A 72,089-nucleotide genomic window follows, 5' to 3' on the forward strand; every position below is an offset into this window, starting at 1 on the left:
TATTCCGCAGCGTAAGGAGCAGATTTGTTCAAATCTCATTCACTTTGCTGCCTCTGTAAATGCTGCGGATTTTCCGCACTGAATTCTGTTGCGGAAATTCCACAGCGTTTATGCTACGTGGGAAACCAGCCCAAGGCCTTATTCACAAGAACGTTGCGCACCTCGGACGTGAAAAAGATTTTTAGTATTTTTACATGGAAAAAAACCAAACAACAGGAGGCAGATGATGATTTTAGGCCCAGCTCCGAGCAGTAAAGCTCATGTAAAGTGAATCTTGTCGTCCCCCCCATCACCTTCATTTATTAACCCTTCTTCTCCACACTGTACAGTCGTTTATGCTTCTTATTCTTACTAAAGATATTGCACAAATATTATACAAGAGAACTGGGTCAGTGACATCTAGAGAAGCCGAGGAGTTCATTAACAGGTTCCCGACCGCTGGCCGTATTTATACGGCCAGCGGTCAGGGTCTCTGAAGTCCGCCGTATAGACTATTTACGGCGGCACTTCAGAGACTGTGCACGCGCGATCGCGTGCACACAGCTCTATGCCCTGGCTGTTGCTAACAGCCATGGGCACTGGGCAGAATGTCTTTTGGCCCCTGAACATGTGATCGTTGTGACAACCAATCACAGCGATCACATGCATTTCTGCATAGAAAACAGTGTGCACGCGATCGCGTGCACACAGCCCTGTGCCCACGCTGTTACCAATAGCTCTGGGCACTGGGCAGAGTATCAGGGACCAATCTGATGGTCCCTGAACATGTGGTCGCTGTGAAAACCTATCACAGCAACCACATTTGTTTTATTTTGACTTTTCTGGCAGTAAATCTCCTGCCTCTTTTCTTCTCCTCAAACATTGTTTCAGTTTGAGGAGAAGAAGAGACTCGGGAGAATTGCTGCCAGAAGATTACAGTTACAGTTACACAAAAAATACAGTTACACTCTAAAACATTCTCTGTATAGATAGATTTCTATCTATCTATACAATCTATCTATCCATCTATCTATCTATACAATCTATCTATCCATCTATCTATCTATCTCATATCTATCTATACAATCTATCTATCTATCTATCTATCTATACAATCTATCTATCCATCTATCTATCTATCTCATATCTATCTATCTATACAATCTATCTATCCATCTATCTATCTATCTCATATCTATCTATCTATCTATCTATCCATCTATCTTTTTTTCTATCTATCTATCTATCTATGCATCTATCTTTTTTTCTATCTATCTACCTTTCTATCTTTTATTCTATTAGAATAGTCAGGTAGGGAGTATATAATTATATATATATCCACATATATATAATATATATAGCAATAGCGGTTTATTTTTTTGTTAGCGGTAGTGTAGATATATATAGCAGTTAGTTTGTGTGTTTTATAAAATAAAAAAAATTTTGTTTAGTTAGTGTTAGTTACGTTATGGCGAGGAAGTTGTTTAGCGCCGAGGAGGCATACGCCATGCTGTGGTCTGAGTCGGAGACCGCATCAGAGATGGCGTCCGAGATGGAATCTGTTTTAGGTAGTGACGATGACAGCGTCACTTCAGGTTCATCTTCAGGGGACGTTGTCCCTGATGCAGTTGAAACTGCAGAACATGAAAGCGCAGGGCCAAGTAGCGCTGTAGCACGGGACAGCCTGGTCCCTCCAGTCCAGGCTCTTGTATGGGCACCTGCCCCATCTTTTGGGCCTAGAATCCACGGATTTACTGCCACTCCTGGCATAACCGTGGACAATAGAAATTTTGTCCAAATGGATTACTTCCATTTATTTATAACGGACGACATCCTAAATCAGATTGTCCACGAAACAAATTTATATGCCACGCAATATATGAGGCAGAAACCTTCATCCACGAATGCCAGAGATTGGACGCCCACCAATTTGCAGGAATTAAAAAAATTTTTGGGGCTCACCCTAAATATGGGTATTGTCAAAAAGCCCTCCATTAGGTCTTACTGGTCAACAAGACCCGCCCAAGCCACCCCAGTATATTCTGCAGTAATGCCCAGGTCTCGTTATGAGACAATAATGAGGTTCCCCCACTTCAATGACAACGCACAGGCCCCCCCAAGTACCGATGCAAACCGGGATCGGTTGTTCAAAATAAGACCGCTAATAAATTCCCTGAATAATTTATTTCTGCAACTCTACACCCCTGAGCAGAAGGTAAGCGTGGACGAATCCCTCCTCAACTTCCATGGCAGACTTCGCTTTCGCCAATATCTACCTTCCGAAAGGGCAAGATATGGCGTTAAGCTCTACAAATTGTGTGAAAGCGGGTCAGGATATACCACCGCCTTCAGGATTTATGAAGGGCGGGACCGCACAATAAATGTTCCTGGATGCCCCCCTGATCTTTCCACCAGCAGTAAGATCGTGTGGGAGATAATGCAGCCTCTGCTTCACAAGGGGTACCACCTGTACTGTGATAATTTTTATTCCAGTGTGCCCCTGTTTAGGCATTTGCATGCTGCAAGGACTGGGGCATGTGGTACCATGCGCAAAAACCGAATTGGTTTTCCACAGCAATTAGTGGGGAAGCGCATGGTAAAGGGGGACTCCTGTGCTTATGCATCTGAAGAACTGCTGGTGGTCAAGTTCAGGGATCGCAAAGATGTGTATGTGCTAAGCACGATTCATACTGCGGGAACAGTAGCAGTGAGGGAAAGAGGGGCAACATCGGACAAGCACAAACCAGTGAGCGTGTCCGAATATAACAAGTACATGGGGGGGGTGGATTTAAGCGACCAGGTTTTACAGCCCTATTTAGTAAAACGCAAAATTAAACCTGGTACAAAAAAGTGGCCATTTATTTGTTACAGGTGGCCGGGCCATCCACAACTCATTTGTGCTCTACAAAAAAAACAGAGGCAGAGACACATACCTGGATTTCCAGGAAAAAATTATTGAAGGCCTCATATTTGATGTTCAGGACACCCGAGAATGCCCCCAGTCTGAGGATGTCACGCGACTGACTGAAAGACACTTCATCAGTCGGATTCCCCCAACAGTAACCAGAAGCAACCCCCAGAAAAGGTGCCGCGTCTGCAGAAAAGACGGGCACCGCAAAGATTCCCGATATTTCTGTCCCTCATGTCCCTCACAACCAGGCCTGTGCATTGAGCCATGTTTTAAAAAAAATACCACACTGTTCTGAATTATTAGATTTTAGTTAATTCGTTGAAAATATATTTGCCCTACATTACATTTTTATTTTTCCCCTGATTTTACTCCAATGGTGAGGGAGGGAATGGGTGGGGGGGGGGGGGGTGGATGTCATGTTTGCATATTCTCTAAAGTTCATCTGCTGGAGAGCTCCATTTGCATAAACCTGCAATTTCTTATTTTAGAAAACCCAAAAAAATAAATTCCCATTATACCCCTAGATGAATATTTTGGGATTTCTGCTTCAAGAACAGATATTTTGGAAGTGTTATAGAAACTCTGTAAAACCAGCTTTGAAAAAAAAAGCGATTTGTGAAATAAGCTTCTTCTATCATCCGCCCTCCTACTTCTCTATGTGATAAATAAGGCACACATATTTGGTATCCCCGTGCACGGGAGAAGTGGCAGAATGTGAACGGAGATTAATTTTGGCCGTGGTCTATACTGTGTGTGAAAAATGCTGGCATAAACTGACGCATTTAAACTGTCTAAAAATATGATAAACCCCTTGAAGAAAACCTTGTGGGGTCTACTTGCGTGAATGAAGTAATTTATGGGGTGATTCTAATGTTTCAGCAGCATTAGGCCCCCCAGAAAACAGTATGCGGCTATAAAATCAAATGCAGAATTCCTGGACCAAAAAGCCTCCTTTTATGCCAAGCCCTGGCACATGCCCGCACAGTGAATAAGGCACACATATTTGGTATCCCCATGCACGGGAGAAGTGGAAGAATGTGAAAGGAGATTAATTTTGTCCGTGGTCCATACCGTGTGTGAAAAATGCTAGCATAAACTGGCGCAATTGCTAAATTCTTGCATTTTTTTCCAATTTTGCCCACTTTAGAGAAAAAAATAAAAATGATATATACTGACAAATGCCACTAAAACAAAGCCCTATCTGTCCTTTAAAAAGAGTGTAAAATTCAAAGATGAACTTTATTCACCTGCAGAGTTATAATCATCTAAAGAAGCGCATAGCAAAATTGTGAAATTTGCTCTGGTCATTTAGCTGTAAAACAGCCCAGTCCTTAACCGGTTAAAGGGGTTTTCCACCTTCTGACAACTGATGACCTGTCCACCGGATAGGTCATCAGTACATGATCTGTGGGGGTCCGACCCCCCGCCCCCATTAGCCGGTCCGGTGCCTCCGTACATTGGACTTACATGTGGGAAGCAGTTGGCTCCGGCCACGGAATAGCGGCCGAGCTTCTACAGCACAACCGCTATGCTAATGTTCTTGCTTTATATTTGCTCTGTCGAGATCGTCTTTAAGAAAAAAAAAAAAATATCACGTCTTTGTCATTTAATTGTCATTTCTTTTTCTACTTGATTTATATTGAGGTTCCTTCACCCCTTAGAAGCGCTCCTGGGGAGACCTGATGTCTCCTTCTGCCATTCTTTAACAAGCAATATACATTTTTTTAAAAAGCCCGTCAGTCCTGCGAATATCTTTCTCAACTGCCGGCGATAAAGTGTTTTACTAATAAGGTGCTGGTGGCATTTACTGTTGTGTCTGAACACATAAGCTGCAGGACGACGGCTCCACCCGATCACATTTCTCACCTCATAAAAAAAGCGGTAATCTGACTTTCAACAGAAGTCACTTTTGACCACATCGTCTCATTACAGCGCTCTGACTGGGGGGCTGTGACTGGGGGGGCTTGGGGCTAAAGTGCTGAGTTCAGGAACACTACAGTGTTAGGCCCCATGCACACGACCGTAAAAACTCCCGTAATTATGGGCCCATGGACTTCTATTGGCCACGGGTACCTCCCCGTATGCTTACGGGAAGGTGCCCGTGTCGTTGAAAAAGATAGAACATGTCCTATTTCAGGCTGTAATTACGGCACGGGCAGCCCATAGAAGTCTATGGGGCTCCCGTAATTACGGGTGACTACGTGTGTGCACCCGTAATTACGGGAGCGTTGCTAGGCGACGTCAGTAAATAGTCACTGTCCAGGGTGCTGAAAGAGTTAAACGATCTGCAGTAACTGTTTCAGCACCATGCACAGTGGCTACCGATCACAATATAGATAAAGCTGTAAAAAAAAAAAAAAAAAGACGTTCATACTTATCCAGAACTCCCTGCTTCTTCCTCCAGTCCGGCCTCCTGGGATGATGTTACAGCCCATGTGACCGCTGCAGCCAATCACAGGCTGCAGCGGTCACATGGACTGCCGCGTCATCCAGGGAGATCGGACTGGATGTCAAGAGAGGGACGCGTCACCAAGACAACGGCCGGGTAAGTATGAATTTCTTTTACTTTTATTACGGAAAGGGCTGTCCCTTCTCTCTATCCTGCACTGATAGAGAGAAGGGGCTGCAGATTAGTGCAGTACAATTTTGCAGCCATAAACGTGCCCGTAAATACAGGTGACACCGGAGCCGTATTTATGGGTCGAATACGTGTGACCAAGGACCCGTATTTACGCGTGGACAAAAATATGGTCGTGTGAAAGTCTTGGGATCAACCTGAGCTGGTGGTCTGGTGCTTAAGCTGTGCCTTAAACAGTGTCTTCTGTGCAGACCCTGGTTCAAATCTTGATGTGTGGCCTTATCTAAAAGGGAACTCTGCTGGGTGGTGTTTATAGTGGTGTGGAGGCAGTGCAGTGAGATTATTGCTGCATAAGAAAGTTACTTATATGAAGAAAGTTACTTATGCAGCTGTCTCTTTTGAGACAGCTGTATTTATATAGTAGATTATAGATTTCAGCAATATACTCATCACTCAAACAGGTATCATAATCCATCACTCCATAGGTGACACTTTGGGAAAGGGGGAGCAGCCCAAGGTCACCAGGAAGACAACATGGGGATTGGAACCCACATTGTACAGAAGTGATTCCTACACTCAACTCAGATCACGTGAGCTGTGAGCTAGCTGCACGGCAGCCTTACACAGACACATTTTTCACCTCTTTTAAAAACGGGTAATCGGACCTTTAACAAGAAAATCTCTAGATAACATTGGGGAGGTGGGTGGCAGTATGACAGCACGGTGGCTTGGGGCTTATGTGCCTAGGCCTGGTTTGCTGTGGAGTTAGCCCATGTCCCTCGGTTCAAAGCATCCTGCATGCGTGGTAGGTGACAGTCTCCTCACTTATACAAGTTTGTTGCTTGTGCTTGGTGATGTTTTTCCAACAATTTTAGCAAGTGGCTAACGCTCAACAGGGCAATGTATTTCTCCTTTAAAGGCTGGGTTCACACGACCACATTAACATCCGTAATGGACGGACTTATTTCGGCCGGAAGTCTACGTAGGTCTACGGGAGGGTGTCCGTGCCGTAGAAACCTGCCCAAAAAATAATGACATTTCCTATTTTTTTTTTATTTTACGGACTGTGCGCCTATACTTTATAATGGGAGCCACAGCCGTCCGTGCCCGTAATTACGGGCATGGTTGTGTGCATGAAGCCTGTCTGTCTTACAAGCAGATGCTTTTAAATTTTCTCTCTAAATTTTGGTGTTTTTCACAAATAAATACAGAACGTATCGAGCAAATTTTGCCAATAACAAAGTCCAATGTGTCGCGAGAGAACTCTCAGAATCGCTTGGATAGGTAAAAGCATCCTGGACTTATTACCACATAAAGTGAAACATGTCAGATTTTAAAAATGAGGCTCTGTCAGGAAGGTCAAAAGTGGCCAAGGCAGGGAGGGGTTGATGGAAGCAAGACCCTCAACAAATAGCAGATGTTGCGATTTTTGCAGTAGAAAAGCTGCGAATGAATGGGCAGATGTTTGCCGACGTATTGTAGCCGTATTTTCAGACGTAAAACGAGGCATAATACACCTCGTTTACGTCTGAAAATAGGTCGTGTGAACCCAGCCTTAGTGGACATTATATGAAACACCACCAGAGGGCGCCATAACATGGCTAACAACAATATCTACACAGGAGCATTATTTTAGGATTCCAGTAATTTCCAATAATCTCTAACAGACAAGTTTAATATTTCATCATGGGGCAATATACATACCTTAAGGGTAAGTTCACAGAGGGTGGATATGCTGCGTAAAAAGTGCACAGCATATCCATCCTGAAACCCGCAGGGAGTTCTAGCCAAAAAACTGCACCCAATTATGGTCTCCGCTGTGGAAACAGTGTGGGGGAAAAAGAAAACCGTTAATACCCCGTTCTGATAGCGACGTGTCTCTGTTCTCCGCACACCCTGGGATGACGTTGTAGCCCATGTGACTGCAGCAGCCTGTGATTGGCAACAGCAGTCACATGAGATGAAACGTCATCCCAGGATGCCGGGGTGCACGGAGAACAGAGGGACTCCTCTCTATGACAACACCCAAAGGTAAGTATTCAACTAAAAAAAAATATATATATATATATATATTTTTTTCTGATCAGCGATTTTTGCAGCAGATTCAAAGTTTTTCCGCTGCAAAAATCTCAACTCACCTATTTGTTATGCGTTTTGCCTCCCCATTGAATTCAATGAGGAAAACCCACAACAGAGGAGAAACAAATCCGCAGAACAAAAAAGCTGCGATTAGAAAACACACACGGCAGGTCAATTTATGAGCAGCTTCTTTGCGTATTTTTTCTGCAGCAGACGCATGAGATTTATTCTCTACTGCTACTGCAATACGCTGAAGATTTTCTGCAATTAAATCCGTTGCGGAAAACCTGCAGTGTTTACGCTGTGTGTGAACAAACCTTAACCCCTTCCCGACATCCGCCGTATATATACGGCGCTGTCGGTAAGGTGTTCCCACAAACCGCAGTACAGTTACGTCGCAGTGATGGTGCCGCCTCAGAAGCAGAGCCAGCACCATCACCACGGGGTGACAGCTGTATTATACAGCTGGCACCCTCCTGTAACTGCCAGGACCGGAGCTTTTCACCGATCCGGCTGATTAACCCCTCAGATGCTGCTCTCAATAGAGGGCAGCATCTCATAGGTTTTAACCCGACCGACAACATAGCGACGCAATCGCTGGGTTGCTATGGCAATCAGACGCCAAATAATGGCGTCCGAGTCTGCATTGTACAGGAGCCGATGAGGACCCTCATAGGCTTGCTGTCAGTGAATAACTGACAGCGCTAATACACTGCACTACGTATGTAGTGCAGTGTATTAGAGTAGCGATTGGGTCATCAGGCCCTCATGTCCCCTAGTGGGACAAGTCAAAAAAGTTAATAAAAATGTCGTAAAACAAAACAAACACACAAGTTTCAAATAACAAAAAAAAACAAAACGCTAAACTGCCTTTTTTCCCATAGTAAGTCTTTTACTATGGGAAAAACCGTAAAAAATTAAAAACTATACATAATTGGTATCGCCGCGTTCGTAACAACCCAAACGACAAAACTATTATGTAAATTATCCCGCACGGTGAACGGCGTAAAAAAAAAAACATGAAAAACAACGCCAGAATCTTTGTTTTTAGGTCACATCTCCTTCCAAAAAATGATCAAAGTCACATTTACTCCAAAATAATACCATGAAAAACAACAATCCATGCCGCAAAAAATAAGCCCCGACACCGCTTTGTCCACGCAAAAGTAAAAAAAGTTATGGGTCTTCGAATATGGCGACACCGAAAACAAATGATTTTATAAAAAAAGTGATTTTATTGTGCAAAAGCCGCAATACATAAAAATAACTTAATTTTGTATCGCCGTAATCGTATCGACCCGCAGAATAAAGTTAACATGTAATTTAGGGCGCACTGTGGATGCCGAAAAAAAAAACCAAAAAAACCTATTCCAGAATTGCTTGTTTTTAGTAATTTCCTATAACAAAAAATGAAATAAAAAGTGATCAAGAAGTCGTATGTGTTCTAAAATGGTACCAATAAAATCTACAGCCCGTCTCGCAAAAAACAAGCCCGCACACCACTCAATCAACTGAAAAAGAAAAAAAGTTACGGCACTAGTAATGCGGTGATGAAATAACATCTCAATGCGCAGGCGGGAGGGGAACATTCCTCCAGTTTCAGGGCCCTAGTATTGAGAAACTAGGAAGGGAAGGGACATAGCACATCCGCTGGAAGCGAGGGCGCCCGTATTATACCAGCGCAAAACTTTCCCAGTAATATTTCCCAAACTACGAAGGAGAAAAAGTCCCCAAAAGGTGCAGAGCGTTACAAAAGGGGGATAAGAAAGAAAACCGTTTATCAGTGCGACACCGGCCTGTGCATAACGGATCGCTTCACAGCGTAACCCACATCTATGGATAATTGTATTATTTACCCCATTATTATACCCTCTTATTATACCCTGATGTACTCCTCACACATTACATATACCCTGATGTACTCCGCACAGATTACATATACCCTGATGTACTCCGCACAGATTACATATACCCCTGATATACTCCGCACAGATTACATATACCCTGATGTACTCCTCACACATTACATATACCCTGATGTACTCCGCACACATTACATATACCCTGATGTACCCCGCACAGATTACATATACCCTGATGTACCCCGCACAGATTACATATACACTGATGTACTCCACACAGCTTACATATACCCTGATGTACCCCGCACAGATTACATATACACTGATGTACTCCGCACAGATTACATATACCCTGATGTACTCCGCACACATTACATATACCCTGATGTACTCCGCACAGATTACATATACCCTGATGTACTCCGCACAGATTACATATATCCTGATGTACTCCTCACAGATTACATATATCCTGATGTACTCCGCACAGATTACATATACCCTGATGTACTCCTCACACATTACATATACCCTGATGTACTCCTCACAGATTACATATACCCTGATGTACTCCGCACAGATTACATATACCCCTGATTTACTCCGCACAGATTACATATACCCTGATGTACTCCTCACAGATTACATATACCCTGATGTACTCCGCACAGCTTACATATACCCTGATGTACTCCTCACATATTACATATACCCTGATGTACTCCTCACATATTACATATACCCTGATGTACTCCTCACATATTACATATACCCTGATGTACTCCTCACATATTACATATACCCTGATGTACTCCTCACATATTACATATACCCTGATGTACTCCTCACATATTACATATACCCTGATGTACTCCTCACATATTACATATACCCTGATGTACTCCTCACATATTACATATACCCTGATGTACTCCTCACATATTACATATACCCTGATGTACTCCTCACATATTACATATACCCTGATGTACTCCGCACAGATTACATGTACCCTGATGTACTCCGCACAGATTACATGTACCCTGATGTACTCCTCACAGATTACATATACCCTGATGTACCCCGCACAGATTACATATATCCTGATGTACTCCTCACATATTACATATACCCTGATGTACTCCGCACAGATTACATATATCCTGATGTACTCCTCACATATTACATATACCCTGATGTACTCCGCACAGATTACATATACCCTGATGTACTCCTCACAGCTTACATATACCCTGATGTACTCCTCACATATTACATATACCCTGATGTACTCCTCACATATTACATATACCCTGATGTACTCCTCACATATTACATATACCCTGATGTACTCCTCACAGATTACATATACCCTGATGTACTCCTCACAGTTTACATATACCCTGATGTACTCCGCACAGATTACATATACCCTGATGTACTCCTCACAGATTACATATACCCTGATGTACTCCTCACATATTACATATACCCTGATGTACTCCTCACAGATTACATATACCCTGATGTACTCCGCACAGATTACATATACCCTGATGTACTCCGCACAGATTACATATATCCTGATGTACTCCGCACATATTACATATATCCTGATGTACTCCGCACAGATTACATATACCCTGATGTACTCCGCACAGATTACATATACCCTGATGCACTCCTCACATATTACATATACCCTGATGTACTCCGCACAGATTACATGTACCCTGATGTACTCCGCACAGATCACATATACCCTGATGTACTCCGCACAGCTTACATATACCCTGATGTACTCCTCACATATTACATATACCGATGTACTCCGCACAGATTACATGTACCCCTGATGTACTCCGCACAGATTACATGTACCCCTGATGTACTCCGCACATATTACATATACCCTGATGTACTCCGCAGATTACATATACCCTGATGTACTCCGCACAGATTACATATACCCTGATGTACTCCGCCCAGATTACATATACCCTGATGTACTCCGCCCAGATTACATATACCCTGATGTACTCCGCCCAGATTACATATACCCTGATGTACTCCGCACAGATTACATATACCCTGATGTACTCCGCACAGATTACATATACCCTGATGTACTCCGCACAGATTACATATACCCTGATGTACTCCGCACAGATTACATATACCCTGATGTACTCCGCACAGATTACATATACCCTGATGTACCCCGCACAGATTACATATGCCCCCACATTATAAACTGAAATACCAGCAAAACCCCAAACAGAACAACTACCAAGCAAAATCCATGCTCAAAATGGCGGTCTTTCCCTTCTTAGCCCTACAGTGTGCCCAAACAGCAATTTATGGCCACAAGTAAGGCATTACCATACCCGGGAGAACTCACTTAATTTATGGGGTAAGATTCTCCAGGGGCACAACATATTGTGCGGTGAATGGGCAGATCAGTGGAAAAATTGCAATTTTCACTTTGCACCATCCACTGCGTATTAATTTCTGGAAACCACCGGTGTAGTCTAAATGCCTTTAGGGGTGTCGTTTCTTAAAACGGGGTCACTTTTGTTTGGTACATCAGTGGTTTTTCAAATGCAACATGGCGTCCGCAAACCATTCCTGCAAAATCTACGCTTCAAAAAGTCAAATACCGCTCCTTTTCTTCTGAATGCTCCCATATATGTAAACAGCTGATTATAACCACATATGGGGTGTTACCGTACTCGGGAGAAACTGCTTTACAAATGTTGGGGGGCTTTTTCTTCTCTATTACTTGTAAAAATGAAAAATGTTGATCTAAAACTACATCTTATTGGGAAAAAAAATGTTTTCATTTTCACGGCTTACTTCTAATTCAGCAAAAAACCTTTGGGATCAAAATTATCACTATACCCCTAGATGATTCCTCAGGGGGTGCAATTTCCCAAATGGAGTCACTTTTGGGGTATTTCCACTGTACTAGTACTACAGGGGCTCAGCAAATGTGACATGGCGCCCAGAAACCATTCCAAAATCCAAATGGTGCTCCTTCCCTTCTAAGCCCTGCCGTGTGTCCAAACAGATGTTTGTGACCACATGTGGGGTTTTGTTTTACTCGGGAGAAATTGCTTTCCAAATGTTCCGGTGCTTTTTCTCCTTCAGTCCTTGTGGAAATGAAATTTTTTTTTGCTAAATCTACATTTTTTAAAAGAAAATGTAGGTTTTCATTTTTACAGCCTACTTCCAATAAGCTCTGTAAAACACCTGTGTGGTCAACATGCTCACTATACCCCTAATTTCCTCAAGGGGTATAGTTTCCAAAATGGGGTCACTTGTGGGGGGGGGGGGTTTCCACGGTCTTGTCCCCTCAGGGGCTTTGTAAGTGTGACATGGCCCCCGCAAACCATTCCTGCTAAGTTTGAGCTCCAAGAGCCAAATGGCGCTCTTTCCCTTCTAAGCCCTGCCGTGTGTCCAAACAGCTGGTTATGACCACATGTGGGCTATTGTTTTACTCGGGAGAAATTGCTCTACAAATGTTTTGAAGCTTTTTCTACTTTAGTTCTTTTGGAAATGGAAAAAAAAATAGCTAAACCTACATTTTATTTGAAAATATGTAGATTTTCATTTTCATGACCTAGTTCCAAAAATTTTTGCAAAAAAACTGGCCGGTCAAAATGCTTGCTACACCCCTAAATAAATTCCTCGAGGGGTGTAGTTTCCCAAATGGGGTCACTTTGGGGGGGGGGGGGGTTTCCACTGTTTTAGTTCCACAAGACCTCTTCAAAGCTGACATGGTGCCTAAAGTATATTCTAATAAAAAGGAAGCCCAAAATCCACTACGTGCTCCTTTGCTTCTGAGGCCGGTGCTTCAGTCCAGTAGCACGCTAGGGCCACATGTGGGATATTTCCTAAAACTGCAGAATCTGGGCAATAAATATGGAGTTGCATTTCTCTGGTAAAAACCTTGTGTGGTACAAAAAAAAAAATGGATTCAAAATGAATTTCTGGAAAAAAAATAATGAACTTTGTAAATTTCACCTCTATATTGCCTTAATTCCTGCGCAATGTCTAAAGGGTTAAGAAACTTTCCAAATGCTGTTTTGAATACTTTGAGGGGTGCAGTTTTTTAAATGGGGTGACTTATTGGGGGTTTCTAATATCTAAGGACTTCAAAGCCACTTAACTGGCCCCTGTAAAAATAGCCTTCTGACATTTTCTTGAAAATGTGAGAAATTGCTGCTAAGCTTATAAGTCTTGTAACGTCCTAGAAAAATAAAAGGATGTTCAAAAAACGATGCAAACATAAAGTAGACACATGGGGGATGTTAATTAGCAACAATTTTGTGTGGTATAACTGCCTGTCTTACACGCAGATAAATTTAAATTGCGAAAAATGCTAATTTTTCGCTAAACTTGTGTTTTTCACAACCAAATACTGAATGTATCGGGCAAATTTTGCCAGTAACAAAGTTCAATGTGTCACGAGAAAACAATATCAGAATCGCTTGGATAGGTACAAAGTTATTACCACATAAAGTTAAACATGTCAGATTTGAAAAATGAGGCTCTGTCAGGAAGGTCAAAAGTGGCCAAAGAGGGAAGGGGTTAATATTGCCCTGCAGTGTGAAAGAAAACTATGTGGGAGATTTATCAAAACTAGTGCTAGATAAGAGGAGCAGTTGCCCTTTATTTTCCATAAGGCCGCTAAGAAATGAAAGCTTGAATGTGATTGGTTGCTTTGGGCAACCGCTCCATTTTAAACTTGCACTAGTTTTAATAACTATCCCCCAAATTAGAACCCCCCTGGGGTCCTGCGAGGAGCATCAGTACAAGCCTTTGCCAGTGAAAGGGTTAAGCAGAGGGATAAAGCACAAAACCTTGAATTGTCATCTTGCTTTATTTTAATAATCAAACATTGCATACTCAAATGTGTCATAAAATGGCGAACAGCTATACAAGGAGCCGAGCGATCTCCGCGGGAACCAATATAATCCAAAACAAAAAGAGGGGAAAGAGACTATGAAGAGGGCAGCGTATCCAGACTGCAGCTGAGAACAGAAAAGATTAAAATAAAAGACAAAAACGTACAGAACATCTAGAGAAGAATTTTGCCATTTATTAATAAATCGTAAATCGCAGACATCCCATTGAAAGGAGTCGATCATGTGATGGCGCGGGAAGTTCAATACTGATGGGATAGTTCTGGATAACTTCTCTCCTTTCTCTTGTAAATACTGTTGGAGTGCAAAGGAAATCCCAGGACAAACCAAATTTTTGTTTTAAAGTGAATCTGTCGCGCGCACGCACGCAGCCATTTTATGGGAGTGAAAATGTCAGCCATCAATCTACTAAAGGCGGCAAATCACCGGGACAGGTCCCCTTTAAATTAGAACTAATGCCTTAAAGGGGAGGTCTATGACTATTAAGATTTTAAACTATCCCCCGACAAAACCTTATAAACACAGACTTCCCCGCCGCTCTATGACGTTATGGTCATGTGACAGCCGCAGCCAATCTGCCGCTAGACATAAGTCTGGACGGAATCTCATATCTGGAATGAGCAATTGGCCGCCATGATCATGTGATATCACGTTACCATCACAACGCAGAGGGGCAGGTATCCTCGGAGGATTTTAAAGGGGAGTATATCAAAAAGTTTGACAAGTTTTCTTTCATTTTGCCCATTAAGCCGCCTGAGTGTCAATCACGGGGCTGGTTGTCCCTCCTCCCTCTCTCAGAGCCATTCAGCAGAGCAAAGAGCTGTCACATGACCATCCCCAAAAAAGCACGGTCTCTAAGGCCGGGTTCACACAGAGTTTTTTGCAGGAGGAAAATCTGCCTCAAAATTCCGTTTGGAATTTTGAGGCAGATTTTGCTCTGCCTGCACATCGCGGGAAAAAACGCAGCAAAATACGCTTCTTCTGCCTCCCATTGATGTCAATGGGAGGTCAGAAGCGTAAACGCCCGAAGATAGGGCATGTCCCTTTTTCCCGCAAGCCGGTTTTTCCGCTCGCGGGAAAAAAAACGCCTCCGCCTCCCATTGAAATCAATGGGTGGCATTTTCGGACGGTTTTTGGTGCATTTTCCAACGAGGTTTCTGCGTCAAAAAACTCAGTGTGAACAGGCCCTTAGAGTCAAAGTGCCCTAGAGTCTCATGGCTTCTTCAGTTATTGTTTAAAGCCGTGATCTCCAACCTGCCCCTCCTACTGTTGCAAAATGACAACGCACTGTCTGTCAGAGCATGCTGGGAGTTGTTGTTTTGCACCAACTGGAGAGGTGCAGTTTGGCAATCACTGATTTAAGGGCAACAGCTGCACCAATTAACTCCGTGTTGACAAAGCACCATACACAGAACCTGCCCCGGTGACCCCTCTAATGGCTCATGGGCGACATACTGGAGCATTAAACAAAACGGCCGCCTTCATCGTGCTCTAGCGACAGGTACATTTCGATGCAACACAGATGAGCAGTAGTAACACGTGGGGCGCATTCACAGGTGAAAGAAATTTGCAAAGCACTTAACACCTTGAGGTAGCTTCTTTTAGGTAGAAAGTCAGTTTCGTGTTCGTATAAGAAAACGGGGGAACAGAATAGTGCATTTTCAATTTTCTTAAACGCACACTAGATTACGGAATGCGTGAGACTCGGGCCGTCCCAGGCGTTCCTCAATATAGCCCGGCAGCGTGAACTAAAACTATCGCTATGAACCATAAGGAAGGCCTCAAGGAGAGAAAAACATGAAGGTGACAATAGAAACAAAGCTTGCAGCATAAAAAAAACAAAAAAAAACAGCAAAACAAAAACGGCAAAATCCTGTGGAGCTGAATGGAAATGTAACAGAAAAAAAAACGATAAATAAATAAAAATCTATTTTGGCAAAACTGGTTTACATACACAGGTCGATAACAAAAATCACAAGTTCATCTGGAAACTGGAAAAGGATGAAAGGCGACATTCAGAAGATTGTTTTTTTTTTCGTTTTTTTTTTAACTTTTAACTGTGCACAACAGTTGTGGATCAACAAGAGAAAACTTTATATATTAAATTGTTAAAATGTGAAATCTGTGCTGTGACATAAAACCAGAACTACGGTCGGCCAGGACACTTGTGACCCTTAAGAGGGGGGAGGGGTGGAGAAGAAAAAAAAAGGAAAAAAGCCCCTTCTACCGACAGCACGACTACAAGTAAGATTAGAAGCCGATGCTTCTGCCATAGACACTTTGCTGCTGAGTTCTCCCTATTGACCTCTCTGGTGTTTCTGTAGCCATCATGTCCCTAATTGGATCACAGGAAAATAAAAATGAGAGCAGAAAGCGGCAGGGTGTAAATGTGTTCATCATGGTGGACAAAGGAGGCAGAAACAAACGGGCACAAGGTTAGTTATAGGGACACTCTGTATTTGCGTCACTGGGTGATGACCCACCCCCTTCAGGCCCCACATTTGGCATACAGCAGTATGCATTTTACCTTGAGTCTAGGGGTCGTCCAGGATTAGAGACTCATGGCTGCTTTTTTTTCCCCAGAAACAGCGCCACACCTGTACACAGGTTGTGTGGGGTATTGCAGCTTAGTCCGATTCACTTCAATGGAGTGGAGCTGCAATATCAGACAACCCATGGCTAGGAATAGTGCGGTTTCTGAGAGAGAGCAGCAATGGTGTTCTAACTTTCTACAACCCATTAGGGTAACCGGAGAGGTAATAGGCTACAGACAGTAAAGATTTTTGCCTCCCCGCTAATGACGACATCTTTATCTATGGACATTAGAGGGGTAACAGGCTGCAGGGGTCCGCACCTCAGATCTGTGGGCCCATAGATATATTTTTGGTGAACTGATATCAATAGGTGACTAAACCTTCCATACGAGAAACATGAACTGGACGGGTTGGATTATTGGTCTGATTCCATTGCTTCCCCCTTGAGATTCTGGTGCAGCCCACGTTCACTCAGTAATATTTATGGACTCTCTCTAACAGTACGGACGAGTCCTAGGCCCCATGACTGCATTTTCAGTACTACATGCACTAGTTGGCTCGCTCTTAGTTGCCGTCTCTGTTAAATCCTGAAGTAGCCCAACACAGGATGGAAAGGCTCATAAGAGTCTGCATAAGGCACTAGGGGGAAATTGTAAAATGCAGTCAGGCAGCTTAGAAGAGAGCGATCCCATCAGAGAAAAGAAGGGAAATCTTTGGAGAGGTCTCCCTACATTCCCCTTAATGCATCGGCTCCCATGTAGAAATATATATGGTCCTACACCATGTGAATGGGCCCCTAATGTGCTGCCAATGTCTGAGCACAGCAACGAGGTAAAAATTATCTGTAAGACTCAGTGGGAACCTTTCATTTTTACCATTAATTTTTTGAGGCGACCAAAGTGACTACCCGAAAGCTGTAACTGCAGCGGCCTTACCACGGATCTCCAACACAAGCGGAAAGCACAATCCACAACTAGCCAGTGATATTCCCCTAAGGATAACAACTACGAGTAGGACGGTGTTAACCAGATGCTGACAATAGGGGAGGGGGGGGGGGGGGCAGCACAGCGTGACTACATACAACACGGAAATGCTCATTTATTTTTATGGGAGAATAAACCTTATATATAAGACCCTATGGGGGAAATAGGAATGCAGTGGAAACCTTGGAACAAAGATAAAACGCGTACCGTATGAAAATTAGGTACAAGGAAAACTTAAGGGAGTGGGGGAAGGGAGAGCTATCAATTTGACTTTAATAAATAGATTCAAGTTAAAAAGTGTTCTAAAACTAGTACGCAGACCCCTGAAGGATGAACAGAGCAGTCACTGCGCTCCGCTGGAACGCAGCATCCCCAACAAGCGGCCACTCAAATGTCACATTAGTCATGGACACCGGACAAAGTCCAGGCAGCTCGTTCACAGATAGAGCCGGACCACTGCTCCAGAAACATAAAAACCAGAGTTCATGGGTCGGTTTATCTTGGATGAACTTTTCTGGCCTCTAGGGGGGTTTGCTAAAATTTGTGCTAATAACGTCCGACGTGAAGAGGATCATCTTAATGATTCCAGCATTTACCATAAAGGGCCAATAAGACACAGGGCAGGCAGAGGGCCGCATGGAATTTTACCATTGGAACTGGAAAAACAGAATCAAGGTAGCGGGGGGGGGGTTGGGGAGGTGTAGGGGTAGCTGGGGAGGGTGTAGGGGGAGCTGGGGAGGGTGTAGGGGGGGGGGGGGGAGCTTGACCATTGCAATTCAGAAAGCAACACAAAGCTAAGCATAAGCGGACCTTACTGCCATACAGGGACATTGAAGTAGAGCGCTAGGGACTCAGGGTGTTATTCCGAGACTCTGACCTGTCATTCTTAAACAGAACTTTTTTTTTTTTTCTTTTGAAAGGCACATTTATAGACGGTCTAATAATGGGATCTCAGCAGCAAAAATTTTCGCAGAGATTGGATTTCTACCCCCGGCCTCTGGTGCTGAATTCTTCCATTTGTAATTTGTTTCCTAAAAATGAAAAAAAAAAAGCCCAAGACAACAGCAGCGGTAACTGTTCCATCGTGGCGCTCATTGTCCCTTGTGTGTTGTATAGCTGACAGGAGGCTTGTGTCTGTGTCTTGAACAGAGAAGGCACTAAGGTAACAAGGTGCCTACTTTCCTGGATCTCGGAGGTCCATACTGGAACCAAATAATGCCACCAGCTGCTCCTCATAATGTGTGATGTTTCTCTTCATAATGTCCATGCAGGGGCCCAGCAATCGTTCAAAGGCTTGTACATCCATAACTGAAATTACATATTAAAAATAATTAGCAAAAAAATAAAAAATAAAACAAACATTATGTTTACTGTATCATTTATTATTCCCTGTTATCAGCCATTTCAGGCTGGAGAGAGGCTAAGGCCTCATGCACACATCTGTTGCCCGTCGCATGGCCGCTAATAACGAATCAGTGAAACACGGACCCCACACGGATCGCTTCCGTGTGTAGTCTGTTGTTTCAACGGACAAAATGAATGAAATGGCTGAGACTGTTCTGTCAAAAACGGACGGGAGTAGTATCAGTCCTATTTTTGTTGGAAAGGCCACACTGTTCCGTCAAAACGACGGAAAAGTGCATGGCCCCATTGAAGTGAACGTGTCAGGGTGATATCCGTTAACAAAAATGGATAGCACCCTAAAGAAAATAACTGAAGTGGGCAGGAGGCCTAACTCAGAGTACGGGACAATTATCGGACAAACTAGAGTTCACAAAACGCTCCTTCCCGATAATTTCCCCAAAAACGCATCGACTGATCTGCTCTTTTATGTAGCATTAAAAATAGTAGTCGGCAGCACGTCTTCCCGTGTAATCAGTGAGAGGCGCTGCCGACATGATGGAAATGTATAGGGATGAGTGACTGGAGTTACGGGCGCTCGTCCCCACACACAAGCAATCATTGCTCCATGTGCAAGGAGAAAACGAGCTGTCCTGTTGATTGGCGCTAGTTGACACGGCCCACGTCGGACCATGTAAGAGGACCTGAACCTCTTAAGGACACGGCCAATTTTGGCCTTGAGGACAGAGCAATTTTTTTATATTTCTCTCTTTGCATCCCCGCCGCTCTTAACGGTTTAATTTTTGGTCCGACGTAGCTGTATGAGACTGTTTTTTGCGGGACAAGTTGTACTTTATGTAGGTACCATTTTTTGGTACATTTACATTGTTTAATTTATCAAAATTTTTATTTTGCCAAAAATGTAGAAAAAAACAAAAACAAAAAAAAACAGTTCTGCTGCAGTTTTCTTTTTATACCGATCAGAAATAACATTATAAATTTATTCTACAGGTTGTTGCGGACGTGGCGATACCACATGTGCGTATATTATTTCATGTTTTGGGACTTACACTTTTTACAACAAATAAACTTTTCAAAATATATTTGGGTGTTTACTTTTTTTTAAAATTTTATTAATCCCGTAGAGGGATTTTACATTTTGATTTTTTAACTAATGTACTGGCAGTGTACTGATTGTACACATGCGGCAGTTCGGGCATATCTCAGTAAGCCCTAACAGGGAATATGGTCAGACCGCCCTGGGGTCCTTCAGTGGACCCTGCGCTGTCTGCCCATACCAGGTAAAGCCATTGATCGCGTCACAGGGATTTCCTGTGACGTGATCAAAAGGGAGATCCCCTTCTCACTTTAGCTTTGAATGCCGCGGTCAGCTTTGATAGTGGCATTTAAGGGGTTAACGGCTGAGAGAATAGGTTTCTCTTCTTTCCACCGTTAGACCGGGGCTGCGGCTGTTGTCCCACTCATCCTGGCGCGGACACTGGCTGTAACACAGGATGAGAACACTCGTCCTGATGTACCAAGTACCCGCAGCTCAGGACAAGTATTCTCGCTCTGTGACGACAAGCAGTTAAGAGCAGGAAGGTCAGAAAATAGTGTCGCATATATCTAGTGCGGAGAACCTCCAGAAACATTTGCATCTTTGTGTGTGACGGATATCAGCCGCTCCACTTAGAACGCTGCTGTACTATTATAAGCTGTGCACTCCGTGATCCTTTATAGAACTTCTCAGTGAAACTGCTCTAATTATCAGATTTTTGCATTTCTTAAAGGGGACCTACAAAGGGGAACATAGAATAGGCTCTTTTGTGAACATTGATGTGCCGAGTGATCAGTTCTTAGTGATCGTCATTCACATCAACACATTTCTGGATCTCGGAGGTCCATACTGGAACCAAATAATGCCACCGGCTGCTCTCATCAGGTGTGAGGTTTCTCTTCATAATGTCCATGCAGGGGCCCAGTAATCGCTCATAGGCTTGTACATCCATAACATAACAGAATTGCTGCAGATGTGGGCATGGAGGTAAATGTATCTTTGGATTCATAAAATGTTCCTATGACAAGACTGAACATAGGCAGGAAGTGTCACAATAACCTCGCATTTATGGGATATCAGTCTAGAAGATACTCAAATGTGAGAAACTTTTTAATATCTTCTCAGCATTTCTTCCGGTGGTTATGGGAGTGGCGTATACAATGGCTGCATCTAAAGTGTGTAGAATTAAACGCCTTCCCGGTTTTACCTAAACACTTGACGTTTTCTACAGCGTATGCAGAGGCAGCTCGGGGTTTGTTGGTAACCAGAGCAAGTTCACCAAAATACTGTCCTTTCTTACACCGAGTGATCTCCACCTCTTGGTTGCTTTCTTGGCTGGTCTTTGTCTACAAGAGAAGGACAGAACGTTACAATCTCTTAAAGAGTCTCTGTCACCACATTATAAGTGGCCTATCTTGTACATGATGTGATCGGCGCTGTAATGTAGATTACAGCAGTTTTTTATTTAGAAAAACGATCATTTTTGACAGAGTTATGACCGATTTTTCCTTTATGCTAATGAGTTTCTTAATGGACAACTGGGCGTGTTTTACTATATGACCAAGTGGGAATTGTGGAGAGAAGTGTATGACGCTGACCAATCAGTGACCAATTAGTGACCAGTGACCAATCAGTGACCAGCCCGCATCATACACTTCTCCCTACTCATTTACACAGCACATAGTAATCTTACTAGATCACTATGTGCAGCCACATACTCACACATTAACGTTACTCAAGTGTCCAGACAGTGAATAGACATCACCTCCAGCCAGGACGTGAGGTCTATTCACAATCCTGACACTTCTGTAGCGTTTGTGAGAGATTTACAGAAAGGCAAACATAATCTCGCGAGATTACTATGTAACCTGTCATTTCAAACGAGATTACGTTTGCCTTGCTGTAAATCTCACAAACACGCTACAGAAGTGTCAGTATTGTGAATAGACCTCACGTCCTGGCTGGAGGTAATGTATATTCACTGTCCGGACACTTGAGTAACATTAATGTGTGTGTATGTGGCTGCACATAGTGATCTAGTAAGATCACTATGTGCTGTGTAAATGAATGGAGAGGAGTGCATGATGCTGATTGGTCACTGATTGGTCAGCGTCATACACTTCTCTCCACAACGCCCACGTGGTCAAAAAGTAAAACATTCCCAGTTGTCTATTAAGAAACTCATTAGCAAAAAGCTAAAATAGGTCATAACTCCGTCAAAAATGATAGTTTTTTCTAAATAAAAATCACTGCTGTAATCTACATTACAGCGCCGATCACATCATGTACAATATAGGCCACTTATAATCTGGTGACAGCCTCTTTAACAACAATCATTAATTCTACATCAACGCACAAAGGAAGAAGAAGCCCTTCATCCAGCATCCCATTCTGGCACAGAATTGCCTAATATTCAGGGATTTTGTAAGCCTGAAGGGAGACTCCGCTGCTTATATAGTATATTCTCTTACAGTAAGTTTTATTTCCCCTAGACATATAAAAGAGATTTTATTTTCCATTCTATGTCTATCTGACACTAAACCTAGAAACAGGAGAAATTTTCATAGTAATTCCGTACGACATCATTCATGATACCCAAGAGACACACCTGAGGGGCAAGGGGCCTCGGAAATTCAAAGTGGGTGTGAAGAAATTCCACTACCTCCGACCAAAAGAAAATCTGCTGTTTACAATCCCTTATGCTTAGAAATATTTTACATGTAGCGAGAAGCCCCCTGTTTAGAAGTTTGGGAGCTGCAATAGCACCCATTAATTTACAGTTATTTTGACATGGCGAACTGTTTAAGCAGTGTCAGTGTGGCGCGCAGCCAAAAACTACACTGAGTTACGATGTGGTTTAACGGCTTTGTGCAGGTTAAGCACTTGGTTTCTTGGCCACGCAGCCAAAAACAAACATCACAAGTTGTGGTAAACCCTCGTGAGTTTTTGCTGTGCATCACTTTACTGCTACGTGTACGGGAAGTCCTTATGAATTTCCTAATTATGGGACATCCGGTGGGGTGTGAAATAAATGTGGATTCCAATGAACACATCTTTAGATCCGGCTCAGTACAAAACTTCTGCTGATAACTTATTTATTTTCACTTTTTTTTTCTAAACAAATGGTTATAACAGTTTTCCATCTCGCTTAGTACGCTTACCTTGCTTTTCATCATTATTTTTACTTCTCCCGATTCGACAATGTAGAAACAGTCGGCCAGGTCACCCTATAAAATAAAAGTACATAAATCACAGAATCCCATATTAACCTCAGTCTTCTACCCCTGAAGGTAGTCCAGGGACGGCGGCGCTCACCTGTGCAATAATGCGGTCTCCATCCTTATAAATCTTTTCACCTATTACGTCAACAATTTTCATTCGCTCAGAAGGCTGGAAAAAAAACGAACAATGAACATTAATGTAGACGATGAGGAAAAGGATTGTAGGGTACATAAGCGGCAGTCAGGCCTCACCTCTAATGACTTTAGAATGGGTACAGATTCCACAAAGATCTCAAACGTCTTCCTTTTTTTGGCATTGTTCTTCAGAATTATTCTTCTGAAAGTGACACGATCCTGGTCAAGAGAGAAAAGTAAAGAAATGCTGAATTATTCAAACCAATTTATAGCATTCATATTCCCGTACATTGGATCATCTGTGCCCCTGCACCAGAGTTTGCTGTTAAAGAGGCTCTGTCACCAGATTATAAGTGCCTTGTCTCCTACATAATCTGATCGGCGCTGTAATGTAGAGAACACGTTTTTATTCTGAAAAACAATCATTTTTGAGGCAGTTATGAGCAATTTTAGATTTATGCTAATTACTTTCTTAATGCCCGACAGAGCGTTTTTTTAACTTTTGACCAAGCAGGCATTGTACAGAGGAGTGTATGACGCTGACCAATCAGTGACCAATCAGCGTCATACACTTCTCTCCATTCATACTCAGCACAGCGTGATCTCGCGAGATCACGCTGTGCAGCGATTAAGTCCCACACAAACTTTACCGAAGTGTCGGGAGTGTGAATAGACATCGCGTCCTGGCTGGAGGTGAGGGCTATTCACTGTCAAGACACTTCAGTAAAGTTAATGTGGGAGTACGTGACAGCACAGCGTGATCTCGCAAGATCACGCTGTGCTAAGTATGAACGGACATGAATGGAGAGAAGTGTATGATGCCGATTGGTCACTGATTGGTCAGCGTCATACACTTCTCTCCACAACATCCACTTGGTCAAAAGTTAAAAATCCGCCCAGTTGGGCATTAAGAAAGTAATTAGCATAAATCTAAAATTACTAACTTCCACAAAAATGATTGTTTGTAAAAAAAAAACAAAAAACAGTGTTCTCTACATTACAGCGCCGATCAGATTATGTAGGAGACAGGGCACTGCAGCATCCTCCAATTGCATTTGAATTACACTGCAGTCTAGTTCTATCGGAGATGTGGAGCGACAGGATGTGAATGACGTAAACTGGCACAGTGGAAGACTTCGGAAATTATTTTTTTTTATTTCTTATTATTATTAGTTTGGCCACTTTAAAAAAAAAAATAAAAAAATGCTTTAGGCCAGACTACCCCCCTCTAATGTATCCCATGATTCTGGTAGCAATGCGGATTGTGTATTGTAAATGGTTTCAATAGACATCCACCCCAGGGATGGTTAAAGTCTTTACACTGTTTGCATTAAAAGGGGTCGTCCAGTTTTTTTTATTTATAGAAATCGGAAATCAAAACGTTTTTTAATATACAGGTATTAGAAATTCTGCTCACATTCTGTAGGCCCTTGTTTCTGCCCAACAGAATGGCATAGCCCACAGATTAGTCCGGTCTACTGCTTCCACAGGCTAACCGAATAGGACTATGCATGGCATTGGTCATGTGACCTCTACATTGAGTAAGCAATAGGGTTACATGCAATACTGCTGTTAGGGCAACATAGAGGACATATGTGGGCTAAGTGAGTGAATAGGACTAATGGGGATGTATGACATGGCTGCTGGGCCTCTAGGTGATGTTGTCAGGTTATTAATAAAGTTAAGTTTATTTTAAAAAAAAACACAAACAGATGACAGGGAGAACGATGTAAGACCGCTCCCTACACAAAAGGCTGACAGACCTGATGTGGAAATGTTACATAGTTGAAAAGACAAAGGTCCATCAACTCCAACCTATAATCCTATCGTGCTAACCCAGAGGTATCTGTAGGTAGAAATATTTTATAAAGCTCTGCTCCTCAATAAGATACTATTCATTTGTTATATACCCGGACAGTGTTACCTGAGTGCCAGTGAGGAAAGAGGAGATGGGGGTTGGTCACATGACTGGCGCCATGTGTACTCACTTTATTTAGTTAGCAACCATGGATGCATTACTATGATGTGGGCTATAAAAAAATTTTTTTTTATTGGGGCTTATCGCAGTTATGAGGGTATTACACATTCAGACGAGAAAGCTATCTTTTCCAATTCTATAAATTGAAATAATTAAAACAGGACAAAACCATTAAAGCTTCCTGAAAAATGGACAGTAAAAAGTTAAGTCAGTAAATTAAGCGCATTGTAAACAAGCACAGATGGAAATCCGCTTTCACAACCCCAACAGTTCTATTAGCACACACAGAAGTGTCATGAAAGTCATTACTCATATCAGTCACTGAAAACTGCAACCAAACACATCACTTTATAAATCAATGAGCGCTGTCTGACTAGTTTAATATGCTGAACGCAACCCCCTGATCTGAAGGTCTGCATATTATTTAGAAAGTATAGTTTTGATTGGCAGGGTAATTAGTATGCTATGCCATTCACCATTAATCCACTGGGTGGCGCTGTTTCACCACATATGATACAAGTGATAATGTCAAATCAGCAAATATAAAATCCATGACATTTGTTTTACATCTTCATTATATTTTAATACATTTTTTTTTTTTAACTTTACTGCAGTGCATGGGGGGGGGGGGGGGAACAACAACTTGCTGCTTAGAAACCATCAACAAGCAGGCGAGCTGTTGCTGCCAGATCTTATCAGATTATTTATTTATTTTTAAACTTATGAAAAACTACAGACGGGAACACAGCCCTCAGACAGTCATGAGGACAAGTCTCTGAAATGCCTCAGGACGTCATTCCCCGCTTTTTCCTATCCTAATTATTGCAATTGATAAAGACTTCTCTCTACAATGGCGGAAATCTGCAGGAAGAGCGTTTTTTGCCTCTACCACTAGAACTGAAATATTGTAAGGGAATCGCACCAGTAGAATTCATGATTCGACATTGGGCGGAATAGAAAGAATACAAAAGAATCAACATATACAAAACACTCACAAACCGTTCTGCTTGAAAACAGCGAAGGAGGGTTTGAGGCGCGGCCGTAAGCAAAAGCCAGCACATAATAGAAGTGAAGATGCAGAAAGATGGCCGCTTGGCGCACACAATGTAACATGCAGCAAGATTACTGATCCTTAATGTTGGCTTTCAGCCGTAACGCAGGGAATCGTATCAGTTTAATTGCTAATTCCATGCAATAACTTCTTATCCTAGGACAGACGTATTTTACAGGAAGCCACAACATCCCTGGCCAACGTGTCTGCCTCGGCTTCACGTCACACTCGGACGTCCCAAAACGTTTCACTCAGTAGGTCTCTGCTCAGATCTGCGTTATAGTTTCCATTTATAACAAAACCACGACGCGGTGCCGGATCGGTCATTCAACGATATCCCCAGCGCCTTTTGTATCCTATTGACTTATAACGGGGTCCATCAGGTTCCATTGTAGGGGCTCATCGTTTTGACGGGAAGAATAGCGCTGAATACAGAACAAATATGACAGACTCTGCAATCGAGACTTTGAACGGAGTCTCGGGCGCAGATGTGAACGGAGCCAAAGTTATTTTAGGCGTTCAGAAACGCAGCCGCAGTTTTACAGCAAAATCGTGACATAATGGGCACGCGGAGGATTTAAAAATTTGCAGAATGTCCTCAAATCTGCTGTGTGCAAATGCGGGTTTGTAAAACACTGTTCAATTTGCTGCGGGTTTTTGGTGTGGAATCCGCACAGAAATTTTTCAACAAATCTGCCACATCTGAATGTGGCCTAAACCCATCATAGGACAAAGGGGATGATTTAAATCACAAAGAAAACCATTATCTATAAATTAAAAAGAAACATTAAGACCCCATTCACACATCGCATTCAAATCAGACAGGTTTTTCTGCAGCAGAAACACGAGTCTTGCCCTCAGATTTCTGCCGCGTGTGCGCGCTGTGGGTGAACAGCAGGTCCACATAAGGTTTAGCACCATCGTCATTCAATCGGGCAAATCTTCAGATTGGACGCAGATTTCGGTGCAGAATCTACGTCCATTTCCATGGCAAATCCGATGTTTGTGAACGGAGCCTAAGCCCACAGTGGGGTGGACTATCTGGGCCCCTTGTTTAGTTTGTTGCTGCAGTCACGATTCTTCGTTTCTTAACCACCCAGACTATTGTCACCAGAGATCTGTAGAACAATTTCCTCGGTGAAGGTTTAATGACTGTCAGCGTGTTACAGATAACATCAGTTTCTCAGTATACAGTCATAAAGACAAGACGTGTGGTTAGTACGTCAGATAAGACTACAACAGATCTACATTTAATCACAGGCTGGCGGGTACAGTTCAGCAGCTGCCGCCTTCAGCATCTCTTTACTTACTAGTCCCCACAGTGATCCTTCACTTGTGGCTACAATAGTCGCAGCCCTCGGAGTGTTGTACATCAAGGCCAGCTCGCCAAAACTGCCATGATTATCGTATCTGCCCACGCAGCGGGACTGTCCATCTCTAGATACAAAAATGTCATACAGCCCCCTGGAAGAAAAAAAGTCAATGCACTTCATTGATCAATCAAAACAGTCTGTACTTTCTTACATCTAGAAAACCACAATGAAAAAATAGAAAAGTATATACTGTGTCAAATTGCTAAAACAATATACGCCACCATTTATTTCAGTTTCTCAGAAATCTAAGTCAACTAAGGCTGTGTTCACATCACCGTTGCCCTTCCGTTGCGGGGTACCGTCTGAGGTTTTCGTCAGGTTAACCCCTCAGTGGAAAGGCAAACGGAAACCTAAGCTTCCGTTTCCCTCAACATTGAACTCAGTGGTGACAGAAGCCTAGCTAATGGTTTCCGTTAGTCACCATTGTGACAGGGTTCTGTCATTTTTGACGGAATCAATAGCGCAGTCGACTGCGCTATTGATTCCGTCAAAATAACGGAACCCTATCACAACGGTGACAAACAGAAACCATTAGCAAATGTTTCAGTCACCATTGATATCAACGGTGAGGGAAACGAACGCTTAGGTTTCCGTTTGCCTTTCCACTGAGGGGTTAACCCGACGGAAACCTCAGACGGTACCCCGCAACGGAAGGGCATCGGTGATGTGAATAGGCCCTAATATGGTCGCTACTACAACTCCCACTCCAATTCCCAGACTCATAAATAGCAAAGTCTCCCAGTTAGTTAGCGTTCCACATATACATCAATATATTTGGCTTCCATAATGCTGCATAACTAGGGTACATAGGTCATTAAGCAGTCTGGGATGACAACCCCATGCAAGCCATAGTGGTGGCCATGCAAGTTGTCACCTAAGAATAAAAAAAAAAAGGCTATAAGAAATGGTTGAATAAGCCGAGACCCCAGAACAGACGTCCCTGCAAGAAACAAGTGGAGATCCTTACCGTTCAACAACATAGAAGTTATCCCCATCGTCTCCCTGGTCGATAACATGTTCCTGAGGTTCTACTCTCCGTTCAAACATTGCATCAAGAACCTGAGAGAGCTGTTCCTAAAAGGAGAGATCAAATACTGTTAGGTAGACTTATGAATCGACATTTTAGGATTATCTCCCGACACAGGCCCACTTTCACCCAAAAAACGGGTGCGTAGGGTTAATACGGGTGCTAATCTTAAACCTCCTGCGGTTGATTCGAAAGGGAGTTAGAGCACCAAAGGATTTTATGGTGCTCCAACTTCCGTTCTATTGAACAGCAGGGGGTCCAGGTGTTGAGTCTGTAATACGGGCGCAAAAAAAGTGTAAGTGGCCTATAGGTGTGCGTTGTCCCATAACCTGCTCCATATGCCAGTTCGGTTTCCCTCTGGTACGGTACGGAAACTGATACTAGCTCTGATCCATGAGCAGTTTTGGCATCTGATGTATCAGTTGTGATTCCGACCTCGCCTTGCATGCAGTGTTTCTTTTGTGGCTACATCAGACTATGGACACCTGAGCAGCACACAAAAATGGCATCGGCTGTGTCCGACTCAGGAATTAGACAACTGGGTAGACACAATTGTTTAATGTGAACCAAACCTTGGGGGATATGGAAGTCATAGAAGGGGGTCGCCCATCCCTCTCAGCCAGAACAGCTGTAAATAGCAGCACCCACGGACTCAACATCAGGGTGGGCACCACGTTACACTACATTTCCAAGCATCGCAGCGACATGGAGCGTCCCCCCCAGTAATAATAGCTGACTGATTGGGGGAAGGGGCTTCATTTTACTTGACATAATTGGTGGATCTTTAGAAGATGGTGGTTGAATTAGTTAGAAGTGAAAAATAGTCATAGTTTACTGAATCTCTTCAAACTGGGAAGTGCAAGACTTACCTGGTCAAGGTTTTTAAAGATAAGAATATCTTTACAAGCCTCTTGTAACCTACATCTCTGCTCATCTGTTTTCGGGTGAACTATCTAAAAATGAAAATGAATATATAAAAATTGCCAAATACAAAAATAAATAGAGATACTAAAATAACAGGTCATCACCCATCGGTACATTATCCATTAACCTTCCGCTTACAGGACAAAGAAAACCAAACGGATCTCTAATTACCCGAGGTTCTGCGTCGTCTTCATCTTCATCTGGGTTAAAGGCTTCCGCACAAACTAAAAAACAAATAAAAATGCAGACAGCTATTAAAAGCTGATTATAGATGATCATAGATTGTACACATGATTCATTAGGGAGTTTTACACATCAGCTCATACGCATTAGCTCCGTGCAGTTTTTGTTGGTATCGGTCAATAATCTAATGGGAGGGGGGGGGGCTGTCCATGTGAGATTGTAAAAAATTCTGACTAGTTAATGGGCAGATAGGCAGCAAATGCCCCCTATGTGGGTGGCACTGCACTACCACATACAAACTCTGCTGATAAATCTGCCATAATCTTTGGCTTTCGAGTTCCTTCTATTTAAGCACACGCCGGGTCTTGCTGCGCAGGATGGGCTCTGCCATCCACTATTTATTTTTCTAAGTTCATTATAAAACTTGAGCTCCGTATTTAATGGGGAGTGTTCCAGGACAGGACGGTAAAACAATGTTCAGTGAAACGCACTGGGTCACACTCCTGTGCCTCTAACAAGCAGTCGGTAGATTTTTTTCTTTTTTTATTTATCAGAGGCCTTGCAGAATTGGAAGGTCGTTCCAGCTGTTATCACAACCTCAGGACTCTGCAGCTACAGAACACATTGATATTTTTCTTTTGTATTAGCCTTGAGAGCCAAGAAACTATTGCAGCAAGGTCACATAGCTGGAAGTTGCCAGGCTTCACGAAAATACTTAAATGCTCCCAAACAATACCTGGCAAATCCAGAACCTTCACAGCGTAAGGCAGAGACACAGAGCAGCAATATTGTTTGATTTCATAAATAAGTTCACCCCATAAAAACATAACGGATCATCCAAAATCATAAACTTATGTTATAAACTTGTTATCAGTCGTCTCGTAATCCGGCCACACACATAATGAACACTCGTTCTTCCAACAGCTATTTGTCAACTACTCCATGAACTCGTGCTCTTGGCTCAGCTGAATGTGCATGCTTATTTCAATGGCGAGTATAGATGTGTAGGTGACACCACTAGAGATGTAATACTGGTATATTGGTTGTTACCCAGATAATGATACTGCTGAAAAACTTGACGAAAACGAGAATGGATGACTCAAGGACCCAGGATCTGCTCTATAGCATGAAATTAGAAGTGAAAACATGACACCAAATGAAGTGCCCTCCATTATACAGTTATAATCGCATTAGAACTCACCTGAAACTCTTCTACTGTATCTATTGATGACCGGAGCTGCAAAACAAAACCACCAAGAAAATAAGCCACAAATATACATTACGAAAACATTAGCAACAGATCGTTACAAAAACAGGAATCGATATCTAATAATAAGCTGGCCATAGACTAGAGATTCTGGACTAATGAAATTGCACATTTTCTGCAGACTGTCTTTTTTTAGTGACCCCATCGAGCGTGACAGACACAGAGAGAAGAAAAAACTTTGTGAAAAAGTTGATTTTTTTCCCGGTAGTTATCGGGTACAGTCTTAGAAAGTGGTTAATGCCAAACAACATATCTGCATCCCATCAATAGAAGTCCAGACCGGACCACAGACCAAAGCAGAGATCGATTGGCTATTTCTCGTTGTTTTAACTTATGGCATTGTTGGCCAATGACGACCTTCACCGACCAAATATGACGGACAAGTCATAGAGAAGACGTCATCGGAAATCTCTCATGTACAGCATTAGTTCTGACTACTCTTCTAGGAAACAATTTGAACATTTTTTTTAATGGTATCTATGGATAGAGGACCAATCACACATATCCTCAGTCACAAGTTGCTGTATAGTACAGCTTCATCCTAAACTTAAATTTCGAGACCAAGCATAAACATGAGTAAAACATGGCTGCCTTCTTCCAGAAACATCGCCACTCTGGTCTGTGGGTTGGTTGTGTCTGGTATTGGAATTCAGGTCACTCCTGCTTGAAAGCAAAAAACTGCAAACACCTATATAATTCTGTAGAGGACGGTTCAGTTTTAGACTTCTAAGTTGTTAGCCAGAGATCCTTCTGCTCCCAACACACGTGAAGTATGAGGGGTTTCCCCTTGTACAGAATAAGCACGGCCACGAGGAATGAATGCATCTCTGCTTTCCAAGGGAAGGGCAACAGACCATCTAAGGCCAGCAAAACTGCAGCCATGAACCTTCCATATATACAGAACAAGGGTCGTGGACACATTGCAGATCACAGAGAACATCACACCAAGCCAGTGTCAAACGGGATTAGCTACAGCGACATTACAAATAAAGTTGCAGCATGAAACTTTTTTGGGGTGCTTCTTTGTGCCTCCGACAGGATACCCTTCAGGTTTTGAGACATGTCGGATTTGACAAGAATTTGGCAAATTCTACGACAATCCGCATCCCATGCATGTGAATGGTGTTTCCGCAACCCTAATTACATGCTACTCAAAATTCCGGTTTAGATTATTGCTTAGAAATAGGTAGCATGCAGATTCGCAGCAAAAAATCTGAATATAAGCATCTTATTTAATGCTGACGTGTGAACGGGGCCTCAATTGGCCACACATGGACAGATATCTTGGCGCACCTTCTGTCTGCCGATTTACCACGTACTGTAAACTCCCCTTGGGAGACCGTACTACTGATCTTCATTACCGAGTCCCCTTTAACCACTTAATGACCAGCCTATTTTAGACATTAATGACCAAGCCATTTTTTACGTTTTTTCATCGTCTCATTCAAAGAGCTATACACTTTATTTTTGCGTCTACATAGCTGTATAAGGTCTTATTTTTTTGCGGGACAAGTTGTAATTTTTAATAGCACCATTTTGGGGTACATAGAATTTATTGATTAACTTTTCTTTGTGTGGGGGGGGGGGGGGGGACTAGAAAAAAAAAACAGCAATTTCACCACACTTTTTTGCGTCCTAAATTTACGCCGTTTACCGTGTGGTATAAATAACAAGGATTCAGCGGGTTGTTGCGATTGCAACTATACTAAATTTGTATCGTTTTTGTAGGTTTTACTACTTTTACACAGTGAAGACACTTTTTTTTCAAAATTATTTGTTTTTGTGTCTCCATATTTGAAGAGCCGTAAAGTTTTTATTTTTTCGCCGATGCAATTGTAGGAGGGCTTTTTTTTTGCGGGACGACTTTTTTAGTTTTTATCGGTACCATTTTGGAGTAGATGAGACTTATCACATTTTTTTTTTTAAGGCTGGATTCAAAGAAAACAGCAATTTTTGCATGTTTTTTTATTTTATTTTTTACGACGTTCACCGTGCGGGTTAAATGATGAAATAAGTTTATAGTCGGGGTCGTTACGGATGCTGCGATACCAAATATGTGTCACTTTTTTACTTTATTTTGTTTGTTAATAATAAAGTATTTTGTAAGGGGGAAAAGTGGGTTTTTAATTTTTTTTCTTCACTTTTTATTAAACTTTTTTCTTAACTTTTTTACTAGTCCCCCTGTAAAACGGACAGGTATCTGCTAGGACAGGTATCTGCCTGCGGCATGATCTAGCAGGCATTCACCACAGGCAGACCTGGGGGCCTTTATTAGGCCCCCGGCTGCCGTTAGAGACACAGACACTCAGCGATCTTATCGCCGGGTGTCGGTGGGATGAGAGGGAGCTCCCTCCCTCTCTCCAAAACCACTCAGATGCGGTGAACACTATTGAGCACCGCATCTGAGGGGTTAAACAGGTGAGATCGATACTAATATCGATCAGGACGCCCCCAGCCCTCAGCTGCCTCTGCCAGCTGAGAGCAGGGAGATTTGACAGCTCCCTGCTCTGTTTACTTATTCTGATGGCGCGACGTAAAAAGTCTATGGCATCGGAATAAGGCCCGTTAGTGACAGACGTAGAAACACTATGGGCAGGTCACTAACGGGTTAAGGCCCAATTATCAAAATATTGTGATGTGTGGTCAGCGTTACATTTTATAACGGAGACACTGCAGCAGTGACATCAGAAGCGATTCTTATATACGATTTCCCAATAGTATTTGACATCAATGTCGGACAAGTGGGGCTCTGACCCATGGGAGCCCCACTGATGCCAAGAACGAGTTTACACTTTTCCTAGCACAGCGATCCCTTCATTTTCTTCCTGAAAACTTTTCACTTGTGCCCTGGCGCGGAGTATGAACACAAAAACGCAATTCTCTGCACAGCGCCTGGTAAATAGAGCGCAGTGTGAGGAGAAAGCCAAAGGGGACGCGCCCTTAAAGTCTTGGGCTGAATAGGAATCTCCGCAGTGGAATCCCCCCCCAGATATTCATATTACCGTAGGCAAAGACAATTCCCGAATATAGAGTCGTTAGAATTATGCCTGTTCCAAGCAATAACACAGAAGCAGCAAAGAAACGAAATGCTTAGACCCTTCCGAACAGTGACAATAGGTTATACAACCGTACATCCTATAGGCAAACTACTGTCCGCCATAAATGGCCCGGCTAAAAGAGAATTTATTTGAACACGGTCAGCCCCTCACCAGCTTAGGTCAGATGCTGCCAATTCAACTATATGTAAGCATTACGTGATTCCTTCATACTTTCCAGGTACCATCTAAATATAAATACATGTGTGTGTAGCCTGACCACCACTCCGATGAGTTACCCGGGTAACATGGTCCTCTCCTATACAAACAAAAAAGTCACGGATGAAGAATGTAAAACACATTATCAATGAGCAAAACTCTCCAAATCCACCAAGCAAGGGTAACACAGATAACGGATGGATCCTCCGCTGTGCAGCAGGTTTTCTCGAGCAATTATTGTTTTACAGGTCAAAATTAATGTTCCGTGTTCTTTGTTCATCTGAGAATAACGTTTGACATAACCGTGAAAAGGGAAGAATGAAAAAAGTGAAAGTGTAATTGCACCATTTACAGCTAATGAGTCATTCACAAGATGAGAAACAGGAGAGATGACTGAAGTTTCCAGAATTTATTCCCCCTGGGAAATATAGCAGCACATAAAATACACAAGACGAATTAAGACCAGATTCACACGTGTTCGGATCAGTTCACACGGAAACCGCATCAGAATCCGTGTAAAAACAAAAGCCAAAATCCCCCCCCCCCCCCTCCCTCATGGTTTTAAAAATTGCAGCATGCTCCTTCTTTGAGCGATTTTTGCCTCGGACCACCCATAAAATCAATAGGAGGCAGAAGAAAACCTGCGGCGCTCGTTTCAGCATTATTTTTCTGGCGTTTTTTGCCTCTGGTCCTTGCATTAGATTCAAGGGTTGCGAGCAAAAAACGCTTGGAAAAAAAAAGCGTTAAAACAACGCTGCCAGTTCAAAATCTGCCTCAAACTTCCTGAAGGAACTAAGCCTAAGTGCGCTCTGGTCACTGCGGTTGTCTAAAACCTTTATCAGTTTTACCACGTAAAATTTATCTAGATAAGATGCCACTAGCTAAAGAGAGCTGAAATCTACCAGCAATCCCTGCTTGTTCAATGTCTGCAGAGAGCTTGTTCTGTACAGTAATCTGAAGCAGCTACTGCCCCCTGCATTATAGGAGCTCAGCTATGCTGGTCTATGCCCAATATAAGATCAGGTGGGAAATTTCAAGTAAAGTGCCATTTTAATGCGACGTCAAACGTAACTTTGTTGTGAAATTAAATTTGGAAGAAAACCTCATTCAGATGCTGCTCCACAAAGCCATGCGATTTTTAAACCAGAGCATGCCGCGTCAATTGTGTGGACGTCCATGGGAGTAATGAAACTCTGTACCGATGCTTTGTCCTCATTTTAAGATCAATATTTGTTTTTATAGAATTCCACTTCCGTCCTGGGTTGAATAAATACCTGGTTGTCATGGGAGGTAGAAACGCTCCTGCGAAGGACCCGTCCACTTTTGCGCAGATTCTCATTTGTAACTATAGCTGCAGCCATGCGGAGACCTCACTGCATAGCGTTCACATACTGACATGACATATGCCACCTCATCTGCCAACCATAACAGCTCCTCGTTTTATACATTTTATCATTGGAGGGCAGCCAAAGTACAGAAGACAAAAGGAGGCAATAAGCTGCAGGACATTTGTTTTCCCATGTTTTTTGGATGAGACTGGGCTGAGATGGGGAAAACGACCAAAATAATATTTTTCTTCTACACTGTAAAAGCCAATCTGCTTATCGTTTTTTCACTTACCCGGTGAGGCGGGGAGGCGAGCCCCGAGGGGCTCTCGCTTCTGGCACCAAGCGCCCGGCTTACCCGACATACTCCTTGAAATTCCTTGTCTCTACTTTTAAATGTGTATCTCATTATGAAGCCGCTATCAAAACAGCCCTCAGATGGTATTAAACACCCGACAAATTGAGCCGTATGTACCCGGGTTCTTCTGATCTTTGCTGGAGGGGTTGTGGGCACAGAGGTACTCTCATACATATAATATGGTCTTGCCCTTGTCTTGCTCCTCTATGGTCATCGATCTTTCAACTGCTTTCCGGGTAGTGCAATAGGGTCATTCCGCTATCACCATCTTTAGCACTTCTTTTTCTCTGAATAAATGAGATACCTATAGAAAATAGGGTACTTGTGGCACATATCCTTTTGGCTACTAAATTAGGGATAACTAGGTATTGGAAGAGTGTAAACCTTCCCTCTGCTGGGGAAAATGATGGCATATAAAGATCACAAATACCCGCAGTATGTAGAGACCTGGAAGAATTGGCATCTTTTTTCTCAAAACTGTATATCCCCGTAATGCATGTTCGAAACCGATATATTTAAACCTGAAACTCCCTATTTTTGGTTTTCTGTACATATGTTTTTGCCCTATTTTCAGGGACTTTTTGTGTGTGTTGACCACATGCAACATGTTTTAATGTATTTTCTTTCTCCGCATGGTTAGTACTTTGTATAAATGTGCGGGTGCTTAGAATGACTGAGTTGCCAATTTACGACACTATGCTAGTTCTACGTACTAAGTATATTATGTGCTATAATGCGTTTTTGTACAACCATGTGTTTGTGGTTATTGTGTATTATATTTGTCATTTTGAAAATTTTTCAAAAAAAATATTGATTGTAAAAAAAAGCCAATCTGCAATTTTTTCAGCAAGAGCCATCTCTATTAAAGCAGTAGCCCCCAACCTGTAAGTACCGAGCTGTTGCGCAACTACAACTCCCAGCATACCCTGACAGTATGCAGCAGTCAGCGCATGCTTGGGGTTGTAGTCTAGTAAAAGCAGAGGACCCACAGGTTGGAGACAACAGCTCTAGTGCCTGTTTTAGTGCTTCAATTTACTCCAGAAACGGTCTGCACATGATATCAGTTTGGCCCTATGATTTCTCCCCCCGGAGAGTAGCGGCTTTAGAGCGGTCTGGCAGCTGCTTATCTCATACATGGATAATTAGCCAAGGAACATAGCAGTCGGTTGAACAATTATTAGACTAACAGCGATCTTCTACGTGTGGGTAGCTTCACACAGACATTGACAGTCAGGTTCACTATTGGCAGTGTTTATTGCTGGAGATTAGGTTGTGTAACTTTTACGCAGTCATTGAGGGAAGTGTATGCAAATCACGACTGATCATTAGTCCTGCTGGCTCCTAGATAAGAGTCAAAGGACACAATGCCCATTTACCTCATCAGTTTTTCTAATAAAGGACAGTCGCATTAGATTGCTTCAGGTGGATAACACAATTTGACATCTTGACAGACTGCAATCCTCAGACTGACCTCAAGCCACCCACACAGATCAGCAGGGATTAATCTTCAGGAATATAACGTGTATGTGGGATGCTCAGAGAAAAATGTGGCCTTTTACAAGCCAATATGCTCACTACCTGACAAGGGGGTTACAATGCAACCTGATCAATAATAGCGTTATAAAATGAGGGTCAAAAGACTGCTAACCGCATCCTTAAAGAGGCTCTATCACCATATTATAAGTGGCCTATATTGTACATGATGTGATCGGCGCTGTAATGTAGATTACAGCAGTGTTTTTTATTTAGAAAAACTATCATTTTTGACGGAGTTATGACCTATTTTACATTTATGCTAATGAGTTTCTCAATGGACAACTGGGCGCGTTTTACTTTTTGGCCAAGTGGGCGTTGTACAGAGGAGTGTATGACGCCGACCAATCAGTGACCAATCAGCATCATACACTTCTCTCCATTCATTTACACTGCACTAGCGATATAGCTATATCACTATGTGCAGCCACATAAACACACTATAAAACACTACTGCAGTGTCCTGACAAAGAATATACATTACCTCCAGCCAGGACGTCCTGTGTAGTCATTCTCCTGACCACTTCTGTAGCGTCTAAGATTACAGCACAGCGAGATCTCGCTGTAAATGACAGTTTACAGCGTAATCTCGCCAAACTACGCCTGCTATGCTGTAAATCACAGAGAAGTGGTCAGGATTCTGAATACACATCACGTCCTGGCTGGAGGTAATGTATATTCATTGTCATGACACTGCAGTAATGTTAGTGTTTTTGTATGTGGCTGCACATAGCGATATAGCTATATCGCTATGTGCAGAGTAAATGAATGGGGAGAAGTGCATGACGCTGATTGGTCACTGATTGGTCAGCGTCATACACTCCTCTGTACAACGCCCACTTGGTCAAAAAGTAAAACACGCCCACTTGTACATTGAGAAACTCATTAGCATAAAGCTAATATAGGTAATAACTGTCAAAAATGATAGTTTTTCTAAATAAAAAACACTGCTGTAATCTACATTACAGCGCCGATCACATCATGTACAATATAGGCCACTTATAATGTGGTGACAGCCTCTTTAAGCGGCAAACCTGGGCATAAATACGAGGCTTCTTACTACTAATAAAATAGAGCAATGAAGCTGTCACAATGGTTGCCAAAGTGACATTTACAGAATCAGAAGTGTATATAATCCGTGTTAAAATGGCAGAACAGAGCACACAGATCTGTGGCCACGTACAAGAGGGCAATCCCAATTTGAAAGCTCAAGAACACTACTAGAAAAGTCTCCATACTACACATCTGTGAGAATTCACGTTCAAGTACAAGTACAATGTAACACCTATACGTCTCCCACACATGGATTTATCCTTTATCCATTGCCCTCTCACTAACATCTTCAGGTTATTGTGGAAATCAGCCGAAATGTATCTGATCGCCACTATTCTAAATTTATAAGAAAAAAAATAAAATAATGGGTACCAGTTTTGAGCGTGATCTATGGAGGACAGAATGTGTAAGGGTACAGACAAGCATAGTGGCCCCTGTCCATTACTGTACAAATACGACAATCCACTATAGGAGGTCCAATGTACCCTCCCTATCCCTTGCCAAAGTTTCTCGGTCATTATCTAAATTTTTAAAGCCAATTAGCCGCTGATTGGATCTTATAATAGGGATCGATATGTTTGTTCCCTCCCCACTGCATCAGGCAACGATGGTTGTGTAGAAGATCGGTTGTGCGTCTGACAAATGATCTAAACCTCGTGCTTGTGGCAGACGTTAGAACTCACATCTCATCCAATTGAGAATTAAAGGTGTTTTCCCATGGGGTACAGATATGGCATATCCACAGGTTAGGTCATAAATGTCAGATGGATGCGGGTCCCACCTCCGAGAGACACACCTATCTCTAGAACAGGGCCTCCTAAACCCCGTTCTAGCTTTGTCTGATCTCACTGCCTCCCGGCCACTTCCAGGTTAGACGGTTGGGCGTTACAAAAACAGCGTAGCTCGCCAAGCTGTTTCAATAACTACTATTCAGTTCTGTTGGACTTACAGAAACAGCGTAGCTCAGCGAGCTATGCTGTTTTCGTAACTCACGACCATTTAACCTTTTTCATGGTGGGACCCGCATCGATCTGACATTTATGACATATCCTGTGGATATGGAATAACTGTCCCATATGGGAAAACCCCTTAAAATCCCTGCGCCCCGTTATGGTCTAGGACTATGTTCATTATTCCACTAACCGCACAACAGATCAGTCACACCACGCCTTGTGTATCTAACAATAGCAATGAAATACTAACATTACAATTTTAGGTTAATAAAATAAATACCTGTCGCTAAGAGACTAAATATTCCATGACACAATATTGCACGGATGACTCCCCCCTGTGCACCGCGGTGTAATATGACGGTTCTCCTCGGGAGGTGACGATCATCAGATCCGTGGCCTCAGTTATTCCATAAACAAAGCAAAGACATTTCGGAACTATACTAAACGCAGCTGGTTTTGCACTGTACACTAAGGCTGGAATCAAACGGGACGGAAACGATGCAGATTCTCGACAGCAAAATATGCGTATGTGCGTCCGAACAGAATGCAGATTTTAAAAAAAACACAGCATGCTTTGATTTCTGTGCATAAAACATTCAGCAGGAAGTGGATTACTTTTATTTTTTTTTTTTAAATCTCATCCACTTGCCTACAAGTCTTACACCCGCAAATCCAGACAGAAAATCCGCTATGTGTAAAGAGCAACTCCAGTAAGACCCTGTCCACATCACGTTTTGTCTTTCCATTCGTCTGTTCCGTCAGAGAAACAGAAAGAAAAAACGAATCCATTTGCAATACCATTGATTGCAATGCAATTTTTTTTTTTCGTTCAGTTGGTGTCCGTTCCGCTAGGTTTACGGTTTTCCGACGGGAACAATAGAGTAGTGTTTTAAAATGGAAACCTAGCGGAACGGACGCCATCTGAATGAAAAAAAATAAATACCATTGCAATCGGAAACGCTAGTTTCCGTTTTTCTTTCTGTTCACCTGTTCCTCTGACGTAACAGATGAATGGAAAGACAAAACGTGACGTGAACAGGGCCTTAGATATACATGGTTATATTCTGGACCAACGTGACAGCGTTAAGCTATTTCACATTACTGAAAGGCAGAATGGGCTTGAAAACGGACAACCACTTGAGACAGAAATGTGCTCAGAACAGTTGTCACGTCAATTCCTTTCCCCCGCTCATCTTGGCAGCTTAAAGTGCATTATCCAGTAGGGGGCAACAATGAGCATAGGAGAAAGCTCCTTCTAGGGGCATGTGACTATAACATCTGTGCACCATCCTAGAGCATGATGGGAGAAGACTATAGGATATGATAAGAATTATTTAACTACGGGTCCACCTCGGACATGAAAAACTGCATGTTAGCTACGCTTGTCTGAATGCGGCTTTAGGAACCATCTTTGACACTAAAAATATATAAAGCATCAATGTTGCTGTATTACAAGTACATCAGCTGTACTAGATAAGAAAAAAAACAAAAAACATTTCCAAGGCACTATCAGCCATGTGCAATAAGAAGCCAAAGTAATAAAACTTACGATCACGTTTATGTAATTTTTATATTCCTGGCATTACACTGAAATGCTATCAGATGACTTGAGTTGATGAACACTACTTGCTATGGGCCACGGTAAAAATCTACAACTGCATCTGTAACAACTAACGGCCGAGAAGTATTCCTCCATTGGTCTACAATCCATCAGCAACAATGTGCAGATTATTGGTCTTGACGGTACATTTGACAGCATGGCAAGAAATAGAGGACATGACTGCAGGATCTGATTACACAGAGTTTCTCATCTGTAACCATGGAGACATACAGGTCCGCATTAGAACTGTATACACAAAAACTGTAGGATTTTTATAGATCCTGCAGTCATGTCCCCTATTGCTTGCCATACCTCACTACACAAAGTTGATCTGTAACCATGGAGACATACAGGTCCGCATGAGAGCTGTATACACAAAAACGGCAGGATTTTCATCAAGACTATTTGCTAAATTGTTTCAGATTTTATTTTAGAAATTGTCCAGGACCACCCTCCATAAAACTCTCACGTACTGGGAGGACCATCATTTATTACATGGTTACCACATAATACAATCACCAGGATGGCTTCATGTCTAATTGGGCCAACCATTTCCGGAATATTTTTGTCCATCCCTGTTATAATCCGTGAATAGCGGTGGAAATTATCTTCACGTCTATGATAACCTCTACAGAGATTAACTTTTATTTTAGCGCTTATGAAAAACTACACAGGAAATTTGTCATTTTGTGCTCTGCTGTGACCTCCAATTTCACATGTGTCCAGTTGTTCTATTTCTAAACATCCCATTCACACTGTGCAGCCAAGAGCTGCGCAGTTCCCTATCCCTGGTGGCCGTGCAGCATTTCTATCAATAATAATGAAAAGGGGGCGACAGGGCTTAGATGTAAGGAGCAAAATGCATTTGTAGTTTCCTAAAGAAGCAGCTAAAAAGTAGTACCTGAAACAAGTGCAACTGCACTAAAAACTGCATGTATGTGAACGGGGCCAAAACTGATGTATCCAATCCAGGCCACAATCCTGCCGAAACCAACTACATCAGAAATAATCTCTACTAATGCAAACGTACACTAAACCTCAGGAGTCAACAGATCCTGAACAAAGCTACGGTGTAACATCGAGGCGGCTCTGGGCAAATACAGATTCCAGCCTGGACATATAAGTCTCGTTTAGCACGATTCAATCCCTTTACATTATTTTAGTAATCCACACTTATACGTGACATGATATCGATGGACCCCATTAGAATACCACAATGACAAGAGCTTCTGGTGTCGGATTTCTACGAGGCTGGTCCTGCTGTTACTCCTACACATCCTTCTTATAGCTGCATATTGGTTCGGTAGCCTGTCGAATGCACAGATTCCATATGAATCTGGCAGAAAAACCTCAGTATGAAATTGGTGGCAAACCGAAGATACAAGATGGCCCTATAGACTTCTATAGGTGCCGTATTACCTGCCACTCATATAGAGCTGAGTGCGTCTGCCTTTAGTCTACTGAAGACTCAATGTACAGAGCGCCATGTAAAGCTGGGACAGAGTTTTTTTCAGGCGGAAATTCTGCCTCAAAATTCCGTTTGGAAGTTTGAGGCAGATTTTCCTCTCCCTGCACGCCGATTTTCGCTGAGGGCCGCGGGCATAAAACTCTGCGAAATACGCTTTCTCTGCCTCCCATGTCAATGGGAGGTCATAGGTGTAAACGCCCAAAGATAGGGAATGTCCCTTCTTTCTCCCGCGAGACGGTTTTACCGCTCGTGGGAAAAAGCCGCCTCCGCCTCCCATTGAAATCAATGGGAGGCATTTTCGGGCCGTTTTTGACGAGTTTTGCGGCGCGGTTTCCATGTCAAAAAACGGTGTGACCCAGCCTTAAATAATAAAGTATTGAAGCCCACTGAAACAAAGACCGCTACACGAGTATCATGGTTAGGACTATAAGCAGCGTCGTTGCCAACTTCTCAGACTTCTTAAAGAGTGATACAAGTTATTGCATGTGAGGTTTCTAGTTTCGATCATCAGGTCACTCGCTCTGGTTTGTCTACATTAGGCCAGATGTATGAACTGTCAATATTCCTAGTCAGCACAAGATCAACAACATACCAGAAGTCCTATACTAGACCACAGACATCACACGACACCTATAGGAAGGTTCAAGGAGTTGCCTCATTTCACCAGTCACAGGGGAAAAAATAAAATAAAATCTGTGCAAAAGATCCATCCCATAAACAGCCGCAATCACAAAGCGGAGTCTTCCCGAGCCTGGCCTAGCACCCCAACTTACTCCAATTTTTGCAGCTCTACTGTCAAGCCCTGTATACAATGCAAATAAAGAAATATAGAAGAAAGAAATGGGCTCCTAGGGTAATTTGCTTTCACTATAATGCTTGCTTTTTAATGTCCACCCAGCTGCTGCAGAGATCTGTAGGCCCGGGCTGCCCAGGATCAATCATACGCTACATCAACCAGCACATCCATGGGTAGAAGTCAAACATGCATTTGCTTAAAACAGAGAAAACCCTGGATATAGCAGCGAGCTTCCCAGGAGAGGATATTTCATACACAAGTCATAACCATCTCCTAGAATACTTTTTTTCTCCCTCTGTACACTGTTTATACATAGCAGAGAGAACAGGATAAGGAACTGGCTTACAAGTCTCCTTTAAGACGTCAGGCTTGAGGCATTAGTGCTGTGTAAACATGAACCCGTCTGATTCCACCGTCAGAGTTTACACATTGTACAGAACAGACCTAAATATTTATAAGTACATCCTGTCCTTCCCCTATAGGAACCGTGTGGAATACGCAGCAAAGGTCCCACAGTTGTATCAGAAACTTGATAAGTCCCTTCTGGCCTGCAACAGCTTAAGTTGTGTTAAGAGAATGCCAACGTGCTTTGTATGGCCAGTCAATGTGCACACCGTGTGCCAACTACCAGCCTCTATCTAGAAAATGTCACATATCCTTTCAGACGGACTCATTAGCACCTCATGAAGATACAGATCAGTGTGATGGTGAGCAGGTCACGACAGGGTGCCAGGCCAGTTACTTCTCCATCAAGGGCTGGAAATACTACTCTATTACAGCAGTCTAGCGCTCACGGCAGCAGATGAACCTCTTGTTAGTATGACTGATAAAGGACGTCCATGTCGCTCTATAGCCGGCCATTTCCACACAATCAAGCCGCCTAACGCTGCTGTATAAGGGGTCTTGCTACAAGGGTTAAGGCTGAGGAGTCACATTCCGCTTCATCTGCAGGAATTATGAACATGGAAACAGGCAAATATCATTACCGATTACCATATGCCATTATGCTGCCAAGCCCTTTAATTATTAACATGCCAACAGAGTCACGTCAGGTTGGGAGACTGAGGTTACACATCACAAAGAGGTGATGAGCGGAGGGCATGAGGACCACAACAAAGAATCCTTCACCACATATAAGGGTACAGCCTGAATAACAATATACTCAGGAATATCAGTGAATGGCTATGATCCGATAAGATTACGGAGTGCTGCCTAGGGAGTGAATCGCCCAGGATACCCGACAGCGGGCACAGACATGGTTCCTATTCACGTACTGCCATGGACAGCCTCACAAAATAATATGTTTCCGTGTAAACCATTTTGAGGGCCATAACTTTTTTATTTGCTGGAGTGTTCACACGGCGGAATCCCCCGCAAAATTTCAGTCAGACACTTTTTACAGCCAGCTGATTTTTTTCAGCTAGCGGGAAAAAGTAGTGTCCTGCTCGATCTTCGGAAGGATTTAGTCCAAATCTCCCATTGAACGCAATGGGAGAAGGAATTCTCCGCCACACAAAGTCCACCGTGTGAACTTACCCTTATGATGGTTTATTTTTTGCAGGACGAGATGTGATTTTTTTTAGAAGTACAGTTTTGGGATACATACGACTTAAAAATCAAATAAAAATTCTACCATTGTTTTACCGGCGGTCAGACACCCACCTTTCATTATTTTTCACCCTTCCTGTGGATAGGTCAAAAAAATATTGATTATGGGAAAATCCCTAAGTGCTAATGACCGCAATCTAAGGGATTAGACCATTAGATCTCTCTGATCCAGGCCATTAGACCAGGGTGTCAGCTCTAGAATACAGCTGCCGCAAGCAAATAATGGCTAGTATAGCGGTTCGCGGGAACAACATACTATTAGGGGCAAGGGGCTTAAAATGAGGCTGGAGCAATGACCAGCTATTATCAGAAGCAGCTTTGTCCGGCAGCAGACCCTGCAGGGGCAGTGTGGCATTACATGGTAGGTATTCAAATGAGCGGGTCCATCAGAGCAGCTCTCCATTCTGGCACATAAAGCAAGGTCCCAAGTAGGGGACCCCCTCCATGACATCCAAATGCCATAACAGGTCACACGGCCAGGAGTTGTCATTGTGAGAATGCATTTAAAGGGGGGTTTTTCCTACAAACATTTATGCCATAGTATTTGATGGGAAACTGTCTGATCAACCACTAAGGCCCCATGCACACGACTATTTTTCTAACGTAATTACGGACCCATTCATTTCTATGGGCTACGGACACCTTTTCTTATTTTTACGCATGGGTGTCCATTCCGTAGAAATGATACGTAAAATATAGAATGTTATTCTTGTATTCTTGTCCGTAATTACGTCACGGATTCCCCATAGAAGTCTATTGGCGTTTCCGTAATTAAGGACAGCTACGGATGTGCACCCGTAGCCATCTAATTATGGAAGCATTGCTAATCGACGCCAGGTGTGCAGATGTTGCACATCGTGGTTTTCTTTTTTGCGGATCCGTATATACGGATGCATTATGGATCGTATTCGCGGATACGTTGCAGAGGACTACGGATCCGTATTTACGGACAGTATTTATGGATGGATGAAAATACGGACGTGATCATGGGGCCTAATCCTGAGTTCAGGGGCGCTCAATTCCCATTGTAGTACCCCATCATGAGACAATCACTTCAACCTGTCTGATTCTTTGTTCCAGGTGTCGGGCAGCTCCATCCCAAGGTGTCAAACGGCACAATTCATTCTCTACAACCACTTAAGTACCAAAACCAAAGCCCACTTGCTCAATAAAATAAATGAAGACAGACGCTACAGGAGATTAAATAAAATAATGCAATAGTTTCCAATAGTTTTGGATTTTTTGCGACAGTGCTATAGGAAACCACTGTGGACGCCTCGCAGTAGTCCTGCAATTTTTTTTACGAGTTACCCTGTAATCTGAGCCTTATTCTACCCACATGAGAAATGGGCACATCAATTACAGGCAAAGAAGATGATCTATGGGCCCGTGCAAATCCCAGAAAATCCCCCAAGATTAGAAGTTACATGATGTCCTATGACCATAATTACAGACGTTTCGTAAGCCTGCAACATTTCATGAATCAATTCCTAACATAACATCCAAACAATGGTAACGCTGTCAAAATTACAATACAATTCCCACATCCAAGACTTTTACAGTTTACATTATTTGCTTTAGTGATGGGAGTCACGCAGAAGAACAGGTTAACGTCACGGGTGGGGAATAATTATATGAACCCCCACCCCATTCATAATAAAGGATGGAGGGAGTGGTCACTGGTGACATACAGATGAGGTCACATTATATAAACCACCAGCCCCAGCTGCCAATCCTCAGTGCAGCGAACAGCATCGTCCAATAAGATTACAACCCGCAGCATCCCAGCCACTGATACAAAGACTTCACCCCAATTAGATGAGTTGCACTTCTGGGTATTGACAGATTCTGGAAAAAAAAAAGGTTTCAACAAGTGATCCAATGAAAAGTTGGTTGGAAACCATCGTATGGTCACCGCACACAAAGCCCGGCTCCACGGCGACATATCGCACACGACGTGTTGCGATCTCATAATACGCTACCTCCAATAGTAGTCGGTAGGGAGGGGAGAGGGGGGGTATTCAATAGGTTTTAAGCTACGATGGCAAAAACAATCTGGATTATTTGCAATATCGCAGCTGCATGACATCACATGTACACAAGCAAAGCAAGTCCATAGAAACACATTACGCACAATATCACAATGCGTTTTTCCATTATTGCGCACGTATAATGGCCTTGTGGCGACGCTTATCAACGCTCATCTCAGTTTAATGAACTTTGAAGCTTCAGTTAATTAAAGCAGGCCAGAAACGCGGCAGCTTAGCGAATACGGGTCACAATCAGCTCGATAACTTCACGTACCGATTGTCAGGACTGTTCTCTATGGAAAAATCATTACAGTACAACAATATATCCATATGCTGCTTTAAGGGGGACTCAACCTAAATTTATCTTGACTAGAGACACGGTCAGCCATATCCCCCACCCTTTAATATGAGACGCGCACGGTACAACCCCTTTTTATTAGAAAGATCCCTGATGATAGACGTTCGATGCTGGGACCCCCAACCATCAGCTTAAATCTGTGGGAGAATCCAGCAGCAAGTGTTCAATTCCTCTGCAGCGCCACCACAGGAGAAGTGAAGCATTACACATTTCTCATTGAAACGAATGGGCTGTTCATAGGAACATCCTCAGCGGCACATAAAAGGTTTCGGATGCCCCCCGATTACCTGGATAATAAATTGGATTCCATTAGAAGGAAAAACAGATTGATCACCTGATTTAGGAGGGATTATTGTGATGTCTAGGGTCAGGCTTAAAGGGGAAGTGCACCCTAACATGTCACCAAATGAGCTTGCTGCAGATCTATGATGTGGGACTTGGATTTTAGGGCTGGGGTCTCTTCCAATGGGAACGTTTATTTGCAGACACAGATCTCATTTTCTGACATGTCAAAAAAATTATGGCTGCATTTCCCCTTTAAGAATAATTTACCAGGTACAGGCATGCTGGAGAGCTACAAGTTAATGACACAGATCTATGACAGCTCTGACTGACAGCTGGGAGGTTCTGTAGCAGCCAGTGACCCCGGCTGTTCCTGGGATACCAGACAAGGGTCAGGGGCCTAAGTGCCTCAGTCTAGGGGGGCTCCAAGAGGTAATCCAGACCCCAGCCCCGGCCTCTTACGTTCAAAGTCAGAGTCATCGTCCTCCTCGTCGTCTTCCTCCTCGTCCCCGTTAGACTCGGTCTGCATGGGCTCCCCGTCAAAGTTGACCCCACGGCTGTGAGGCCGTTGAGCTGCGGCAGCCCCGGCGCCATCCTGCAGCCGCTTCTCCTGGAGCCGGGTGAAGTATTGCACGGCGAAATCGACCAGATCGTGAGGTCTCTGACGTAGAACCTCCACCGTGTAACCCTGCAGCAACTCCGTCAGGCCGGGCGGAATCTCGATGCTCATCGTCCCCCGGGGGGCTGCTCCGTCACCGGTTCCCCGTATAGACACACACCGTAACCTCACCGGACCGGAGGAGTCTTCCCCTCCCTTCACGTATAAACCCCCCTCCCTCCCCCCTGTTACACACGCACAGCGGCCGCTGGGGGGACTGAGGCGGCGGCAGCTCCGGGCTTCACCTCACACACAGCCTAAAAGGACCGGTAAGCGCAACGCGCACTGATCCTGCTAAACCAAGAGGAGGGGAGGTGGAGCGGCTCTGGGTGTGCGCGCAGCGGGAGGGCGGGAAAAAGGGGGTTGGACTATTGGAGTAGAGGGAGGGACGCATCACTGACGTCACGAACATTTCTTCCGCTGGGACTAATTTTTTTAATTTATGTGAGGGACTGAAGAAGGAAAGAGGGGCGTGGCGCGGAAAAGGGGGCGGTAGGTTTATTTGCATGAAAAGACTCCGCCCATTAACATTGAACCAATCAGGATAAAACCTCTGGTGTGTTACCACGCCCCTTTGACGTCAGAACCAGCGTTTGGCCTTGAGCGATGTCAGTGTGGTTTATTGGCTGGCAGTGCCAGGCAGGGAGCTGCAGGGGCAGGAGGAGGATGGGGGGGGGCTGTAATATTATTATAGAAAACCTGCCATTGAGGATATACACAGGTTCTGGAGCTACAAGTCACAACATGTCACGACAGAACCTGAAAGGGAAATTAGTTTGCCCCAATTCGATACAACTGGGTAAGGGCATTGTGATGCCTTGGTCTCGGCAAAACATATGCATTGAATTTTACGCCCCTGCCGGAAATTTTTTTGTATCAATTTATCATATATTGGGGATCAGGGCGACATGGGTCATGTGATGAAGAAAATCGCCATGACGCTTATGACATCGCAGCGAATGATAGCCTAGGTGGTCGTTCTGCGACATGCCACCTAACACGACTGCAAAAACTCCAAACTTGCTGGATTTTGGATCGCACGTGAAATGGCTTTTCATAGACAGCAATGTAAATTGCGTGCAACCGTGCGGCAGGTCTTTATAAGGTCATGGAAAAAAAAACAGTCGCGGTGGCGTGCAACTGGCACACAAATCGCGCCAAAAAAAAAGCAGCGAGACTTTAAGGCGACACCTTTTATTTTTTCGTACGACGCTCACGTCATTTATAGGCACCAGCCACATGCAGCCATCCATGGTATGCAGGTTATTTTCCCGTTTTCTTTTTTTTTTTTTGCGTGCTACTCCACGACCCCGTGTGAACCCGGCTGAATGCAGTCTTACTTTTACAAGCAATCGCACCGGAGCAGTAAATACTGATCCCATAAAAGACGCAGTATTCTGCATAATGTCTCTGACCAGCCGGCCGGGGGAACAAATATTCCCATCTATTCCAATATTGTGCGGCATTGGGTGTGAAAGACGAGCGGCGACGAGCAGCTGGTTACCATAAGCAATTATCAGGTTGAGAGTGAATGCAAATTGCCTATTACGCCGAGCGTTATCCGTGCTGTGACATCATGCAGAAAAAAATACGCCGGAGCGAAAACCCATCACCGAGAACTAAGTGGTGAGCAGCGCTGAGGAGGCCGAGCACGTCAAGCAGCTGTTTATTGTAGGAAAACATCACAATTCCAGTCTTCAACCCAAATATCGATCGAAAATCTCGGAAAATAATAAACAAAATGCCAAGATTACGTCGTTTTATTAAATTTAAAAAAAAGAAAAGTGGATGCATTATTATAGGGATTGACATTATGCCCAAGGCACATGCTGAGGATCTAGATTTTAAAGGTCTGAGGGACCCTCTAAGGAATCATTAAAATGCTGATTTTACTTGAGGTTCCAAAAAAAAAAAGGAATGGCTTCCAGGAGAGGGAACAAAAAGAAAGGTTTGAGAATTTTTTTTCATCCTTTTTGGGGCATCTGTTCCCCTAAACCTCCAACCACAGCTCTGTTACCCCCATTATTGAAACCGCTCAGTATGGGAGGGACTGCAGCGTGATTGACAGCTCGGCTAGGAATGTAAAGGTCCTGTGATGTCACAGTACCGTCTGCGTTGTTTTTGAATTACTTCTATTGGAGTAAGGCATTATTCACACAGTGCAGTTTTGGTGCAGTTTTATTATGCACTTTTTGAAGCCACAACTAGGAGTGGATCGTAATGGGAAGGGAAGTATATAGGAAAGATTCTACTTCTCTTCTTTTTTTTTTTAAAGGGTAACTAAACGTTTGACAAACTTCTGAGATGTCATAGTGACATGTCAGAAGTTTTGATTGGTGGGGGTCCGAGCACTGAGACCCCCACCCTGACACTGAGACCCCCACCTAAAACGAAGCGAGAGAAGCGCTCGTGTGAGCCACTTCGTGTCTGTTCAGCTTTTTCCGGAAATCAACGTATCGGAGTATCTGCTCAATAGAAAGTCTATAAGCCCGTACTCCGATACATCGGCTTTCCAGAAAAACCTGAACAGAAACAAAAGCTTCTGCTGCTTCGTTTTAGCAATTGGTGGTCTCACCAATCAAACTATGACATCTCTGAAGTTTGTCAAACGTTTAGTTACCCTTTAATGCACTCCTGGTTGTGGATTCAAAAACTGCACTGTGTGAATATGCACTTACGAAAACAACCCCGCTCCCATGTCTGAGATGGGAATACCCCTTTCATTCTAAAGGTAAACTGCACCCTCTCTACTACAAGTAGGATCATGGAGCACTATCTATGTGACTCAAATAGAGCAGGAACTATGAATTTCTGCAAAGCCTGGGTGACTCAATGACTAAATGATAGCTGTTAAAAATGGCTGCTATCAGTATCTGACTACAAAAGCATAACTGGCTGACACAGGAATAAGACAGCCCACGGTGAAATAAATACAAGAGTTTATTGTAGCAAAGACTTAGACAGATTTAAATGATGGCTGCCTAGTTGGATGAAATTATTTATTTCAGAAATGATCGTGTTCTGTAAGGAAGCAGCACTACATTCTACTCTGCTGCAGCCTACAAATGTTACGCAGGGATCTGGACAAGTGGATGAAGAGGTTATGTTAGGCCGCCAAATGTCATGTAGCGGTGATTAATATCCAGCGATGCTGACGCCCAGTTCACTATGTTCTCCTGCTTTTTTCTTTTCACAACAACTGGGAATGAATGAGAGTGATGTAATTACAGGTGAGCGGCAAAGTCAGAGGGAAGGAGGCCGTGAGACGCGAGGGTGACGTGATCCTTCGCCAGGATGATATAAGGTCATATCGGGCACGCCGTCATCTTTCCAACATGGTGTTCATGTATATAGAAAGATAGACATACTAGGGGCTCATGCACACGGCCGTATGCTACGGATTCGTCATACAGCGCCCACAGAATTATATGCGCACATACTGTACCTCTATGTGTCTCCGTCCAAGAAAAATTGTAGCACGCGGCATTGCATGCTATGTAAGGAAGGTGATCTCCCCTAGAAGCATTTCCTCATGGTGACGTCATACGGTAACACACAAAACGGCATATTTGCTAACGCTGTCTAATATTTAGACAGCGTAAACTTAGACAAGGCAGTCAGAAGATGCGCCAAACTTTTTAAACTTGGCACATCTACACATACTTTTCACTTCACTATACCACTTCTTGGTAGCTTACTTTACGGCAGGTTTTTGGCACAAATTTGGTGCCCATCTCCTTTCCACTAAGCCACACGCCCTTTCTACACACTTTTGAAAAGCGTCTAGTGAGGCGCAAACTTCTGCTGCAGAACTCTGTCGCAACAACAATAGCAAAATGAATCAACGTTGCAAATAGTCTTGACTAATTGTTATTTTGTCTACAGCTCCGATACAGGCCTATATGTTTCCATGGTAACAGACAACAAACAAACCCTGTGTAGTCTGATCCTGTAATCATATTGCCTTCCATCCGTCTCCTACTTCTTGCTTATGAACCATTTGCATGTTACGGTAGTAAGAAGTAGTGGACTATGTAGAAAGTTTCAGAACTTGTAATTCTATAATAATTACGGTTTATTTGCTTTTAATTGAGTGTGTCCACTGGAGAGGAACGTCTTTATTGGACTTCGCCTCGTTAGTTTTACCCCGTGTACTTGTTCAGAATATACTTTTGCATTCATGACACCCACCATGCATCCATAACAATGTTATTTGTGACAAGTTGTCACAGCTCCGCCTCTTTAGCTGAATAATATGTTTGTTTTTTTTAAAAAAAGTTGTCCAATATAGAGAGACTCTTTTAGGGCATGAGAAGGTAATGGGGGGGAACTCCTATCAGGCAGGGACAAGAGCGCCATCTCCTGGCCAGGGCAAGGCTTTCACCATTAGCTGGTCATACACATTAATGTATGTCGGCCGAACCTGCCGATCTCGGCGGAAATGGCCGACCATCTAATATGTATGGCGGTGTCCCGACTCTCACACAGCATATCCGCCCTGGGCGCCACAAGGAATTCTGACCAAAAAAAACACACCAAATTGTGGTGTAGTTTTTTGTCCGAAATGACCGCTGCGGAAAGCCGCACGTAGAAAAAAAAACACATACCCCCTGACGTCCTGCAGACCGGCCTCCTGGGATAACGTATAATCCCATGCTACCGCTGCAGCTTGTTATTGGCTTCAGAGGTCACATGGGATGAAACGTCATCCCGGAGGGCGGCCTGGACGAAGAAACTTAGAATTCTGGGTAAGTAGAAGATAATTTTTTTTCTGAGTTGCGTTTTTGCGGTGGAATCGCTGCTTTTCCCCCGCAAAAACATGCAACATCCGCTATTTGCTGCAGATTTTACCTCCCATTGAATTAAGTGGGGAGAACCTGCAACACGAAAGCAGAGATTGCGCAAATACAATTGACATGCTGCGAATTAATAAACCGCACCGCAGGTCAATTTCTGAGTGTTTTTTCCACTCATTATTTACGCAGCGTGTGGAGATTTGTTAAAATCCCATCCACTCTGCTGCTACTGTATTATGCTGCGGATTTTACGCGACTAAATCCATTGCGGAAAATTTGCAGTATTTACGCTACGTGTGAACTTACCCTTCAGATGACTGTGCTATACGTCCGTGTGACGGCTGTTAAAACAACGGCCGTCACACGGACGCATGTGTTTTAATGGGGCCGTTCACATGACTGTTGCTTCAACGGACCGTGTAAAGGGTCCGTTGAAAAATAGAACATGTCCTATTTTGTTCAGTTTTCACGGATCCCTCGATAGACTCAAGTCAATGGGGATCCGTGAAAACGGGACCCGCACGGGGGCAACTCGGAGGTGAAAAACTGCAGTTTTTCACGTCCGAGTTTCCCCACGTTCGTCTGAATTCGGCCTTATAGCATACATCATGCAGTGTATAAAATGGTGTAGTTGCCCTTTAAGAAGTGATCCATTAGGATTGAGGATTATGGGAGAGGAAGTGATAAATTTTTTGCTAATTTATCTTATTTTGGGTGGAGATCGCCTTCCATCATCTTGTCCACTTGCTGTGTTATTCTAATAAGACCGTACTAGGACATAACAGGATCAAGTTGTATTTGATAAGAGGCATGCAAGCGATCCCCACAGGAAATGGACATTTACTATCAGCGTGCCAGTAGCGAGCCACTGGGAATAGACTCTGCGGGCTAAATGACATTTTCTGCGCTGTACCGGAAGACTATGTTTATCAGCGCTCCTCATGTGCAGCTCCCATGTCTGCCCTGGTTATTTCATCATACAATAATAATAACTTGCAAAAGCAAAATGATCGTTTTAGCCTCGGCACTGAGTAATAATAATTTCAGCATGGAAATTTTTAAAGCAGAATAACATGAGGAGTCACCTGTGCCAGGGAGAAAAAAAAAACGACTGTCATAAAGTGCTGGATTATCAAATATTCTGGATTATTGGACGATGATAGAAAGTATAAGAAGATTTACTACAAATAGAAGGGAAGGCACATCGCTAGGATATTCCATCATTTCCTTATCAGAATTAAAGGGGTTGTCCAGAATAAGAAAAACATGGCTGCTATCTTCCAAAAACAGCGCCACATCTGTCCACAGGATGTGTATGGTATTGCAGCTATGCTCAATTCACTTCAGTGAAGCTGAGCTGCAATACCAGACAAAACCCATAGACAGGCATGGTGCTGTAGAAAGCAGCAATGATTTTATAATCCTGGACAACCCCTTTAAAGACTAACAATGCGGGTCCTTTGCAGGAAAAAAACTAAAGGAACCTAGGCAGGTTGAATCCATAATATATGACTATGCATATGGTCTTGATTGCTCAAGGTATTAAGGGGTTGTATAAGGTTAGAAAAACATGGCTGCTTTTCTGCGGAAACAGTGCCACTCTTTTCCATGGGTTGTGTCTGAGCTGCAATACCACACATAGCCTACGGATAAGAGTGGCGCTGTTTCTTGAACGCAGCTAGCTATATTTTTCCAATCTGATGAACCTATCAGATCCACATCCCATTCACAGCAAGACTCCATTATGTGAAAGTTTTAAACAGACAGAGGCGTAACTTGAAACTGCTGGGCCCCAAACAGGCCCCTCAGCTATCACGCATCATTCATAATATTGTTCTCCTCATATGGGGCAGAGGGACCTTTAGGGCCCCGTCAAGTTTCTTGTTGTGGTGCGACCGCAGCCACTGCACCACCTTTAGCTAAACCCCTGAATAGAGACACATAATAAGGACATCAGATCCATCAACAGCAGCATGTTGACGGTTTCCAATTAGCTACAGGTTATTAAAGATGAAAAATGATTAGAAATAACATGAAGATATATGACTATGATGTTGGGGTTTGCAGTTACTATTTCTACATTGCTTTTCATTATCAGTTTTTTGACCTTGTAGAATTCTTTCTATTACATTTTTACAATAATCTCTGTCTCTTTTTTGTTTTACCGGCTCTTGCTCATTTCCAGTAAGTTTCACCTTTTGGACGACGGCCTGATGTATTTTTAGAAGCCGACAGTTTATGGAACAAAATGAATCTGTTTGTTTAAAGGAATGCGCTCAAAGCAAAGCTCGGTACAGAATCATGAACTAATGTTGGTTTAATTAAAGTAGTCACTAACACTGGAGGCAGTAATATCATGCTGAACTAATATTATCTGGGCAAGCTTAAAGGGGTTGTCTCAGATTGGAACCACCACGGTGATCGCGCAACACTGCCAGCTAGACAATTCCCCTGCAGTGGCCACTACAGGTCAAATGTAGTATTACATGGCAACCATTCAGATGAAAAGCTGACCGGATGACTGTCCGATAAAGCAACTGTCTGTTCGGGCTCATAGAGGGACCACCCTTCTATAACATCCATGTGCTCCCAATAGGGTATATGGGCAGGGGTTGTCCTCATGAGACAACCATTAAAGGAAATTAAAACTCTTTATGTCATACCTAAAGAAAAACCCCACTTTTAGACAACACTATTTCACAGTATAGATTTGCATGAAATACTGAATCATTGTAAATACTTTGCTATACATACCTTGGATTGATTTTGAGTTGTGATGTTTTCTGCTCTAGTCACATCCAAAGCAGCATTTAGATGTTTAGATGTCTAGATGTTTCCTATTACCATACAGAAGTGCATTGTGGGAGCTCAGCTGGCAGTTACATTATTCGAGCTAATAGCTAAACATTACAATTAATTATTTGTGGTAGAGCACCCCTTTATTGCCAGTCCACAGATCATTCCAAATCTGGGGCTCTACAAGGTGCTACAGAAGAGTTGCCCTTCTGCGACAATGCCAGCCTGGGAAACGTGCAACCAGAAAGTAAGGAAAACAATGTTATATAGGAAGAGGAACAGACTACACATTAAACGATGTGTGAAAAGATGCTTCCTCTGGCGGCTTCCTTCTCGTCATCGTGACCTCACTGTCCTCCTGATTGCTGTATTTCCTAGAACACAGTGACCAGCACTCAGTCCTTAATTTTTCGTACCCTACCGCAAAAAAAAGATGAGATTCCCATGTAGAGGAATGCATTTCCTCCTCCACCTGCCTTTTCCTGGGCAGCCGCATGGTTGGCCATTGACTATATATAGGGCTGACCATGATGCTACCACTTAGATCTAAAGATTGTCAGGGGTCGGACCTCCGCTAATCGGACATTGGTGCCAAATCCTAGCGATATGCCACCGATATTTATGATGAGTCTGAGACCGCCCCTTTAACGAGGATCTGTCCGCTCTCCTGATATGTCTATTTTAGTAAATACTTGTATTACTCATGAAATTACAATAGCGTTGAATCTTCTCTTACAACTTTATGATGTGCCGTTCCTCTGTTATTCCTCCTAGAAATTGATGAATGAATTGACAATTCTCCCTGTCAAAAGGGGCGTGGCCCTACACAGTCTCATTCTGGCAGCACTGATTGGACATTGTCAGTCTGTATAGGGACACACCTCCAACTGGTTACACCCAGCTATCAATTTATTAATACATTTCTAAGAGGAATAACAGAGGAATGGCACAAAGTTCTAACAAGAGATGCTCCAGAATTGTTAGATTATGTGGAATAAAAGTATTTACTAAAACAGACATGTCAGGAGAGGTGACAGGTCCTCTTTAATTACTGTATAATGTCAAGTTCTGCAATTTTCCCATATACCCTGTGTTTTAACTCACCACCAAGATCTCAAGTTGCTGTCAGTGATCAGAAATATTCTTCTTTATATCCAAAGGCTGAAAACCAGTCCTGATCATGTCATGCTGACACAGGTGCAGGGCTTGTTACAGTGTTCCCAGGGCTCTCTCTTGTAACGAGCCGTAAACCCGTGTCTGTTGGACATGATCAGGATAGGTTTTTAGCCTCTAGATGTAAATAAGAATGTATCCATTCATTGACGGCAAGCAGAGATCCAGAAAATACTGAAGAATTGAAAGTCTATTCGAAAGTTGCAGAACATTATACAATAAAAAAAAGCTTCATTTACGTTACATTTTTAACACTTCAAGAATTCTGTAACTTTTAGCATTAACGGAATAAAATTTTCCTCGGAAAAAATCGTATGCGAATCCACAGCAGATTCCGTGACAGAAATCCAAGACTAACCCTGGGATTTCTGCTGTGGATTTGCAGTACGATCTGATGTGGATCCACATGCGCATAAAGTCTCTATTACACCGGCCAATTTTGGCCGGTGCAGCGAGCAGCGAGCAGCGATCAACGAGTCATCTCGTTGATCGGTGCTCGTTTCCTCCTGTCACACGGAGCTATGGATGCAGATGAGCGGTCGTTACTCCGATTGCTCATCCCCTTACATTATTATCATGTCGGCAGCGCGTCTCCCTGTTTACACACCAAGATGAGATGCCGACGACGATAATATTTTACTTTTTAAAACGATACGACCCCCAGATGAGCCAGCGTTTGCTCGTTCATCTGCTGATCGTTGCCGTTTACACGGGGCAATTATCGGCAACGAGCGTTCTATGAACGATCGTTTGCCCGATAATTGGCAAGTGTAAAACCCTCTTTAGCCTTACTTATTGGGGCTAATCTGCCAGTGGCTGCCTGCCAAGTAATTGCAGACAGAATCTGCAGCAGAGCCTCTGACGCAGATGTGAACAGAGCCTTACAGGGACGAATGCCCGAAACACTGGCATTGGGTATTTAATTAAGAATTACGTGGTAATATCTTTGCTACCCATTCCACAAGCGTTGCACTTGCAATGAAACTGGAGTTATATGAACGCCAAGTGATGTTTACTGGCGAGACCTTGTAACCAGAAACCACGGAAGTCTCTCTGTACTTTACAGATAAGTATTTTTATCAAAAGCCACATTCATTAAAGAGAAGATACTGCCCTACACAACATCTACACAATCCTCATTTGCCTTCACGTACTGAGTCATCAGAGCAAAATGTTTCATATAAATATTTTCCTCATCATCCTGAGCTTATATACAGTGTAAAAGGAATTAATATATACAGTATCTATGTCTGCAGAGCACTAAATAGTATTAAAGGGGTTCTCCGCTTTGGACAATCTTTTTTTGTTAGGGCCGCTCCGTGTGGCTGTAGCCTGACACGGTCGCAACGCGGCCAACAACCGCGCCGGCACCATGTAGGAGCGGCTGACAAATACCTCGTTAAGAGGTATTCCGGTTATCGGCGCATGCGCACTGCCGCTCCATTCATTCTCTATGGGAGCGCCGGAGATAGCCGAGTGCAGTGTTCGGCTTTTTCCGGCGCTGCCATATGGAATGAATAGGGGGTAAGTTGTTGTAATTTGCAAAACCGTGCGGCCATAAAGGGTGTATTAATTCATGGCCGCACGATTTTGCAGATAAAGGGACGGTTTACCCGCGTTAACATGCGGCCACTAATAGGCTGTTTGACAGCCGCACCAAAGATGGTGCCGGCGCGGTTGTTGGCCGCGTTGCGACCGTGTCAGGGCCGCTCCATGTGGCCTTACCCTTAGAAGGGTCCCCTGACAATAAGCTGATCACAATGAGTGCTTCTGCTGGGTCCTTCAGTGATCGACTGCAATCTGTGGCGGAATATATTAGCAAGTGTTCAGTTTCTCTGCAGCGCCACCACAGGGAAAATAATGCATTACACATTTCTCATTGAAATCAATGGGTTGTGTATTGTGTGAGGCTGGGTTCACACGACCATGTTACGTCCGTAATGTACGGAACGTATTTCGACCGGAAGACCCGGACCGAACACACTGCAGGGAGCCGGGCTCCTAGCATCATAGTGATGTACAATACTAGGAGTCCCTGCCTCTGCGTGGAACTACTATCCCGTACTGTAATCATGATTACAGTACGGGACAGTTGTCCTGCAGCGAGGCAGGGACTCCTAGCATCGTACATCACTATGATGATAGGAGCCCGGCTCCCTGCACTGTGTTCGGTCCGGGTCTTCCGGCCGAAATACGTTCCGTACATTATGGACGTAACATGGTCGTGTGAACCCAGCCTGAATGTTCGAGGTCCTCCAGATGTGAGAGATGTTCTTCGTTACTGCTCTCCCTTCTGGCTTATAGATGAGGGTCTTGAATGGGGAACCTTTCTCTAGAAGCTCAGAATTGCCCAATATGCAACAAGATAAGTGATTTTCTAAACCAGACAACTGGGTGACATCTAATATGTTTTCCATTACAGCTGCCTCAAATAGCTGGGGATGCATTATTATTACTATTATTATTATTACTATTATTAAATCCTGTTGCTAACATAGCACCAACGTATTCTGCAGCGCTGTACAGTGATTGTCACCATTCAAGTCACTCCTTATCCCTAATGGGGGACTCACAGTCTAATTTCCCTGCCTCAGACACACACCTTTTTTTTAGGAAGTCAATTAACCTCTTAGTCTGTGGAGGCCCATGGGCAAACATGTGCGGAACCCCAACATTACTGTCATATCTGCCAAAATAACTGTCTAGTGACTAAATAATGGCACCATATAGTGCCAAATAACCTATACAGTCTACATGATAGTGTCATTCAATAAACACATAAGAGTGCCATAAAATAACAGTGTTAGGCTGGATTCACACGAGTGTGTGCGTTTTGCGCGCGCAAAAGGTCTGCAAAACCTCCGTGTTTCAGCAACATATCATGCGTGGCTGCGTGATTTTCGCGCAGCCGACATCCTTATGACACTCTGTTTCTATGTTTGTAAACAGAAAAGCACGTGGTGCTTTTCTGTTTTCATTCATAGTTTTGACTACTGTAGTGCGCATCACACGTCCGTGTGCCGTGCGCGGTTTTCACGCACCCATTGACTTCAATGGGTGCGTGATGCGCGAAAAACGGGCAAATATAGGACATGTCGTGAGTTTTACGCAGCGGACACATGCTGCGTGAAAATCACTGACAGTCTGAACGGCCCCATTGACTAACATAGGTCCGTGCGACGTGCGTGAAAATCACGCGCGTAGCACGGACGTATTATACGTTCGTCTGAATAAGCCCTTATGGAGTGCTGAAAGAGGACCTGTCACTGAATCATAAAAGTAGAACTGGTTAACTGACCTGAATAGCGCTGTCGTCCTGATTCCAGCGGCGTTTTTCTTTTTTTCCTGGACCCCCCCCATTCCAGAGTTACGGCCCACTGTTGTGATAGCTCCCTTTGTGCTAATTTACTGTAGTTAGCCAATGGGGCGGAGCTAGTTTCCCTACCCATAATGCTGACCAATCAGCAAGAGGCAGCTTAAAGAGAATCTGTCACTAGTTTATTAATTCCCTATCTCCTATCTAATCGAATAGGCGCTTTGCTGCTGATAACTATAGTGTAACTTTTTTTTTTTAAACATTTATTATTTGCAAAGTTATGAGCATTTTTCTAAATATGCTAATTTGGCTCTAATAGCCAAATGGGAGGTGACTCTTTCTTTTCACACTGGGCGATGCAATGTTTTCTGTATGACGCTATCCAATTATCATACAGCTTCCCCCCCCATGCCTGCCCAGCAGCAGTGTGATCATATAGTATACAGCTTCTATATCTGACTGTGTATTCAACTAGTAATATCTCTGGTTGTTGCACAGCTAGAACCTGCGATCCTGGTGTCATATGAGAGAACAGATTCTTATCTTTCATATGCCACCAGAACCGCTGTTCTAGGTGGTCCACAGCCCAAGATATGGTTATTTGAAGTGCTCCCCCGTCCCTCCAGCCTCAGTCTCTCACACTGTGTGAAGCAGCTTCATGCTGATAGGATGGCGTCAAGAGGATGTGAGGAAGCTCCACCTCAGAAGAATCGCTGCTGTTGACGTCCACTTGACAAATATAGGCTCATTTGCATATTTAGAAAAAACTCATAACTTTTAAAATAAAATACTTTTTGGAACACAATTTTCGCTATTGTTATCAGTGTGACAGCGCCTGTTAGACTAGCCAGGAGATAGAGAATTACTAAACTAGTGACAGATCCTCTTTAAAGGGGTTTTCCACCTTCTGACAACTGATGACCTATCCACCGGACAGGTCATCAGTATAGCATCAGTGCGGGTCCGACACCCGGACCCCGCACCATTAAGCTGCTCCGTTGGCCTGCGGGCACCGGATGTTATGGCACATAATGCTATGTATGGAGACGGAAGCAGTTGGCTCCGTACATACCATAGCAGTCGTGCTGCAGTGCTGCTCCTATATACAGTACTGCAGCTCAGCCGCTATTCCGTGGCCGGAGCTAACTGCTTCCGGCATGTACCTCCAATGCACGAAGGAACCAGACCAGCTGATCTGTGCTGGGTCTGGGTGTCGGACCCCCACAGATCATATACTGATGACCTATCCGGTGCTTTTTCTCCTTTATTCCTTGTAAAAATTGAAAATGTCCATGTTTTATCAGAAAAATGTGTAGCTTTTCAATTTCATGGCCTAATTCCACTAAATTCTGCAAAAACCTGTGGGGTCAAAATGCTCACTATACCCCTCGATAAATTCCTTGAGGGGTGTAGTTTCCAAAATGGGGTTACTTTTGGGTGGGTTTCCACTGATTTGGTCCCTCAGGGGCTTTGCAAATGTGACATGACACCCGAAAACCATTGCAGCAAAACTTGAGCTCAAAAAGCCAAATGGTTCTCCTTCCCTTCTGAGCCCGGCCATGGGTCTAAACAGCAGTTTATTACCACATATGGGTTATTGCCGAAATCGGGAGAAATTGCTTTTCAAATGTTGGCGTGTTTTTTTCCTTTATGCCTTGTAAAAATTGAAAATTTCTACGTTTTATTGGAAAAAATGTAAATTCATGGCTTCATTCCACTAAATTCAGCAAACAAAATGTGGGGTCAAAATCCTTTGAGGGGTGTAGTTTGCCAAATGGTGTCTTTTTGGCGGTTTCCATTGTTTTGGCACCACAAGACCTCTTCAAACCCGACATAGTGCCTAAAATATATTCTAATACAAAAAAGGCCCCAAAATCCACTACGTGCTCCTTTGCTTCTGAGGCCGGTGGTCAGTCTATTAGCACACTAGGGCCACATGTGGGATATTTCTGAAAACTGCAGAATCTGGGCAATAAATATTGAGTGGCATTTTTCTGGTAAAACCTTCTGTGTTACAGTAAAAACGGTCTCAGAATCGCTTGGATTGGTAAAAGCATTCCAAAGTTATTACCACATAAAGTGACACACGTCAGATTTGAAAAATGGGGCTGCGACCTGAACGTGTCAACTAGTCCATGTCCCTAAGGGGTTAAATACTAATGTGACAGGCGCTGTGATATAAGTTTAGAACAGGGTGGCGGCCTAGGGGAAATTACCCATAATCCGACGCTGGCTATAAACTTTCTATTATTGAACATTTTAATAGAACATGACATATAGCGGAGCCTCGACATGAGGTAACCACCCAAATGGTCAACAGGGATACTAACATATCTGAGCAAATTCTCAAAATATCAGGAATCCCGGCTATAAATTTACATGAATTTTACCAGACTATAAACTGCGTTTTGTATGTAGACTGCAGACTTCTATAAACAGCAGCCTGTAGTCTGGCAGAAAAAAAAACTAAATATTTATTTAAAATTTGAGGTATACAAGGGCGTCTCAATGTCATTTACATAAGTATCATTTAATTATCAGTTGGAACCAAGTAAAAATATGACTTCACATAGTAATTAGCGTAGAGGTCACTCCCTGGAATCTCCCCAATTGTTATGGAAACATCTCTAATCCCCATGAAACTTTCCATCAGTTTCACTGTCGTGTAACATGCAAAAAACACATTACTCGAAGGGATTATTAAAATAACTGCGCGCCATGGAAGACAAAATCTCAGACAGGCCAAATACTTTGGAAATTTGACCACAGGCAGCAAATCATTTGCAGATTGTAGATGCGCAGGAGTCCCGTCTGGAGAGGATGCTGAAGAGGAGCGGTCAGGAACGACGTGACAAGTCTCAGTGTATGGCCCCATGCACACGACCGTAAAAAAATCTCCGTAATTGCGGACCGTAAAACGGTTCTACTGGCCGCGGAAATCTTTCCGTATCGCTACGGATGGGTGTCCGTGCCGTAGAACTGTGCCGGGAAATATGGAGCATGTCCTAGTTTTCGTATTTTACGGGCTGTGCTACCATATTTCACGCGGGCCGTGATTACGGGCACGGTCGTGTGCATGAGGCCTTATTCTCCGCTTGAATCAGTTGAGACCTTTAGGGTATGTTCACACGGCCAAATTTCAGACGTATACGAGGCGTATTTTGCCTCGTTTTACGTCTGGAAATACATCTGAAATACGTCGGCAAACATCTGCCCATTCATTTGAAAGGGTTTGCCGACGTACTGTGCAGACGACCTGTCATTTACGCGTCGTCGTTTGACAGCTGTCAAACGACGACGCGTAAAAATACAGCCTCGTCAAAAGAAGTGCAGGACACTTCTTTGGACGTTTTTGGAGCTGTTTTCTCATAGACTCCAATGAAAACAGCTCCAAAAACGGACGTAAAAAACGCTGCGAAAACGGCGCGAAAAACGCGAGTTGGTCAAAAAACGTCTGAAAAGCAGGGTCTGTTTTCCCTTGAAAACAGCTCTGGATTTTCAGATGTTTTTGTTGACTACGTGTGAACATACCCTTAAGTATAAGGCTATGTTCACACGCAAACTCAAAAACGGCTGAAAATTACAGAGCTGTTTATAGAGAAAACAGCCTTTGATTTTCAGCCGTTTTTGAAGCTGAAAACGTTATTTTGATGCGTTTTTTTCTGGACGTTTTTGGAGCTGTTTTTCTATTGCATTGCTTCTTTTTAGGCTATGTTCACACTGAGTTTTTTGCAGGAGTAATTTCTGCCTCAAAATTCTGTTTGGAAGTTTGAGGCAGATTTTCCTCTCCCTGCACGCCGATTTTCGTGGCGTTTTTCGCTGCGTTTTTCACCTGCGGGCATAAAACACCGCAAAATATGCTTACTCTGTCTCCCATTGAAGTCAATGGGAGGTCAGAGGCGTAAACGCCCGAAGATAGGGCATGTTGCTTCTTTTTCCCGCGAGGTGGTTTTACCGCTCGCGGGAAAAAGATGCCTCCGCCTCCCATTAAAACCAATGGGAGACATTTTTGGGCCGTCTTTGACAAGTTTTTTGGCGCTTGTTCCGTGTCAAATAACGTGTCAAAAAACTCCGTATGAACATAGCCTTACATGGCATTTTTTTACACGCCGGCGGCGTAAAACCACCTCGAGGGGAAAAGACGCCCCCGCCTCCCATTGAAATCAATGGGAGGCATTTTCGGGCCGTCTTTGATGAGTTTTTTGGCGCGATTTCCGTGTCAAATAACGTGTCAAAAAACTCCGTCTGAACATAGCCTTACATGGCGTTTTTTTTACACGCCGGCGGCGTAAAAAAATGCCCCGTGTGAACTAAACACCGTTTTACCCATTGAATTCAATAGGCAGATGTTTGTAGGTGTTTAGCTACCATTTTTCTAGGCATTTCGAGGCATTTACGCCCCCGAAAAACGCCTGAAAACACAGCGTATGAACATCTATACATTGAAGTCAATGAGAAAAATGGCGTTTCGTTCAGAGGGGGCGGTTTTTAACGATGCCGTTTTAAAAAAGCAGCATGTCACTTCTTGAGCTGTTTCTGGAACTGTTTTCAAAGTGTCAATAGAAAAACAGCTCCAAAAAAGTGTACAAAAAACGCCTCAAAAAACGTTTTCAGCTTCAAAAACGGCTGAAAATCAGAAGCTGTTTTCTCTGAAAACAGCTCCATAATTTTCAGCCGGTTTTGAGCATACCCAAGGCTGAAAACCGACTCCAAAAATGGCTCAAGAAGTGACATGCACTTCTTTTTTTGTGGGTGTTTTATTTAAAAAATGCCCCGTCGGAACAGAACAACGTTTTTCCCATTGAAATCAATGGGCAGATGTTTGGAGGCGTTCTGATTCCAATTTTTCGTCCGTTTACGGCTTGAAAAACGGACGAAAATAAGCCGTGTGAACATACTCTTACATGTCCCCATTTGCAACTTTGTTTGACGCATTTTACACCAAAACCTTGCACAAGTTGCATAATTAAAATCTGACAGTTCATAACTTAGATGTGATCGATAAGAGGTCGATCCTGCGTGTCAGAGACCCGTTTTTAATTAGACCTTTTTATTAAAAAACAAAAACTTTTTAAAGGTGTACATAGCCTTTAATGTGGGCCATTGTTCCCGGGAGGCCTCTACTTTCTCCAAAGAACACAAACATTATTATTTACTACAAAACACTCATTACCTGTTACGCCATGTCGTGTTTACCCCTAAGCAGTAACGATAAGTCCATGATTTATGCTGTAACTCCACCTGTCCTTGTGTTTAGAGGACACATTCCTGGGGCCTCTGATCTATTAATACCGCTTGATCAAAGAATACTTGGTAAATTAAGGGGGTTGTCCACTTTGGACATTTTTTTTCTCTTTCTTAGAGCCCCCAACAATAAGCTAAACACAGAGTGTTCCGCTGCTAGGATCTCCAGTGATCATCTGTGATCGTAGGATGTCCTAACGATCACAGATGATCGCTGGAGGTACTAGCGATCGTCTGTGAAAAAACTGTTTAATTCCCCTGCAGCGCCACCGCAGAGAAAATGTAGCATTACACATGCCAATTGAAATCAATCTACAGTCTATGTAGTGCACAGACGCGTTGGGTCCTCCAGAGTCAGAGACACTGTTTGTAGCCACTCTCTGCTTTGGCTAATAGATGAGAGTCCTGAAGGAGGGACCCCCCTTTATTAACTCAGAATTCCCAAATAAGATATATGATCGGGAGTTTTCTACAATCCCTTTTATTCATTGCAATTTTTGAAAAGACAAATACATTTTTCAATATCTCTGCTTGCTGTCATTGAAAGGAAACATTCTTGTTTCTACCCAAAGGCTGATCCTGTCCTGATCATGTCCTGCTGACACAGGTGCATGGCTTGTTACCTAATATAACAGAGCTCTTTCTTTGGTAACGAGTCATACACCTGTGTCAGTTAATGATCACAGATCTTATACAATAGAATATAAAATGGATATTCTTCACAGTATATAGAAATATATACATAATGTCTACCTAAAACAGTGACAGAGAACACAGAGGTGACAAATGTATCATCCCTGAGCAGTCCAAACCATGTGATAAAGCGGCCAAAGGTGATTATGAGGTTGTCACAGCCCCGCCCCAGTCTTTTACATCACATAGTAATATAATCGAGATCACCACTGGCTGTTTTGCTCCCCTGCCATGAAAAAGGACCCTCATCCAAACCATCCTTGGTCCCTCCTCCCATTTACAATGCCCCCCCCGCCATATGGTAGCATTTTTAACATCTTACTGGCAACTGCAAAGGATTATGGGAGGACATTAGAAAACATAAAAAATTTATTTCTATCTATGTTTTATTAATAAAAAGAGCATCATACATGTTTGATGTAGTGGTAAGATGTTTTATAGCGAATGGATGTATTCTGGAGCCATATGCTTTAGGTCAGTTGTCTAATCCAATTGCAATCAAACAAATGGCGAAAAATGTTTCATTTATGAACGAGTGACAAAAGAGAGCGGGTAATCAAATTATTTATAAATTGATGGATTATAAAATACTTTTTTTTACCAAGAACCGAAAGTCGATGCAGATTCGAAAGATAAAGTAGTGGTATTGGGGGCTGGGATTTTTATAGACTTGTTCCTGCCAATTATGCCGTTGAAGAAAATAATAAAGCAAGCTTACAATAGAGGATAACAGGGAACAATAGATTTCAATCAACTGCACATGAAAATCTAAAATAGACTTTTGGTTTACTGTCCCTTTAAATTTAAAGGCACAGGCTCTTTAAATTTATTTAGGGGTATTGCGGTTCTCAGCAAGAAAGGCACAAGCTGACAACACACAGGAACTGACTTTTATTATCCAATTTTATTTTGACTATGACCTGGACATCCTCTCATCACCCCGGGTAAAACTTTGAAGCCATGGAGACGTGCCAGACAGACAGTGCAGCGGGAGAACAGCACAGGCTCATGGTAAGCCGGCGCATGGAGTATAAATATCATCATTTGTGTTCATAAAACAAAGAAGGAAATGATTATCTCCCAGATTGTTTCCAAAGAACCCTTGGCAGTGACAGAACAAAAATAACACGAGCAGCACATTTGGCTGAGGACGGGACTTTACTAAAAAAAAAAATATATCAACCACTCTATGGCCTGAGCCTTATTGTAGCAGATCACATAATTGGGCATCTCAAAAGTGGGACCGTTGTGACAATAAGTAGTCAGGGTGACATTCAGAAAGTTTCCGGCTTCAGCTCCCTATACCGTGTTTACCCATAATAATACAGATCTCCAATATCAATGTTTCCCCAACGACTTAGGTGTAGAGTGCGCATGATAGAAAACGGACATTAGTCATGGGTTCCAATCTTTCACTGGGACCCATGTAGGGCCATGGAGGTTTGAGGCATATAACAGTAAGGGTATGTGCACACACACTAATTACGTCCGTAATTGACGGACGTATTTCGGCCGCAAGTCCCGGACCGAACACAGTGCAGGGAGCCGGGCTCCTAGCATCATAGTTATGTACGATGCTAGGAGTCCCTGCCTCGCTGCAGGACAACTGTCCCGTACTGTAATCACGTTTTCAGTACGGGACAGCAGTTCCACGGAGAGGCAGGGACTCCTAGCATCGTACATAACTATGATGCTAGGAGCCTGGCTCCCTGCACTGTGTTCGGTCCGGGACTTCCGGCCGAAATACGTCCGTCAATTACGGACGTAATTGGTGTGTGTGCACATACCCTAAGGGTATATTCACACAGCCTATTTTCGGGCCGTAAACAGCAAAAAATGGCCGAAAAATCGGAAGTAGAACGCCTCCAAACATCTGCCCATTGATTTCAATAGGAAAACGGCGTTCTGTTCCGACAAAGCGTTTTTCACGGCGTTTTTTATGCATAAAAAAACGGCCGTGAAAAAGAAGTGCAGGTCACTTCTTGGGACGTTTTTGGAGCCGTTTTTCATTGACTCTATCGAAAAAAGCTCCAAATACGGTCGTAAAAAACGCAGCGAAAATCGCGAGTGGCTTAAAAAACGTCTGAAAATCAGGAGCTGTTTTCTCTTGAAAACAGCTCCATATTTTGAGACGTTTTTGCTCACTGCGTGTGAACATACCCCAAGGGTAAATACTGCGTTTTTTTCGCAACAGAATTTGTTGCAGAAATTCTGCAGCAAATCCAGTAGCAGCAAAGTGGATGATATAAAACAAATCTCATCCACAAGCTGCATAAATACTGAGCGGAAAAAATGCTCAGAAATTGGCCTGCAATGCCGATTTTTATACCGCAGCGATCCTGCCGAAAAAAATCGCAACTCAGAAAAAAACAAAAACTCATACTTACCCTCCAGTGTGTGTTCCCCCTCCAGTGCGGCCTCCTGGGATGATGGCCGGAATTCCCTGCGGCGCTATTACGTGTATCCGCCCCGTGTGAACTCAGCCTAAGGTCTAATTCACACGAGCGTGTTCGGTCCGTGATATACGGTATGCATGTCGGCAGTATTTCCGAGACCGAACACACTGCAGGGAGCCGGGCTCCGAGCATCATAGTTATGTACGACGCCAGAAGTCCCTGCCTCGCTGCAGGACAACTGTCCCGTACTGTAATCATGTTTTCAGCACGGGACAGTAGTCCCGCGGGGAGGCAGGGACACCTAGCGTCATAGATAACTATGATGCAAGGTGACCGGCTCCCTGCACTGTGTTTGGTCCGGGAAATGCGTCCGACATGCGGTCCGTATATCACGGACCCAACACACTTGTGTGAATTAGGCCTAACAGTGTTATTTAGGTACTTTATAGCACTATTTTACTAGTTTATGTTATTAGTTGGGTACTTTGTGGCGGTATTACTTAGAGTCTATATAGCGATGTTTTTTAGGTGATCTGTAGCGGTATTATCATGGCACTGTATGATGTTTTTGTTTGGGACTGTGGACATCTATTATTTGATTTTGGCCACTGTATTGTGCTGTTATTTAGGCGTATTATATAGACACTGCATTGCAGGATTATTATTATGGTATGTTGGTATTATTTGAGCACTGTATGGAATTATTATTTGGGTACAGCATGGTGATAATATATTAACGCATCTTGAATTGATTGTTTGTGCGCTTTCATAAGGATGCTTCTGATAGGTGACCAATGAAGATCAGACGTACATGTGAAGTTTAAAAGGGTTTTTCTCAATTATTCCAAAAAGTAGGAGGGGTAGGAGGCATGCATAAAAAAAAAAGAGCCATTACTCACCTCACAGATCCCCGACGTCCCAGCGCCACCGCTACGGTCCTCCCCGCCACTGTTTATTGACATAGCTACAGCGATGATGTGCCCGTATACCCACGTGACCACTGCAGCCAATCACTGGTGCTGGAATGTCGGGGATCTGTGAGGCGAGTCTTTTTTTTATGCGCCCCACCTACTTTGGAATTACTCAGAAAACCCCTTTAAGGGGGAATTCACAAGCTGCTGAATTGTTGAAGCAATACACAGTATAATACACGTGGATGGAGTTTTAAAAAACCCCTTCACATGTGGCCAAAAAAAAACAACTGCTCAGAATCGAGAACAGGGGGCTTCTGTACCTTCATTTCAGCGACGGTGGGGATGTCAACACCTGGACTTCACTGATCAAAACTTCTGATATGTCTCTATGACATATCAAAAGTTTTGGGAAAGTGCAGTTACTCTTTAAGCAGCTCTTCAAGAAAGTCAAGCCCGTCAGCGAGAACAGAAAACACAAAAATTTTCAGAGAGTGCGTCTGAGTGTTTTTCATGTGCAATTAAACTTTGAACTGTGACATCAGACACAAAACTTCACGCAAGCGACACCAAACGCTTTGTCAGTACCTGCTCTACAAATCTGTCAAGTCACTTGTCAACAGTCATAAAGCCAACGGCTTCCACCTTATCTGGTGGGAAAAATGTGAGAGAGGAGATCACATGTCACACTCCGCTTCACCGAACTCTGAATAATGCAATTAATGGGGCCTTCTACCCTACACTGCACAATAGGGACTTGTGCTCCCGGGAAGGCCGACTCCAAAGGGTTAAATACGTTGTCTACTAGATACCACCAGTAAAGCACAAAGAGCCCTCTATCACACAGACCATCGGAGAAGGTAGGACCCTCCACTGTCCGGCTTACATCAAGTGGATCCTTTGATAAAGAATATTTTGCCCACCACTGCCATATAGACAAGTCGGAAGATGACCTAGGTGGACGTCCATGAGCTATGTCCCTCAACCATTCCCAAATTCCATTCGACTTGGCAATCTCTAGAATACCTGAACCTCTTCAACTCCGCTTGGAGGTTTCCATCATAGAGCACCATCATTATCCAAACCTTTTGCACTGCTCGGAGATTTCCATTACTGGACAGGGGTTCGGGTGCTGCACAGAGCAACCCCTGGAGAAACTGGAGAATTTGTGTTGGAGATATTTCCAAATATCTGAGCAGTTTAAAAGGGCTTTGGGTGTTCAAGAGATTACTAAGGCCATTCGCTTGGGAAATTGATGGTGGTAACAGCCCTATAACACATGCCAGGAGATGAATTTAAAGGGGTTCTCCACTTTGGACAATCCCTTCTTGTTAAAAGTCTCCATTGACAATTACCTGATCACTAAGTGTCCTGGGCCGTGTATACGAGCACCGATCAACGAGACAGCTCGTTGATCGGCGCTTGTTTGCTCCTTTCACAAGGAGCTAGTAAGGGGACAAGCGCTCGTTACTCCAATCGCTCCTCCCCATACATTATTATCAGGTCAGCAGCGCATCTCCCTGTTTCCACAGATAGATGCGCTGCCAACAACGATAATATTTAACTTTTTTTTTAACTATACGACCAGCAGATGATCGAGCGTTTGCTCGTTCATCTGCTGATCGCTGCGCTGTTTACACAGGGCAATTATCGCCAACGAGCGTTATATGAACGATCGTTTGCCCAATAATTGGCCCGTGTAAAAGGGCCTTAAGTGTCCCCTTGCTGGGACCCCCAGTGATGAGTCTTAATCTGTGGGGAAAACTGCCAATTCAATTTCCCTGCAGCGCCACCACAGGGGAAGTTAAGCATTACACAGTGTCCATTCATATCAATGTGTTGTCTGTGTAATACAGGACAGGACAGGTCCTCCAGAGGGAGAGAGACGCTCTATGTAACCGCTCTCCACACTGGCCAAGGAATGAGTATCATGAATAGCGGACCTCCCTATATTAACTCAGAATTCCCTAATAGGGTGTAGGAAAATGGGTTTTCTAAACTCGACAGTCCCTTTAAGTAGAATTGGGATGCACCATAAAAACAATCATCAGTCTGAGTTACTTAGGCAGTTCCTAGT

At 43.3% G+C, this 72,089-nt stretch overlaps 1 protein-coding gene across 1 annotated transcript; it reads right to left on the bottom strand.

Moving 5' to 3' along the window:
* Positions 1 to 16,244: 16,244 nt before the first annotated feature.
* Positions 16,245 to 49,020, bottom strand: PRKAR2A (protein kinase cAMP-dependent type II regulatory subunit alpha). The gene is made up of 11 exons (XM_075831757.1): positions 48,492 to 49,020; positions 31,346 to 31,381; positions 30,133 to 30,185; positions 29,907 to 29,990; positions 28,978 to 29,084; positions 27,948 to 28,101; positions 23,726 to 23,827; positions 23,568 to 23,642; positions 23,414 to 23,479; positions 21,460 to 21,598; positions 16,245 to 19,162 (listed from the first exon to the last, which is right to left on the bottom strand). The coding sequence occupies exons 1-11, from the start codon at positions 48,757 to 48,759 to the stop codon at positions 19,029 to 19,031; spliced, it is 1,218 nt and encodes a 405-aa protein (XP_075687872.1). The 5' UTR covers positions 48,760 to 49,020; the 3' UTR covers positions 16,245 to 19,028.
* Positions 49,021 to 72,089: the final 23,069 nt, after the last annotated feature.

Source organism: Rhinoderma darwinii, chromosome 7, assembly GCF_050947455.1.
Source record: "Rhinoderma darwinii isolate aRhiDar2 chromosome 7, aRhiDar2.hap1, whole genome shotgun sequence".
NCBI classification, from domain to species: domain Eukaryota; kingdom Metazoa; phylum Chordata; class Amphibia; order Anura; family Rhinodermatidae; genus Rhinoderma; species Rhinoderma darwinii.

Coding starts and splice junctions, on each gene's coding strand:
- PRKAR2A (XM_075831757.1), bottom strand. CDS start 48,759: ATGAGCATCGAGATTCCGCCCGGCCTGACGGAGTTGCTGCAGGGTTAC. Junction 29,085..29,906: donor TCTTTAAAAACCTTGACCAG/GTAAGTCTTGCA, acceptor CTCTCCTTTTAG/GAACAGCTCTCTCAGGTTCT. Junction 19,163..21,459: donor AGAAAACGTCAAGTGTTTAG/GTAAAACCGGGA, acceptor ATGTAATTTCAG/TTATGGATGTACAAGCCTTT.